Genomic DNA, 72,089 nt, shown 5'->3' on the forward strand with positions numbered 1-72,089 from the left:
TAGTGCCGGCTGGTGGAAAACTTTCTAGGTAGGGCTGTGCCACATCCAATCAATTTCAGAAAACATCCCAGTATGATTTAATTCAAACAAATTAAGGTATCAAACACGCATTACTACTTTGCAGTTAAATATTTAACATTTATTCCAACATGAAAAAAAGCAGTAAATAACACTTTGACAAACACATCAGGACATCGTATTTTTGTCACCCTCACAGACAATTCAGTATAATATAAAACACACACTTCCAATCCAATAGGTGATGTCACGGCAACTACGTCCACTTCCTACATACAGTCTATGGTTGAGGGTTGTTATTTGTTGCCCGTTGTGGTCTCAACAAATAGGATTTTCTCACTACTCTGTGGCATGCCAACCTTCTTGCTTTGGTTTTTATCCTCTTTTTCTTTGCTGTCCGCCTCAAGAGCCGTCCTGTTGATGTGCGGCAGCCAATCAATAGGATAATGACAACCATGACCATGACATGTGACCATGACAAGGATGCTAATTATGACATTTTATTTCTGAACAATAGCTGACCCTCATAATCCGATCATTAACCATTGACCAACAAGATTAGTGCCTTGCATGTTTGCTGTCGTTGAATTGGCTGTCAAGCTGCCCAGCTGCAACAATAACCCTTGCACAAACAGGTTGAATCCATCATTTATCGCCAGTGTATATGCACAAAACCAAACTGAGTCCCCAGTTCACTTGTCCGGGTGAGTAAGCAGCCAACATGTTGAGTGTATTGGACACATGCAGCCACTTGCCCAGTAAGTCTCCAACCTCATCAATTAGTTGTGTGTTTGTCTGGCAAAATCTGAGAGTTTCTGCCAGTATTACAAACCCAGTGTAACATCAGCAAATGTCCAGTCAAGAGAAAGAGAGCCTGTGTGTGATAATGAGTATGAAGTTATCAGTAATGTAGCAATGCCACCTGCTGATTAAAGTGAAGCAGGTTAGCCCTGAAGTTAGCGACAACTCGGCTCAGGCTCACTTGAAGTTGGCTGACCTTTAAGGTGGACCAGCTGTTCTCTTTACGATACAAGTACTCCTCAGAGTTTTGCTCAGCTTTTTTTCTGTCTTCCAAAAATGTTTCTTTTAACTGACAGCATTAATCAGTCAAATTACTTGCTGACAGTCAGTTAATTATTAACATCCCTAGACCATTACATATATAAAGATGAACATAAGGTTTAAGGAACATACTGTATATCCACAACATCCAGGATGTGAGTACCGTATTTTCCGCACTATAAAGCGCACCGGATTATAAGGCGCACCTTCAATGAATGGCCTATTTTAGAACTGTTTTTATATATAGGGCGCACCGGATTATAAGGCGCATAGAATAGAATAGCGTCGTAACCGTGTCTCTTGAAAGGTGCCATTTTGGGGTCTTTATACACACAAGTGGTGTTGGACTAGGAGTAAGCACAGTACCGGTGTTTACCGCGGTGCGGCTTTGTAGTTTACCAGTCGTACTGAAACATTTTGACAGAGCGCCGTGTACAACCAGTATGGATCAACCAATTAACCAATTGATCCATATATAAGGCGCTCCGGATTACAAGGCGCACTGTCGTTTTTTGAGAAAATTAAAGGCTTTTAAGTGCGCCTTATAGTGCGGAAAATACGGTAGCTAAGGCTACCACCTTAAGGACTCCAGCAGTCTGAAAAGCATCTTTACACTGCTGAGTTTTGAGGGAATGGAGAGACCTGGAGAGTCCAAAATAAAGGAAGCTATAATGCTGTATCAGCTGTGTGGCACCGTCAAATTATATATAAGCCTGCTGTGTTAGAGTGTAAACTACTCCATGAATGAAAGGCATCTTGGTTTGCAGTCAGTTGTGAAACGGGAGTGGACAGTATACATGTGTGTACTTCAATTAACTGTCTGGTATAAACATGAATACATTAAACAGGAACAGAGCACATGCAGACGGGAACAGGATAGGAATGGGAACATGCACACACAGGAAAGGCCATAGGTGAGTGATGCAACATTGGCATTCTGGCAGTGACAAGGGAGAGGAAGAGGGAAAATGGCTGGTATTTATGCTTCGGGAGCTAATGAGAAGATGACAGGGAAATGCAGGAAAACACTGAACAACTGGTGGAGAGAAGGAAATGAGAGGTACGCAGGAAAACAGGGACTAAGTGGAGGAAGAAGAGGTGACAGGGCAGATGGTCTACAGGAGGCCTGTACTGTCCCCATGTGGGGTTAAGATTTCTATTCTCTTCTCTACATAATACGACCATCAGGAGCTTTGTTCCATGTCAGACTTTGATAGAATGTAACATTTACAGACAATATGAACCAATGTAAATTAATACACAAATAAGGATCTGTGGCTCTCTCCATTTGTGCTCTTTTTCTCTGTTTCGTTTTACCTCCAATCAAACCTTATCCTTGGCCAACCGTGAGTGTGTGTGTGTGTGTGTACTGTAGTTCAAAGGCAGCAACAGTCAAAGGCCTCCTGCCGAGTGTGTCAAACTAAAAAATCTCTCTGAACTCCGAATTAACGGCATCTCCCTATCGCTTCTCTTCTCTTCTCGTCTGCTCTGCACCTCCGTGCCTCCTATTCTCCATTCCCACAATTCTCTCTTCTTTTCTTCTATCCACCTCCCCTCCTCTCTCATCCTTTCCTCATTTCTTTCTTTCATCTTCCTTATATCGTTCCTGCTCACCTTTCCTGTCTTTGTCTGTCCTCTCCAGTTTGATTACTTTCCCTCATTTCAACTTCTTCTTCTCACTCAGTATTTTGTGTTTCATGTTTAGCTCCCTCTCATTCTTCTTGACAACTGTTGCCTTCCTTATCATCTCCTCTGTCCTGTGTTATTTTGTTTTTTCAAAGGCTTCTATAAGGTAAGATTTTCCGCTGGCTCAAACAAAAATTGACAATCGTGAGAGAACATCTTTGGTGGTCCTAGATCCTACTGTAAGACATGTCTACTGACAGCTGATTTTAAGTTTCGATGATCAAAGTCTGTTAAAATTCAGACAAAGTAACTGCTGCTACGAATCAAGACTACAAACCAACCGATAGAAGAATGCACAGAATGCATCCAACACTAACAAGTGTGTGTGCTATGACCAAAGCTTGTCTTTGCTGAAGTTGTGAGTTGATGAGGTGCCTCTATGTGGTCCTGTCAAACCACCATGGGACTCACACAGCTCAGTAAGGGAAACCGTGTCCATAGAACGACAAAAAGACATAACTTTGGAAAATACAAACTTGATTGAGCTCAGACTGCTCAAGCCTCATATTAACTTCGACTGAATTTTAGAATGTAGTTTTGCATTGAGTTGAGAAGAGTTGGGCATTGAAAACCTGTTCCAAATTAGAACTGGTTCTAAAATTGTCATTTCAAAGGAATCATTAAGAAATTAGCATTTTCATTCTGCTTATAGTAGCCTTATTACACATTGTCGTGCTTTCTGGACACTGCCCAAAGCCATACATTTTGTTTTTGTTCTGTTGAGGCACTAAAAATCAATGAGAGTAGCTAGCACACCAGTCTGGGTAAGGTCGAGCTTTCCTTCTCTGCACCGATTGCAAGCATCTGTTTGCTGTCGGCACACAGCCGCTGGCTCTCTCAGCCACACTCGCACAGCACACACTACGCTAACAACAGTCATCATTCTCGAACAAGTCAGATTGTTTTTTATCCAAGCCGCGATGAATGTTCTTTAGCATTTCAACTTATATGTTGTCTATTTGTTCATTTCATTGTATCGCTGGCATTATTGGACAACTGGTTAGTTGTATTTACTGGCCCGACGTATTATGATTTATGGTTTCAGTGTTAAATTGACAGTACAGGGAATGAAAAAAGAATAAACAGATTACTATTGAAACATGTTTAATTATAGCAACCAAATTTAATTTAATGGTATTCATTTTTAAGTTCCATAAACTTGACAAAGTGAATTTTGAATATGAATATGCATGAATATGTAACGTTTTTTTCTGTGGAATAATCATATGACCTGTTCTGACCCCGCCCCTCAAAGAACTGGAACAATAAGCGTTAAGAACCAGAGTAGAAAAGCAGAATCTGACTCCTGAGTCCTTAATCAATGATAGGCACGATATCAGTTCAATATAGCGATGATGACAATATGACTTGCAATAAATAACCAAATATTGAGGGGTGCATATAAGCCAGACCAATGTTTTATTGCACTTACTTAAGCATAGTTGTCATCGACTCAAGTAACAACGTTTACTTCACTGCGACCATTCTGACCTGATCTGCCCTGAGAATTGTCTAGTTGCTGCCGTTTACATTCCTCCTGATCGATTTTTTTTTAAATTGTCAAACAGGAATTGACACAACGATAGAGGAGTCGAGGCAACTGGCATTTAACAAATGAAATAGCCTTGCATTGGAGCTGTCATTTAAAGCGACATGTTAATATGAAGTGTGTCATAGCTGCTTTAGCTGTCCATTGTTTTGATATACTGCTGTATTTAATGATCTCTGTCAGATGGGCATAACAGTGTTCATGACAAGTTATATATTAATTCAATTTACAGTGTGACATAATGTGACATCAATGTATAGATGTCATACATTTGTATTTAACTCTGTCACACACACACACACACATATAGCCTTTATATATTTTATTGTTTGAAGCAACTACTATACTGCACAAATGAAGAGTGACATATATTAGGATTGAATTAGATTGAGTGATACATACTCCTGTCTATCTATATGACGACATGAAATACAGCAAATTAGTGTTGAATGGAAGACAATGTTATTAATAACAGCGGAGCTAATTTCTGAATATGTAACTCATATTTACAATCATTACCTTAGGCATCATTACTAAAGGTGGCATATCTGATTAAAAAAAGAATCGTCCAATATCAAAATGATCTTGTCCTACAAAAAGTAAATTGTTAATGCACAGTTTCCATATTAACTCAATTTCAGTCTGTCTTTAGGCCGCAGCATAGCACTATATTGCTACTTCTTTAGATTATAACAATATAGTCTCATCTTTGACACCATTGACCATTCTCTGCTTTAACACTAACTTTCTTACCTGGGTTTCGACCATGGTAGCTGCCTGTGGTTTCAGAATTATCTCTCTGATAAGTCATAGTGTGTCAAGATGAGGTATTATCCAGTCCTCTTTTCTCCCCATCACAAAGGGGGTTCCCCAGGGTTCTGTCCTTGGACCAGTCTCATTCATTCATAATTTATACACATTGTGTGTCTAAGATGGGTAGCAAAACCTGTATGTGTGTCTGACTATGTGTCTGTGTGTTAGTTGAACAAATAAGACAAATAAAAAGAAGAGGAAACAAAACAAAACAAAAGACCCCTCAAAACAAGGCAGATCCTCATCGCCGCAGTAAAATACAGGAACTGTTACTTTTTTTGCACAGAAACCCGACTGGCGAACTTAGATTCGTCCAGCCACGGTTCTGGTCTTTTAACTGATAAAGTCATAATTACCAACTTAACTCGCGGTGACTGATCTAACACAACACTATTGAAGCAGTATGGAACACAGCAGTAGTTTCTTCACAGCACTAACAGAACTCGGCGGTCCGTGAGCATACACAAGAACAAGTTATAAGAATACAGTAGACTTAAAACAAAACAAGGTAATAAACACACGATGACCTAACTCTCTCTGCCCAGACACAAGCCTCTTACTCTGAGATGACTTCGTAGTGGACAATATGGTTCTTCGAGTTTCTTGGGTCCGGAGCTTCAAGCTGCGTGGCGATTCCTCGGAAATTAAGGGAATTTCCCTTCCTTACGACTAGCAAAATGTTGACGTTAACGGGGAGAGAACGGGGCATAGAAATTATCTGTTCACTTCTTCAGGATCCCAAAATACTGATTGTTTGTCGAGTGTTAAGACTATGACCTAGGGATTCTTCAAAAGCAACGTTGTTTTTGTACCTCTTTTCACCAAGTCGATGGTCCAGAGCTGGAGGTGACGCAGAGTTTTATAGATTCTGTGATGTCACGGCCGCAGCACAGGGAATCCCTGTGGAGCCTGTGGCCCTCATCCAATGAGACCACAGTGTTGAGTTTGGATGAAAAGTCACCTACGTGTGACTTTTCATCACGGAGCTTAACTCAAATCAGGCTGTTGACTACCCTGTAGGCCTCCAATTCTCTGCTCCCTTTGTTCCAACTACATGGTGAAGCCCCAACACACCTTATAGAACAGTGTACATATGTTGCAACGTATTGAGACTTGACGTTCAAAAATGTGACAAATTTCTACCCAGTTTGTTTTTTTTGCTCATACATCTAAACTGCCCTCAGTTTGTCTCCATTTTTTCAGTGAACCTCCTCTGTCTTTTTTTTCCATTCTATTTTTTCCCCATATGTTGCCACCTTGCTTAACTGCCCTTTCTTTGTCAACTCGTTTGCTTTGACATCCTCAAACTATTTTGTTGCCGTGACAACTTGTCCTTGTGTGTCCTCTCTTGCTTTTTTGCTTCTTGTCAGCCAGACTTGTAATATGTGAGAGCAAACAGCAAGGACGTTTGACGGGTGAAATACCACAACACTCAAAGATGAAGAAAGAAAGAGGTTTCGGTGGGAGAGGATAATACAATACAAAATACAAAAATACAGAACGAGGAACTATAAACTGAAAGTTATATCAGAATTTTTAAAATGTAAAAATATTGACAATTTAACTACTGTAGTGTATTAGTTTAACTACAAACTACAAGGCAGTCAAGTTGATACCTTTTATAACAATGTGTTGAGTTAGATTTCCTCAGAAGTAAGGAGCCTTGTAACATCCTTACATTGTTTTCCCTGGGAACTCTGTTTTATTATCTTTGTTTAGAGCTGTCTGTTTTTAGCTCATCATAACAACTTTATAAGGTGATAATATGACATATGCGGTGTTTCAGCTTACTCTGCAGCCCCCAGTGGCCCAAAAAAGATAAATTTGACATAAAGTAAATGCAACTTGATCTCATGGAAAGGTATATAAAAAGCACAACATTTCTGTGTGTCAGTAGTATGCATCTAAGACTTCTTGCGTGTCATTTTTAAGACACCTTTAAAACTTGGCAAAATAAGCTGTTTGGCATTGGCAGAGAATATTTGGCAAATTTTTCATGGGCGCAACCCACATACTCAGCTCTGCTGCTCATTTCACAAATGTATGTTCCTTACAGATGTGGCACCATTTAAAATGGAAATAAACAGGCTATCCAACGGTATAAGATGTATTGCCAAGAAGCATTGTTACAGTAAAGAAATAATCTACCAAACACAAATTTCCTTACTTTTTGTGCTATGTTTATATATATATACAATACTTTGGGACACCAGTCTCTTGGGCATACGTGGTCCCTCTCACAGTTTATACTAAGTCGCTGGTTAAGAGTGTATCATAGTTACGCAAATATGTTTTCATTGCAGTCATTACAGACTACATGGCGCACAAATGACACGCAACCACATCAGTCCTTTATAAATCCACATCAAAATAGGGTTTAGACCAAGAGGCGAGCAACAACTCCACTGGAACAATATTGCAACTGAGTTCACTGAATAATATGAGCTTTCAACTTCCATCAGTACTTGCCTTTAAGCCTCAGTGTTTTTTACATAACTTATCCGTGTGAATTATATTACGGCTTTAAGTTAGGTGTAATTGAGGGGGTGCCATTCCAGGTTGTTGCCGCCTACTCCGCTGTGTCACCTGGGCCTGCCTCGACTCATCCAGCGATCCACGATATCCATACAATATATAGTGTATGATACACACATACAAATATAGAAATGCAGCACAGTTACGTAACATTGACTTTTTAGCCTTCCTCATCGCACCTCCTCACCTGTCAGGAGGAGTAAACCGTGCTGAGTGAAACCATGCTGAGCTGTATTCTCAATGAGAACATAGAGGTTACTGTGCGTGTATGTGCGAGTGAGTGAGATGAGTAGGGTGGGAAATCTTTGTTGTGCTAATCACTCCATTCTCAGCTGACATCTGTGGAGTATATGTTAATATACACACACACGCTGATGCAGCTTTGGCTTCCAGCTGTTTCTACACTTCACACTAAATATGCATGTAACCTTACATAGTATTGTTCAATGAAATATTAATCACTTTTGGCCTAGTTTTGTAGAATCATGTGATTATCAATCACTTTGATATAATCTGTCCTAAACTGAAGTCAACCTTCAGCCATGTTCTTTATTTACGAGCTTGTGCTTGTTTTGCACCTGTCATCTCCTCAGAGCTCTGACAGGACTGTTGCTCATCACGAAGCTCTGGTAGCTCTGAGAACCTGGAGGCGCTGACAGAAAGAACCTGATGGAAAGTATACAGGTCTTTATTTACTATACTTTTTTGTGAATGTACATCTTCTGCATGGTGAGCTTTATATTGGTGCTGGAGTGGAGACATCAGCCACTATCCACTATAGTAAGGGTCTAGCTTACACTGGTCACAGCAGCAGAAATGCTCCTTCACAAGGATGCTTCTCTACTTGCTCTGTGTGCTTGTGTGACGTGCATGTGCCTGGTCTTTTGTGCCCGAGTAGCAAATAATTAAACGGCATAAACATGATCACAGTGGTGCACTATGTGTGATGCGTGTCTACGTAGCAGCAGAAATTGTTGCAAAATAATACATTTAGCGGACTGTAGCTGATTATTTTGAAAAACAAAATGATGAGAAGGTGAAGGAGGCTGGTGGGGAGAGACAACGAGAAGATCCTGACTCACTCTCTGGCGAGTCAGTGTCATTGATTAATATCAGTGGTGAAACTAAGATGGTTTACTTCAGTAAAAGTACTCATAGCAGAATTAACACTCTGTTACAAGTAAAAGTCCTGCAATCAAAATGGCATGAACTGCCCTTTTTCTTAATAATTGTTTCCAATATACATTTACGACATTTTATTATGTTCTTCTGAACTGCTATGTATTCCTGAAAAAGTTGTATGGTGCTGTATCTGATATCCAACTATTGCCTTACACAAATGATCACCAGCTATTCACTTTTTCTCAGCTCTAAATGAAACAGAGCGGATTTGGTGTAAACTGATCCTTTAAACTTATTTAACTATTCACTGTCTCATTCACACATTTACAAGTCTATCTGATATACTCTGATGTACGGCACATCACACAATAGCTTGCATCAATTTATCGAAATCAAAATTGTCACGTGGAGAAGGAATTCATTCAATGCTTCTTACAGCTATTTTCTGTTGTTGATATATGTTATGGATCCTGTCTCCAGCAGCATAAGCCTTTGGCAACTTCCAATGTATTTTATGATGATCATAACTTGTTTGTTAACAGGCAATCAGATGTAATATGGATTTTTGGAATTTACATCAAATGATCAGGTTGTACCAAAAAAAGAAAACAATACAAAAATACATATCATTTTCCAGATTTGGAATAAAATCAGAATAAGGAGAGTTATTGAGTTGTCCTTCCAGACATATAACAAGGACACCAGTAGACACATTACATTATTTGAAATGGAATAAAATAATAAGATTGACTTAATTTTTCTTTACTGATGACCTCCTGGAACTCTGCCAAGGTACTTACTTTAACAACTTTGACACTAAATAAAAGGAACTTTTTGGGGTTAAATTAAGGTTTAAATTCTGGTTCTTTAGCTAGGCAGCTGAATTTACTGAGACTTGCTTGCATTTTACACAGTGGACAGTCAATCTTGTCATGACGTCATCTTATACTGGATAATGACGTCTCATTCTGCAAAGCAAATGTAAAAAATATGTCACAGGGTGAAACATTATATTTAGAAGGCTGTTATTGATGAGACATCACAGCTCTGCCTTATTCTACCTTGTTTTCAGACAATTTGACTGACTTTTCAGACAAGTCTCATTTTCTCACCCTTCTGGCAGACTTTTTCACTTGCTTTAATGAAATTAAAATGGAGTTTTTGGAAAGCTTCCTCTAAAATTGAAGTACTGGTCCTTCGTATATTGGCAGCTTCATTCGTGGAACCCTAAGATGCTGCAGTTTTAGAAGTGGTCCTCCAGTTTTTAAGAGCTTACCATCATCCATAAATATGTGTAAGAGTGAAAAGTAGAAGAAGAGAACCAGCTTTAAAGAGCTTACTGTCTGCATAGCTATCTGCTTTCCACAAGGTTACACTTCATGTCTCCAGTATACTTATCCGACTAAAATAAAAGGACATGCTACAAGTTGACTCCTGTGTCTGCTATCTTAGATAATCAGCATGAACAAGTACGCTCTACACAGTAGAAATGTCCAAATTAACAAATCGTTCTAATATTTAATAAAATGTCTTTCTTTTAATTCATGCAGTAGGGTTGGTCAATATGACGAGGTTATCATTCAAGAAGAAGAAGACTATTTAGATAAAATATGTTTTGAGTTTTGGAAATTATACATATATCTTTATTCAATAAATTTCCTTTTTGGTAGAAGAAATAACTAGAGAAATGACGACTAAGAGTGTCACAATTCCCATTCTAAATAGAAAATCATAAAGATAATATGTTTAATGTCAATGTTATGAATGAAGCTATTCGGTAATTACATGTAGCTTTATGTCTAGCAGGACTGATGTTCACTCTCGTTAACAAAAATAATGCAACTATTTGCCAATTCTTTGATTTTAAAATAAAATAAAAAGAAGAGCCAGAGAACGTGAACAAAGTGATTTGCAAGATATCCGATAAATAAGTGGGGAATAAAGATGAAAACACCACAAATCTTCACTCCCAATCTTAAAACTCACCATCCAACAGAATACGCAAGTCTGCCAGCGACTTCATCCACAAAGATCAGCCCTCTTTCATGCAAACACAAGTATTTCCTTTCCTCTCCGTACATTCCTGAAAGTGGCGTCATTTCATTCATTGTTGCCTATGACATGATTCAGCTCTCATCTGCCCCCTAGTGGATATAGTGTTTAAATATTTCATCTACAGGCAAGATGTACGATTCGATATGAACATTCAGCTTGTTCAACTCATCAAATACACCTGTACGTGCCTGTATTGGATACACCAGGCTTTCAACTAACTTAATGTAAACCCATCTGCGTCATCATTCGATGTTCACAGCTACATATTGTAAAGAGTGAGGCAATCTGCATAAGGCAGGCGGAAGGGGAGGTTGGGCGTATCAAACAAATAACTACAACAAATAGAGCACCTCCATACTGTAGTTCCTTACACAGAGAGAAGACAAAGACAGAAAGAAGAAGATGGAGAGACAGAGATTCCCCACAAACGATGAATATTTCATCACGGAAAGTCAGTGAAATTCTGTACCTTCAATATGTATGTTTCCACACAGGCTCCTATCCAACAGTGATACACCAGTCCTTGTGGATTTTAGTTGTTTTTTTAAACACCCAGAGCTCTGCTATCCTGCATCTTTAAAATGTTTCCCAGAGCTTAAATGTCAAAGAGGAAATTCATTTCCACAGCCAGATGCAGATACATTCATCCAGAAACATCTCGACACAGACCAACAAACCGTGACAGGGGAATGTAGACATAACAAGGAAATATTCCAACTAGTTATAGAGATGAAAAACATTCCTATGAGTTTTGAGTCAAGGGTTATATCACAAATTCAGATAGTAGTACATTGCAACAGTCAGAGGTTGAATGGGTAGGAGATAATGGTGATACAGTCTTCGAGTGGATTTTTATGGAGGTCTTGTGTGTATTTTTCTGACTGGGGTGAATTGAGTTGGGGGTTTTACTGGCAGACAGCTATGATAACGTGTGTATTATTTGTCATAACACTAAATGTACACTGAAAAAAAGTTTTCTTTCACTTGAATTGTTTCGAACTATTAGCTAAATATATCTGTAATATTTTCCATCAAATCAAAAGAAGTAGTTGCAATATATAAATTCCAACTATAAACTATAAAAGACATCATTTCTTTTTCATCTCTATGATTTTGACCATCTGTTCGTTCAACTAAAGTCTGAGCAGAAGAACTGAGTTGACAACACAAGCATCCTCTGAAGTTCACAAGTCTTTGGTATTCTTGTGTATGAAACGTGTGTGAACGTGTATGAAACCTTTTGATTAGACATATTTCCTTCCATAAAACACTTCTGATGAACACACTTAATGATGCAGACATCTAAAGATATACATCACAAGTTAAAGAAATGCACACTCGCATCATTTGTGGGCCTTTCAATTTGCTTGAGGAGCTAATCTGACAAGAGAGCAACTTCTGCTCTGGCCTGGATGAAACTATAGGGGGTCTATTTAAAGGCCCACCACTAGCAAGATCCTGCCCAACAAAGGTGTGAGAGCAGTGAGAAGGCATTCAAACGATCGGCAGTGCCCTAACTGCTGCTGCTACCAGTTGGCTATTAGGTGGTCTGTTTCAGTAAAGTTAGGCTGAAGGAACTCACATGCAGGCTAAAATTCAACCGTGGTGTTCTGCCGATACATGCAACAACTTAAAACCAAGTAAGAGTAGGTTGGCTAGCCTCTAGGCTTATTTATGCATTTTAAATGGCATAAACTTTGAGTAGTGGTGAAGCGTGGTTGATGTTGGTTAATATCATTTTTGTGTTGGTTTGTAGTTTTAACCATTAGTGAGGTGGTTCTTACATTTCTTTACTCAACTGTTGACCTCCGCTGCCTGTCACTGTGAGTAGTAGTTCACTCTGATGACGCCATTTCTAAAACACTCAAGTAGCACTTTTTATATTAGATTCTTTAAATATCAACGTTTCATATCTTCACATATTGGAAAGCATATACTGATGAAACATCTGAGATAAGCTAATGTCTGCTGGAACAGATGAATTGGAAGTGCACAAAAGTCCATTCAGGGCAGAAGTTAGATGGGTCAAACAAACACAGGACTTCCATCCAGGTGACTGATTTGTGTCCTGTATGAAACCAAATCAACTGCAACTTATATTACTGCTGTTTTGTTACATAACTTCCAAACTTTACCAACATCAGTTACGTAACAAGCGTCATTATTTTACGTAACAAACATACCTATTTTAACCGTAACACAATCAACAGGTTGATCCCAATTCAAGTCCATTTCTAGTAATTTCAGTTAAAATAATGGTCAGAATGGTCTCCTTAATCTGTATTGGGCCTGTGTTTGGCTATCGCTAATTCAAATTCATTCATATTTGCGGCTCTTGTTTCATATTTAAAAAAATTTCGATTGGCGAATCACACTTGTATATTCAAGGAACCACATGAAATGCATTGTTTTTTAGATAAGTTAATATCACTACTATTGCCTGCTGTAATTATTTTGTACACAAAAAGCACTTATTTTCAACGGACGGGGGGAATTTTAGAAGTGAAACACAAAAAGACCCAGAAAGGTCTGGTTAGATGAACTCTAGGTGACAGGCTGTTTGTGAGAACCAGCAAACGACACCAGCCAACCTCCGAAACATCATCAAGGTAGACAATGCCTTTTCCATACCATGCCACCTTGTTGGATGTGTAGAACACTTATACAGCTTCCGCATCATGGATTCTGACTGTGGTTTCTAATAGTATAGCATGTGGTTTCTAATAGCATAGCATGTCCAACCGCTTTTATTGACCTGTTTCCTGAGACCTGCTGCATTTCTAAATCGGTCAGATTTGATGTTTAAAGGTGTGTTTTATAGGCAAATTTAGATGAGGTTGTTGAATTTAATGTGAATAATGGTAATGTGAATGGCCCAATGTTGCTTATTGCATGAAAAAACAGCCCACGAAGGATCTTAAATGTTAATCATAAATTACAGCATATGAAGAAGAATAAGTAAAGAGTTTGGTGACCATTGTACTTGATGGATTGGCACAAGATTGTGCACAGATATATTTATGCTTCACAGACTATTCATCCTAAAACGTTGACCACCCTGTATTTGTGGTTTTGCATGAAACATTGGATGGATAACCTTGAGATTTGGTAGAGATATTCATGGTTCCCAGATGATGAATCCTAATGTCTTTGATGATCCTCTGACAATTCATCTCGCGCCACATTACGTACATGCATCTCTAGTGCAGTAGGGATGGATTGCTTCAATCAGAATCCTAGCCAGATGTAAAGGTAAAGGTGTAAATGAATCTGTATCTCAACATGTAGAAATAATATTTACTATATCCAAGTATAACTACATCAGTAAGCAGTCTTTGGAAATATTTAGCTTAGCATTTCATTAGAATTGAAGTGTAACAATTGAACACTTTTCTAACCTAAAGTGTGCCAATTACAATCCCACAGTTATTTGCCGGACATTTTACAGACCCATACAATAAAGTTGTAGGTCACAGGAAGAGTTCAGCCTAAAGGGGCAGCTAGTGGAGGTAAGTCTCTGAACTGACATTCAGTTGAGCGTATGTGTGTGTGTGTGTGTATATATTGTAGCGACCCTTGGTAAGGAAAGCTACGAGACGCTATCTTACTGGTTGTGGTTTATTAGTGGACAGTACACAGGCTACTGTGGGCCGTAGCCTACGCCAAACAACAGTCAACACCGTTAGACGGTCTTCAACATGCTTAACCTTCTGCTCCCGGTCATAGACTAACTCTCCCAGTTACCAGCACAAACAACAACATCGCACAAGGCATGAGGCCTTCACTGACCTCCGTAAATGCAAAACCAATCTTAGATAACATCTTAGAACAATTTTTCTGTAAACACAATAACACCTAACATAACAGGTTAACATTATATGTCACTCAGTCCGTTACAATATATAGTTTGACTAATTGCCCAATTGAGGCACCTTGTCATGGCCTTTTGTCTGATCTTTTCCAGTGTTTGATTTACATGCGATACCAAAACAGCCATCTATAACCTGACTTCAGGCAAAGAGCAGATGGATGAAAATACACAGCAATAGAGATGTCAGAAGACGACCAAAGAACAGCAGCACACCAAGAATTTTTCATTCTGGGATTTGTCTACTTAACTGGAAAAAAACGTTCATATGGCAAAGTTAAACACACATACACACACACAAACATAAACATATATTGCAGCCTGTTTGCTAGATGATTCCTTTACTACTCATTTCTCTGCCAACATGCATAGAAGAGTAGCATCACACTGTGCATCTGTGTAACATACCTCACATTAACCAGCAGTGGTTGTCCCATTAACCTGGCACTACAGTTTCCCTCTGAAAGACAAATGTGTGTGTGTGTGTGTGTGTGTCAAGGAGGCTGTGTTAACCTGCCTGTTCACGGTCAATCCGTTTTTTGATTTAACAAATGTTACTGTCGAGGGTGGTATGATTGACAGTGTGTTGTAAAGTTGATCTGCAGTCAATGACTTTCTGTAATGCCACGCAGATGTTTCAAGTGTGTGTAGAGGACGCTGGCTGGCAGAAAGGCTTTGTCTTGATGATTCTATTATTTCTTCCAAACAAAAACAATTTTTTTTGTCCTTTTTTATATTTCTCAGGGATGTCGGTGTCCAATGATACGTTGGTTTGCAGACTGTCCTTTTGAGATTTGAGTTTGGCTTTTTGGCCGTTGCCATCTTGTCTTTTGCAATCAGAAGTGTCACAAGAGGGTGAAGCTAAGTACAAACGATCGCTGAATAAAACATTTGTTACCGACCAAAATGTGACAATTACCTTTTAATGAAAGGAAAACACACTGTGAAAGGGTTAAAGTTGTAAAACTAAAACACGGACAACTCCCGGACAGACAGAAGCATTTTGGGATCACTTGTGCAGGGTTAGGGTTAGCAGCCTTTTATGTTCTAAAAGATGACATGATACAATGTTGTAATGCACCAACAAGATGCTGCAACGATGCTTTCCTCAAGGCACACACTGCTCTTCCCTCTGTCTTTCTGCTCCTCTGTCTATCTCTGTTCGTATCTAAATCCTAAGAGACCAGACAAGCAGAGGCTTGTCATGTTGGTGGGGTTGATTTACTCACTTGTCACTCTGCTTATCTTTCTGTTTGTCCTTCTGTGTCCTGGGAGATGTGTGAGTTAGAGAGACTGTCATTATCTTCACTATCTTATGTCTCTCCTTCCCATCTTCCCCTTTGTCTAAATCCCAAGTATGGGCAGTATTCGACATCTCAGCTACAAGAAAGTCACTTGTTAGGTTTCCATCTAATCTCACCCCTCCAGCCTGTGAGCTTCTGGTATTTGTTGGTACCGACTGGCGGCTTTTCAGGGGTCAATAGGCTCACTTGTTGGCTTCAGGGCACCGACAAGTTCCATCAAGTTCAGTCCAACACTTTTTAAGGCCAGTTGTAATGACATAGGAAATCAATTTTGACACTGAAGTGTTTGTGAAAATCAGCGAGCATAAATAGACTGATAGAGAAAGAGATCATTCCAGAGAGGACTGAGCATCTGTTTGTGAGAGAGAGGTAGGCGGATTATCGCACTCAATGTTTCTGTAAGCCATTCATAACACAATTCATGTTCAAGAGGTATCCTGGTTAATCAGTTTGGCCGATTATCAGTGGAACTTTGCTCTGATAGTGGCTGATGGCACAGACACCGGCAGTCATGCAAGGACGTCCATCACCCTTTTACATAGAGGCTCCATACACATAACACAAGCCGACCTATCGGCTTTTTCCTGCACCAAAGCTAAATATCCACTATCGGTGGACCTCTATCATGTTTATTGTAGGATGAACTGAAAAATCTTTTGTGATCCTCTGACTTTTTCCCTTTGGAAATCTTTTCATGACCAGATGCCTGTTAGTACTAAGTGCTAACTAGAAAGTGAAAACATTGAGTGTTTGAAGTTGTTTTCCTTACTTTTCCAAATTTAAAATATGATTTAATGAATTATGTCAAATGTGTATAGTGGCTTTAAAGTATTCATTTATTTGCTGAAGTCAGTTTTAGGTTTCTGTTTAGATTCTCTGGCTGAAATTGTTTGGCTTTCCATCATCAACAAAGTGAAAGCACAAATGTGTGTCTTTCTGAAAGTTTAACAAATCAACAAATCCTCACCAATTACTTCGAAAAAGTATGTTGAATGTTGAAATAGTGTGAGAAACATGTTAAATCATATTACCACATTCCGTGGGGGAAATATCTGAAAATCACAAGCTTGTATGCAAAAAGATCGCATTTCATGTGTTTATGGAAGCCCATTTCCACAGCAAAAAAAATTTAAAGTTAAAGTTTTGTTTTTTTTGCTGGCGGAAAAAGTAAAACAAAATGCACCAACACTTTTGCTGCATCCATCTGTAACCATGACACAGACCAGATGTTTCCAGTTGCTGTTTAATGAAGGTTGCCACCTCAGCCACATCGGTTTTATTCTTTCAATGCAGAGAGCTGCTTCTTGCTTAAAATCCTTTCAAAGGTGCGTTTGCTCAGTACAATCCCACGTGAAACAGCAAGCAATTGAAGTATTTAATCTGTTGTAAAGCCACGTTTAAAGTAGTCTTTAATGTACTCACAATCCATTTATATGTCAAAAGTAGGGTAACCCACGAAAAGCTGCTTCTATATAAAAGTATCTCATAATTTCGACTTTCTATCTCGTAATTTCGACTTTCTATCTCATAATTTCGTCTGAAAAAGTCATGATTTTTTTTTTACTTATTTCCTTTTTTTCTGGCCAGCAAAACTAAATAAAAAGTGACAAAAATAAAATATATATATATATTTTATTTTTTTTTGCTGGCAGAAAAGGGCTTCCATAGATTTCTCACAGTTCACATGTGAAATTAAAAGCACATGGTCAAATCTCATATCCATTTATCCCCATGAAATGTCCAGCAACAAGTTGCTTCATTCAACCTGCATATCGTTGAATGAAGCAACTTAAATGTGTTTCACATGGATGTCTCACATTTCACATGAGGGTCTGTTTGTAGAAACTGTGTTTTAGATATTGTAAAAACCACAGTCTCATTTGTGCACTCTGAATGAACCAAGAATCCCAAACAAATTTGACAATGTGTATTAATAGAGTTGACCAGTGCAACAGTTCCTTCACTGCCGTCTTTTAACCTACAACAGCCGACTACATCAAAGTGAATCCAGGCTGAGATTGGCAGATATTGTTGTTATGATGCTCATGTTATCATCATTATCATCAGCATCATCATCTCTATCATCATCACCAATCTTTTCAGATCTGTTCCTGTAATGAGCTGACAGCAGCATGAGGATGATTGCGTACGCTCACACACACACACACACACACACACACACACACACACACACATACACACACAGGAACAGCTGGCATCTGTTCGGGTATGGCATCTTCATCGGAGGGGCTTCATCGTCTGCCCTCCATCTTTCCTTTTTGTCTCTCTATTTGTCTCCCTCCCCCATGTTTATCTCCCTCACACTCTCTCATTCCCCCTTTTATCTCTCTCTTCTTCCCCATCGTTCTTTCTCTTACTGTCTTCGCTACACATGCCACATCATTTCAAGTCGACTTAGATTACACACAAACACCTCCCCTATTACTAGCCCCGGTGTGTCCAACCCCCCTCGGTGTCACCTCCTCTGTTTCTTGGCTGTTCAAACAAACGTCCTCTACCTCCCCATCCAGCCATCCAAGGACACCTCTCCTGCTCCCTCACACAGCATGGCAGTCAAATGACTCCTTTGCTGCATCCCTTTGAGGAATATTACAAGCTTCTTCTCATGTCTGCTTCAGAGTGATGACTTGAGAAATAACTTTCTCACCACTCAGCAATTCACTTAATTGAAGATAGCTTATCAGGGTATTGACTATTTGTGTGTACAGGTAAAACTTAAGAAACAAATTTGTAAAGGTGTGTCTACCACAGTGGAGAAAAAAGACATTAGGTTGAACAGGAATGTATTACCTCACATGTTAGCCAGGCTACATTGTAGGAAAACTGCATCAAACTCCTGCTGGCCCATCCTGTCTTCTTTAAGAGCTGTGGCCCAGGTTAAAAAATAAAATGAAGTGTCACACAGCTGAGGGAACAAATACAGTAGGCATTTATATCTCGTACCTCTGATATCTCACTAGGGACTCCTGGTATTATTTGTAAAGGGGGCTATATACTATCGTACCATTGTGTATGTGTTGGAATGTTCCCATCAATTTGTAACAAATTCCCGTAAACATGTTGACATTTTCAGAAAATGTACAAATCTCTTTGTTTTTTTTACTATTGTGCATGATGGTATTCTGTTCTCACTTGAGTTTTATTAATCAACGTTGTCAAGCTTTTGAATGACTGATTCCAGTGAGTCCCTTAAATAAAAAAGGTATCTGATGCTGCTGATCACACTTCTTTAAGCACTTCATTATTTTTGCTGCTTCATGTGGTTAATCAGTTCTCATCATACCCCCGCCAGTTTCAGAACAAGTAAAGCAAATAGCAATGAGGTGCAGCACGTAATCATACAAAGCAGCTAACTATGCTAGTATGTAATGATAGTTACAATATTATTTTCAAACCTGGTCTTCCCCGTCCCCGACATTTTCTGCCATGCTTTAGTATTTTTACTGTGTTACACACAGTAACTCAAGTAATCCTGAGTTAATACCTTACTTTTTTCAATCGTTCTTGCACATTTATTTTTAAATATATATAAACTTTTTGTACAAGTACACTTACGGTTTTCAAGTATTGAGAACGCACCTAGAAAAATGGTATAATCAACAGGCAGGAGAAAGTTAGAATATCAGTATGTTAAGTTTTGGTGATGTGTGTGTTCGAGACACGAGGTGAAACTTTCCGTTTGCGGAGCTGTCATTTTTATGTCTAACTGTGAGTGGTACAGCTGTTTCAGAGCTATGAGACCAGTGATGTGAGTGGCTGAGGGCAAACACCTATTTAAACACTTGCTGATCTATATTCATCTTCACTCTATTGGCTGTCTTGTATGACATACGCTTTAGTGATGATTGGATCTTCCAGTGCTTATGTTGATGTATTTTAACCAAACTATGCAAACTGCAAATATTCTCTTTCCTCATTTGGAGAACAAAAGTGTCTTTCTGCTGCTGTGCTCCGGCAGCACTACACCTTTGGTGTAGACCAGGGGTCGGCAACCCGCGGCTCCGGAGCCCCATGCGGCTCTTCAGCCCCTCTGTTGCGGCTCCCTGAGGCTACATCCACACTAATACCTTTTCGTTTTAAAATGGAGTTTGAACAAACAAAAACGATCTCCGTCCACACGGCGTTTCAGCATCGTTTTCGAAATGATCTCCGTCCAGACTAAAACGCTTGAAAACGAATATCACGTGACTATTCATGTACACTGGGCATGCGGGTGGGTGACGATGTAAACAGGAAGTAGATTGGTTGCTAAATTAAAAAAATACAACAGATTAAGATCTTCTCTAAAATCTTCCTCTATAAACTCAAACAGACACATTTCGTGGAAAGTTTGACGTTATATTTTTCAGACTTAGTTACAAAGCTGCGGGTCTTGCTCTATATCTCTCACATCACATTTACTTTAAAATTAACACTTACACATAAATGTTTACTAGATTATGGGTCCATAAATGTGGTCAACACACGTCTCTCACTCGTTCCCTCGGTTTCGTTGTTGTTTGTTCTCACTCGTAGCTCTGCTGGTGGCTGAAGTCTCTGTCGTACTGGAGAGCAATTACTGCTTTTGTTCCTTTACATTTAATCTGCGGACTTCACAATAGTTGTGCAGAACAAAATAATCATTATTGGGTACAGGAAAGTCCTCCGTTTTGTGTCCATCACCCTCCCTAAAGCCGCTAACCGTGACTTCAGATGTCCGCTCCATAGGGCTGATAACGCCGCTGGACATGGCGCTCGCTAATCGTTCATTTTCAGTGCTTTGAAAACGCCGGCGTAGAGTGGACGCTCAGTGTAAACGTGTGGACGTGGCCTCAGGCTTTTGACAATAGATAACATGGAAATAAATAACAGTTATTTTTATTTTATTTTTTGCACAATGGACAATCTTTCAAAGGGAACACCTCTTATATTGGAGTTTGAGGTGATACTGTCACTGAAAATAGCAATAAAATGTCAAGAATTGTCTTTATTCTTGTTCTATAATTTCACAAATACAAAAACTATAGTTTGTTGTATCTATAATATAACATATATAGAACTTTATAAGCTGGGATATTAAATAGCTTTTGCAGCTCCATACAAATTATTTTGGTGGAAAATAGGGCAAAATGGCTCTTTGGATAGTAAAGGTTGCCGACCCCTAGTGTAGACAGACCAACCAGTTGGTGTCACTAGTTCTATGTGAAGGACATGATCCACTGGTGAATACTACCAAGTGTCATCAGTCACATCAAGGAATCACTGCTGCCAGGGATTGAACTAAGCTTGAACAAATCATTGCCCTTCTTCTTGTCTCTATTGTTCTTCCCACATAGCACTATTGCTCTGTTTGTTAATCTTTGACAGCAGGGTATTAGTGAAGACGTAGTTAGACAATATGAGAAAGATGATGCCACGACTTACATTACAGTCAATGAAGCATATTCTCATAATACACTTATTTATGTATCTGTACCCAGAGGCTGCAAACTAAAAACATCTTGCATATAAAAGTAAGTTAAAATATCCTGTTGTGTAGGTTTTAGTACATTTTTTGAAATGTGTAGTCTTTTACAGGAATACTGACTAAATTTAAGGGCATATATGAAAAGCTGAAATGTTTTATATCAGAGAAACAGTGTCCAGTAATAGATGCGGTGATTATATTTCCCTCTATTCATATAAACATCTCTCTCACTCTATTCTCCATCGAAAGATGGCATCATACTGATTATTTGGTGTGTGTATGTATGTGTCTTACTCAGTGCAGTTTAGTCATTTCCACCCAGTTTTTATTGTCTTCATCTTCTCTTTTCTCCGTGCCTGTGGAAATCATTCCGACTATAATCTTTCTCTCTTTTTCTGCTCCCTGCCCGCCCCTTTTATACAGTGAGTAGCGTCCGACGCCAAGTTGTACAAAAGGTGCTGTCACGCACAAAACAATGTACCGACGGGGAAATGTCTCTGTCTTCTTCACACACGTAGACACACACACAAGCAATGGGCAGGCCAAGATGTGATGATTGTAATCTGTACTGAACACCAAGCCTAATGTGGTTAGTTGCAGCTGCCTGCATTAGTCTGTTGTAGAAGTTTATGATGGTGTCAGGTCTGCAAACCTTTGGCTTTAGCTTTACTGTACTGTCAGAAAAGTGATCATGGCCGGAGTGACATAGCCAAGTGGTTACAGCACATGTAACGGCAACGTCCCGAGGTAAATTCTAACTTTGGTACCTTTGTTGCATCTCTCTCTCATTTCTACACTGTCCTCTGTCAAATAATCATATATACTCAGGTTTTCTTTGTTGTATAATAAACAATTCATTGACTTAATAATATGGATATGCTTTCATCACCTACAGTGCAGCAAAACGTCCTACATATGATCAAATACAAAGCATTGCTTTTCTTTTCTCGTCTAGATTTCTGTTGTAATTTCTCCCAGTAACTTATTTCATTCCTATTGATAAATAAATACAATCTGAATGGACATACTGTATAACACAATAATATTAAAAACCTTTCCCCTCATGAAAAACGTAAAAATGACCATGTGGTAGAAGTTAAATGAGAGCAAAAGTAGATCATACCACCCGTGAATTTGTATCCATTCGAGCCCTTCTTGTGTAGAATAGTTAGCTGAGTTGGAACTCTGAATTGCCTTTAAGTGTGATGTTTTTGTCCATATACACAGCCCAGAATTGATAAACGGAAGGATGGATGACGGCATGATGTCCAGAATCTGTGGCAGAAAAAAATGTAGCTGTCGGGCTGAGATTATGCCCAGGTTAGGGCCAAAGCTGTCTACGTTTCCTGGTCACCCTGTTGGTCTCTTTTCGTCCATAGCAACATGTTTTCTTCCGCACAAGAAATTTGATTTTGATCATTTTGATCAAGATGAGATGCAATGATAATGACCCCCTGACATATATTCTAGAAATCCATAAGGAGAAAAATGTTATATTGACCAACACTTTGGTCCATGACAAAGTTATCCTAGCCCAACAATAATTGCAGATAAAACTATAAGGAAAAAAACCAAAACGGTCAGCATGTATTTATTTTCTTTTGTATCGTGGGGTGTAATACATATGGCAGCCTCTAGGGGCCACTAACAGGCTTCAGACCTAGACGTATCTATGAAACACAATATTGTGAGCAGCGTTTTTATTTCAGCACAAGTAATGACCTTGCGCCAGTGAAATGGTAATCCTGTTGAGTAGGTGGTATAGTGCTAAGATTAACTTACCTCCGTCCTCCTCAACCCACCTCTAAACACAGGTACAGACATTCTGTACTAGTTTGACACTTTTGGTTCATATAACCCCCATACCATCATAAGTTCTCCTGTAGACTGTAATGGTATGAGTCATAAACACCTCTAAGACCTTGTGTAGTACCTAAGAGACATTTTTGGTCATCATTAGCCAAGTTTTCACAGATGCTATATTTACTTGTATGTAGAACAACCTTATGTCAAAGCATAATGAAGGAATAATTATTTTTGTACTATACATTTAAACATTGTTTTCATTGAGTTAATGCTCATGTGACTGCTGAACTGGCGATCAGGTGTGGGCTGTTTCTCCAGGGTTACTGTTGAAGCTCTGATTTGATAAAAATGGTGGTAACTTTCATCTGAGTTAATCATTTTTCAAAGAAAGACATTTAAAGTCGTATAGATTTTTTATAGCATTTCATTTTTTATACAACAATAAATTGTTAGTTTGATTCTTTGTGCCTCCAACACCTCTAAAAACAAACCTACAGTCTTGGGTCGGCTGCTGAACACCATATATGATGACACCATCTTTGGTCTACAATTAGGAGAGCTGCATCACTAACACAATTTTTGCTGTTTTGTTTTTTAGGTTATTTGTGATTTTATGTGGTGCTTTTACGCTGCCATCTTGGCCAGGACCCCCAAGTAAATGAGATTCAAAATCGCAATGGGATTATCCTGGTTTACAAAATAAATAAATAAATACAACCATCCAATCACAGCCCTTAGCTCTACTACATCACACAGCAACCAGCCAATCAGAGATCTGGCATGAATGGCACCATATAACAACAACTAGCACTGGCCTCAATCATTTAAAACCAGTCAATCCCCATATCATAGTTTTGACTTAGTCAATCAAAGATGAGAATACTTTGAAATACTGAAATACAGAAATCAATCATATTCATTGATTGGATTTCCATAGTAAAACACACTGAAACACAAGCTTTGTATTTCGGTCAAATATACCTCAGTATACCTCAAATACACTCACATGTACATCTCTTAATGTGCAGACACACTGCATTAATTACACATGTGACACACATACATGTACATATCCCTACACACACACACCCACACACACACAGGATGTGTACTCTGTAGAGTATCAAGCTGAGTGTTGGGCATTGTAGATTTATTGATGTGTGTATTTGTTTGTGCATACGCAGGTGTTTGAAGGTAATTGAATGGAGAGTTTAAAAGTGTGTATATATACCTGTTTTATTGTGTGTGGTGCCAAATACCCACACTGTATTTATGTGTGTGTGTGTGGCTGAGTTTATGTTTGTTTCAAGGTAACAAAATAATATGTCTAATCCAACGGTGTGTTTATGTGTTATTCTTATCTGCTCTCACACACTGTATCCCAAGGCTACTTAGACTGCTATCCTGCTGGTTTACACACACACACACGCACACACACGCATTTTAGCATGCACCTTTCTTCCAGATTTAACGGAAGATGAAAATTCAATGCTGTATTAAATATGAAATAGGTTCAAATACACAAAGACACATGGTTGGTGCACACACAGTGTGATGTGTCAGTAAAGCCACGCTACATCACAACAAAGGTGTGATAAGAAGACCAAACTCGCCACTATAATTTGATCAGAGTGACATCTCTGCATTTTGTTTTGGGGGAAATGTTCAGTTATAGGTTAAGAAACTCTACTGTTAACTCAATAAAACTATACAATCCATTCGATTGGCTGAATTATGCATTGGGGTTCACGCAAGAACCACTGGTACAGGTTTGTTGCATGGCATGTACAAGCTCATATTTTTTTAATATATACGCACAGAGGTACAAAAATAATTCACAAGAGGTTCAGACCTTGACAACCAAGTCACCGACAGATAAAACCTGCAAGGGGAAAATATGTATACATTTCAGTCATGGCTGAATAATTCTCTTACTCCGACACCTTCCGCAGGCTATCTAGTCTATTAACTTTATTTATATTAGGTACCATGGATTAAAATTAAATTAAAAAAATAGGAAAAGACCACATTTAGTTACTATCTTATTTCTATCTTTAGTCCCCCTATGCAGGTTGCTGTACAGTATCATCCAATTTGTTCCAGTCCCGATGAGAGGGTGTACACACGCGACAGAGGATGTCGTATGCTGTACAGATTCTAAAGCCCTCTCAGGCAAATCTGTGATTTTGGGCTATACAAAATAAATTGAATTGAATTATTTCTCGTCTAACATCACACCTCAATAGCTTTGCTTTTTTTTAGCATTCTTTATGATAAACCCTTTAAGTACAGCTCTGCTATGATGGGGTTGGCAGCTGTAGGTGCACCATTAATATTTTCTTATTGTTTTAGGTCCTCTGACACTGCTAAATTATTCATTTTCTGCTAAATTACAAAAGTAGAACTAGAAGCTTTGCAGTTTGAAATTTTTTTGAGTGAAACAACAAATGGAGAAGAACCGATTTTAGAAGCATCAAAAGCTAATGATCAAATGCACACTCAACAATAGTTGGCATTCGAACCGCCTGAAACGAGCCGTTTACAACAAATTTGTACAGTTAAGAGAGTTTGATGAATGCATTCACACAAGCAAAGAACATAATGTAACAGGACGGTACGGAGGACACAGAAATGAGTGGCAGCGCAGCAATCACAGGCAGAGTCAGTTCTAAAGGTTTTTAATCAAACAAACTTCAACAAAGACAAAACAACAGAAAACCTAGCTCAGTCCAGAGCTCTATCAATCAACTACACAAACTAAACTATATCAGCCGGGCCGCTAGCCGACTTAATGATCTTCAACCCTGGAGATCTTAGGGAGAAGCCACTCTTCTCCTCTTGCTGCATGTTCCCCCTGTTCAGTTTCCCTCCTTGCCCTTTGTTCACCTCCCTGATGAGGAGATCAGGATCAGGTGTGTCTCTTCCCACACTTGATCTCAATGCTCTCCTGAAGGAGTGGGTGGAGCCTTCTGGCTGGAATGTAGATTCCAGCAACTACCCTGCCCCTTAGGCCCTTACAATAAGAATATGAAAATGTTGTATTGATCGATGTCACAAATTGAAAACAGGACATTTTTCTTAAATAATGAAAAGTTATATTGAGCACCAGCACCCGTTTCCCGGACTTAGCCGCTTCCCTTGAACTTACGGAGCTCCCTGTTCCCTGTGAGTCTGTTAACTGGGGCAGACTGTCCACAGAATGCAGTCTTTTGCAATGTCGGCAATCCACCAGACCAGTTTTAAAATAGGACTCTCTTTTACCATGCTTTGTGAGTGTGACTGTTTTGCAGAGTCATCACCATACATGTTTATACAACCACTGGTTTTATGATTAAGTTATTTACTCTGGCACAGTGTAAACATACTCTGTTACAAGTGAAGGTCCTGCATTCAAAATGTTACTTAAGTAAAAGTACAAAAGTATTGTAAAGGATACTCATTATGCGGGATGGCCCATTTCAAATAACACATTTATGGTATTTATAATTATAATTATTGATGCATTAATTTGTTCATCACATTTATTGTTTCAGCTGGTAAAGGTGGATATAATTCTAATTACTTTATATACTAAATAATAAGCTATAAACTACTTAATAATACATCATAGTTTATTAGTTGATTTGTATTAAGAATCTGAATCTGCAAAGTAGAATAAATTAGACTACTCTGGCCTTCCTCTGAGATGTAGTGAATTCAAAGTATAAAGTTACATAAAATCTTAAGTTTCAGTACAAGTACCTCAAAATTGTTCTTCAGTACAGTACTTGTGTAGCCGAAATATACTTAGTTACATTCCACCACAGCAAGAACAAGAGCACAGCATTGTTTACAGGAGCACAACGTTTTTCATAGATTTATCCTGATTTTGCTCTCAAAGATGCATTTAACTTACAGGCGAGCCGTAGAGGGTATAATTATCGTCTCACAAAATCCTGTGACAAACACTGTTCTAGTCACCATAACAACACATTTGAGGAATCACAGAATAATATCTTTGGTTGACTTGACCCATTCATACATTGATGGAAGCCATGCGTCTTAACCCCTGCCCACTGGTAGCCTTGTGATACACACATTTTCACTGAATGCAAATCACTCATCAAGGGACCGCCAATTGTTGGAGCAAAAAACAGCAACAACTTTATTATTCCGTAAAGCTTATGACTAGGTCGTGGTCCTAGAGTCAAAACCACTGATCAACTGTCTGGCTCTGTCTGTGTGTTTGACACGCCTGTGAAATGGAAAATCTAATGTTACATATAAGTATTCTGTCTGTATTGACCTGGTACCCTTCCCATCACACAGTGCATGCTGGACAGTTCAGAGTATCCTATCCTGGATGCATCTCTGACACTGAACTTTCCTAGTAAATCATTTTATCGTACCTTAAAACTCCAGTCTGACATTCATCATGACACCCAATGGTTAGTTAACAGCTCGATAAGAGGCACCTGGATATACATCACATTTTAGAGGGGATAGTGAAAATGTGCACAAGCTCCTGGTCTGTTTCTGGCCCTCTGTGTATCTGTTACACAAACACATGTAAGGACTTGAAAGGGAATGCTGTGATGCCTGTGTGTGGACGTGTGTAGTATGTCAGTTTGACAATGTGATTGTAAAGCTAAGCCCAGCTGACTCTCGCCTTCTCTCTCTGTCCACCACATTAAATAAATCCATAATTCAACTGTCACAGCTATACCCCACAGCAAGCTCTACCACTGGACGTGTATGTGTTCATTGTTTTCTTACAACATTTTCTTTTGCTCTCTCCCCACCAGGTAAATCCCTGTCTGCCTTATCACCTCCACTAAAAGTAAGAAAATCAATACCTGTGATCTCTGTTTCTTTCCCTCTCCCTTCCTCGTGCCCTTGTTCTCTTTCTTGCTCTCTATATGGTGTTACACAGACACACACACACACACACACACACACACTATTTTTTCTTTGCTTTTATTCAAAAGGAAACCTATATTGACACACAAATAGACTAATGTGGGACTGGATGTCTGCATTGTGACGAGCGCTTTGACATAATAGAATAGGCAGTAGCTCATATGCACTAACATGCATCAAAAGCACACGCGATGTGTGTATGTCAGCAAATCAAGGTGGCACAGAGGCGTACATGGGCAAAATGACAGAAGCAAAGTTAAATGAGCCCGAGAACCTGCGCCTGTTTGATATCACCCGAATCGACTCAGTGTGTCGTGGCCTCCAGCGCATTTACACTTTGCCTCATGGATAATTGAAACTCGGTGCAGTAAAAATGACAAATTTTACTCAGCCGCATACCTGTTTGGGCAATATTATTACTAGCACATTACATTTTGTGAGTCGGAATTCATGATGCTATCAGCGACAGCAATCCATTCTTTGTGAACTTCCACTCACTACAGATCATAGCAAAGTCAAGATATGCTTCGGGATTTTACTCTGAAAGCTATCTTTATCCAAACTTCCTTCTTATACCTACTAGAATTGATATTGTGATATTGATATTGTATCATACACGTTCACCATAAAACATATGTACTGAATATTAGAATGTTTCAGTGCTGCATGGGAGCAAAATGCTTTGTTTTCTAATAATGTACGCAAGAGATTTAATGTATAGGAGAGTATGGTGATTCAGACAGCAAGCAATCCCTGAGTAATCCCTGGTATTATCTGACATATACGTTAACAATAAGAGCATCCTTTGATCCTTCTTCTAAAGTTCAGGTCAGTACACTTAAGTAGTAAAGAAGCATCTGCCATGATGAGGGTGGATGATGGGAACAGATTGTCTGTCAGTCTTTGGACTGAGGACATACAGGCAGGAGCACACAAATACACACACATACATGTGCCAAGTCTGGCATTTAAATTAATGACATGGAAATGAATTAGAAATGCAGCAGTCTACTGAAAGTCCACTTGACATTTGCAGCCTGACAAAAAAGATTTCTGATGATGTGCCAGGGCTTTCTTTCAGCCACGTTACTTCGATGCTCTCCATGTCTTCACCATGGTAGCACAAAGTCACTGAGCTCAACAAAACAATCCTTCTCTAAAGATGTGCTTTTTCTTTGGTCATAGGGAAAAAAGGGTAATTGAGTTATTGATTTGTTTAACAAGTAATCTATTTCTAAAATATTTTTGTCTTCAAACCTTTTCTTTTATAAATGTGTTATTTTCTCAATTGTCAGGATTACTGCTGTAAAATATTACATGACTGCCCTCTCAATCTATTTTAGTCCCATCCATCACAAAGGCAAATGAAAATAATAATAATATATACAACAGCATATTAGGTACATTGAAGGCAAAAGTTAAATAAAACAGATGCGGGGAAGGGGAGTAATATTCTAGAGATTTTAATGAGATGAAACTCAAAAGAAAAAATTCTCTGATAGTAAAATAGCATATCTACAAGAAGTAACTCATAATTTTTTGAGAAAAACAAACTGTAGTTTTCACTGAGATTATAAATCAAAGATGAGAGAAACAAATGCGAAAAATAGTTCTTCAAGTGACAAAATATTTTTTACTGAAAATGTACCATGTGAAAAATGAACTAACGTATGATTCTGCTAGCAAAAGAACAAGCTGCTGTCAACACAAGAGATGCTGCACCATGCATTAGGGCACCGATGATAATGGTGATAGCAATGATTCCCAATGCAACACCATCCTGCAAGGAGCTGTGGTGGCCAGCCACATTTTTACTTTGTGATGTGAATGGCGCATTTCTGTTTTTCCAGGAAAGATAAAAAGTTGTATCACACCATGATAACCTGTGATAACTTGAGCTGTAAAATCCTGTCTGTGAGTATTAAAAACTGTTGTTCTGTGTTTTAGTGTCTGATAAGGCGTTAAACACATGAATCTGTTACCCCAACTGGATTTCAGGATTGTTTTTCATTGTCTTTCCCGTATCTTAAACAACACGCTCCCACCAACATAGCCTCCTGCTTTGTTTTAACGCAGGACTGTTTTCAGTCTAAATCACCACTTAGAAATGATTTGATTATTTATTTGGCCAACAACGTTTAGAGTGCATGTAGTAATTTGATTTATTGTTATTTCATAAAGAAAAAAAATAGAGTTTTATGGACACATTTAATGCCAGGGAACCTGAAAATAAGCAAGGTAAAGGCCTGCATCCATAAATTGGAATATGTGTCTAATGTTTCCTTAAATGAGGACATTGCTATTCTTACCGATGTAGCACAAGAGTCGGAAATCTTTGCAAAACAAATTCATTAGTGCAGGGCTCAGTGGAAAGATGTGCTACAAGTGTGTGTTATGGTGAAGATAAACAGGGATGGCAAAGGGAAATGATACATTGTAAGGAAACGATACATTGTAGGGAGGGCACTCCAACAAACCATGTCTGTGATATTTCCAAAAGCACTTCAATACAGAAGTAGTTCCACATCAGACGCTTGGTAAAGAGGACCACCCATTATGTACCATTATGTTCTTCTGCGTTCAAATGCCCTTTTTAGAGCTAAAATTAAACCGTAGCATGATTATCCTCCAAAGGACAAACCTCTCTCCAGACGGCACTGGCAGGTCTACTAATGGTAATTAGTGACCACATGTGGAAAGACCAGGGTAGTGATTTTCTTCCATCAACCACACCTGAAATAACAACACATTGTGATCCGCACCCTAAGAATGTCCAAGTGCGGTTCTACCTTGAGTCCAGACAGACTGCTATATAATTTCCACCATGTGGTATTTGTGAATCTCAGTTTAGAGCATATTAAATGGACTTTTACAACGCATTTCTAGTCTTCCAATCACTCAAAGCGCTGTACACTGCATGTCAACATTCACTCATACACACATACACACATATTCATAAACTGGCTTAGTTTTTAGTGTTGTTGCTGTCAAATATCTATCAACAATATCAACTGCTAACCAAACTATATACACAGACACTTATGCGGACAGGCAAGATAAAGACTGACTGGATACGCTGAGAGCTCTCCTGTGATTCTCAAACACAAAAGTGCAATTTAAAAGGCAGTGAATATGAATAATGTGTCTGCTTACCAAGCTAAATATTTTCTGCATGGAATGAAAGAAATTGATGGTATATTTTTGCATGCACGTTCGTGTGGCAGGCAGTGAAAAAAGTTAATTTCAGACCTTGACCGTGCTGTGTTCACGCTCCTAACTGGCTAGGGAGTCCAATTTAACTTAGCTCTTTGTTTATTGGTGGTCTTCACTTTCATTTATGCGTTTCTCATTGGCTATTGAGGTACATCCCTTTCACAATAATCTCTTTTTGTTTCGGCTAACTAGGCTGTGAACTGATCTCACATAAGTTTTTATTTATTTGATCAAAGTCCAAAACCACGCTGCTGCAGTCTCCCTTCAAATCCATTTATGCACGACTATCAATTTTAAAATGAAAAGCTATAAAAAATCCACCTTAATCCATTCAACTAAAGTTTTGATGAAGTTTTCTCTTGACTGCACACATACCTGACAAACTCTAAGAGAAGTTAAAAAACTTGATTGAACTCCACTGACTACAAAATAACCAATCAGCTCAAAACAGAAATAAACTAAACCCAAAGTGTCTTGAGAGTCCATTCATATACTTTTAATAATCAGGACTAATTTCTAAGAACACTTGGTGAACTTGTTTCAGCTCAAACAGCAGACAATGGAAAGTTTAGTTTATAAAAAGAATAACCTCGAAGGCAGTGTTAGTAGTGATCAACTTGAACCTGTAAATGATAAAATAGCTATAACTTTGTGATTCTGTCTAGGCCAGCAGAGAAGGCTTTGCTGGCCCCGACGGCCCACCACTGATTGGACCAATATACTGTATACATATCTGTGTATAAGGAGTGAAAGACTGTATAGCTTGATGAGGCCCGCGCCATGTTCCTCTGGACTAAAGACGGCAGTTGATCTCTGCATAGGTATACTTTCAAAACTATTATCTTGAATATATGTGTACTGCATGTGTGTGCACATATGTGTAAAGGTCAGAACTAAATTACTAAAACATTGAAGAACCACTGCCTTAAACAACTGTGCTTGATGTTAAAAATATTAAAGTTTTAAAAAATCACTAGTGACCAAAAGCCATGATTGGTACTTGGGCAGGGTGGACACATGTATTACTAAAACAGAAGTAGTCAATTGTCCAACTGCAAGGGTAAATATTGGGATTCATTGTCCTTGCTGCCTTTCTCTCTGTATTTGGTCCCACCAACTGTGAAACCAAACCCTCCATCAGATCAATATTCCTGCGTGGCTCACTAGGTGGCTTCCCATTGGCCTGCTGTGTGCCAAGGTGCTTTGTCATTGGCCCCCTTTTTCTTAAGATGCTGTTGATTCAACAAGACTCCTTGGGATCGCAGCAGTATTCCACCCCCCATTTCCCCAGAGGTAGTTGCAGAACTGTCCCAGCTGTGTCTGTGTGGTGTGTGGTCTCTGCTGGGTCAAATGAGTTGTTACAGGTTCTAATAAGTTGAAGACCTATGCAAGTTTTTAATTTCAATTCCCAGGGTGAAGAGTCATCAGAAACCTGGTCATGTAAAATAAATAGTAGTTACAAGATGTAACTTCTGTTCTAAGGGTATGTATGTAGCCCTCTAACAGGCTTCACTATTGGGCAACCCCATCTAGACTCCACCAAAGCACCCAAACCGATTTTGGAACTCACCACATTCAGGAGATAGGTACCACACACTATAAAACACCTTTATTAATTCAGCAGAGAAATAGAACAGGGACCAGCAAGACTGTAGTTAGACGGTGGCACACATACTCAGAACTGGTATTTTTTTTTTGTTACACAGTCTTTGGCCGGGGGCCAGTTTTGCAAAATGACAGGAGGTCAGGAGCCAGTTAAAAACAAACATTAAACTGTCGGGGGTCGCCTGGCACTCTTTTTTTTAAGTTAGTCTGTTTTTGATGCTCTTTTAATGCACTCTGGTGTCTTAATTATATTAACGGTAGCCTGACTCACCAGATATATAAAACTGTGAGCATAAGCCTGCCAAAGGCCCTTTAAAATCCACTTTGTTTCTTTCCAGATTTCATTTTATTTTATTTTTTCAATCATAATTTTTCTGACTTCTGTTTTTGTACGATTCAAGTAAATTTTGTCATCCAAGTTTCTAATCATATATTAGATTAATAAAATATCACTTCATGAGAAACTTCATTAAAAACCTTCCATCCTATTGAAAAATGAAGTGCTCTAAATTTAGCTGGTACTGTAATCCACATCAGTACAGTAATCCTCATCTTTTTGGATGACTAACAGGCGACCCATCCCGAAGTTTCCCCTCAAAATGTGTCTTGTGCCTCCATTGGCTGTAGCTCCCCGACAGGTCAGATATTTAGCCTGCTCGGTGATGCATCGTCTCAGCTTGCCTCTTTGAGCAGTGAGCGCCGAGCCAACGGCTATTAGTGTCTGATTTGTTTGGATGCCCTAAAAACTAGAGCAAAGTGAAAAATATGGGTGAAATATTGTGGAGCCTGAACTAAGCTTGCCGTCTCAGAGGGCCTCTTCGACACGACTGTGTGCGTGTGTGTGCGTTGTACCAGATAGTCTCCCCACAGATGTTATACCTAGCACCAAGTGAGACACAATCCAAAGTCATATCCCTGAGATATGATAGCACAATGGTAGGAGCTGGGAGACCGTGAAGCAACCAGGCAGTGTCTACCAATGTCACACCCCTGTAGAGTCTGGTTGACGAGGCAATGGTCTTGGTACCACCTGAGGAACACAACCACTTTGCCTCATAATCAGTGCCACACAAGAGTTAGCCGCTGAAACATCAGAGGAGCCCCCTTGGTCAATGGCAGAACAAGATTTCCCTAAACACCTGTTGTGCGACTATCATAGCAGTCAAGCACACTTTCAGGACATAGAGGGTCCATGGATGTGCTAACATTTCCACCCCCAGGAGGGGACCGTCCCTGCTTGTAAACAGGTCTGCCACCAGCTGATCAAAATGATCTGAGCAAAGCTAGATTGACGCAAATATGTCCACGAAGAGAGACCACTATGTAGTATTGTAGTACAGTAAACCATGCTTCTCCAATTAAAAAGCACAGCAGAAGAGTCTGAAGCCAAAGTGAGTTGCTAAAACTTGGGACAGTTGAGGAAACATAGGCCCCTAGTCAGAATATGGATAACTTTGACCGTTTTCGAGCCAACCAGCGCTAGAGCAAGCTAGTGCTAGCTGGTGACGCAGCCAGAACCAGCTAACCATTAGAAAGTTTGCTATGCCATGAGGGCACTGGCAACTTGAGGCCGCAGCTTTGGTTGTAATGTTGCAACGCAGCCAGCAGTGATATCAACCAACATAGTTATGTTTTAGGTCTTTGTGGAATGTGGGTGGGGGAAAAATCTATCAAGCTATCGTTAATAACAGGCCACGCAACAGGCGGACAATGGATGCCTTAGGTTGCCTTCATATATGTAAGTTGTAGTTTTAGAGCAAGCAGTGGTAATGCAGTGCTGGGATAATGGACACTAGCCAAAACATTACTACTATGTCTATAAAGGCATTATTATTCTTATAGTTTTAATTAGCATTTGAAGCAGATCATGGTGCTTCCACCATCTCCATCTTTTTCTCAGAATGAACTGCTTAAACATCAAGTATAGCTTAATTATTTGAGGTAGTTCTGATGAGTAATATAATTGACTCAGTTGCAATCGATATATCAGGGCTCTAAACTGCGACAACAATGGTCATCATTGGTCCCCCCACTGGAGAGAAGACATCAGCCACTGTCTATTCCATCCTTGCCTCTCAAGTCTCAAAAGTCAACTAGATCAGCGAGTGTTGAGCAGTTGCACGTGCGTAGGGAGCGTCGTGCTCATGCTCTTCACAGCACCATACTTGCTGCACAGCATTATTGCGTGTTGTGCACGTACGTGCCTTGTTTTTACAGTATGTGCGCAGTGGGTGGAAAACATAACGTCACAATCCATTTAGCCGTGTTCCAAAAGCAGATTTTTTAAAAAAAAGACAAATGAGAAGGATGGTGGGGAGAGACGAAAGGTTCTGACTCCGGCGCCACTAATGATGAAAGTGCAGGCAGGGAGAGACCGACTGAGCCAATGCTATTGATTAATAGCTTATAGGAAGAAGTACTAAGATCTCTTACAGGTTAAAGTCCTGCATTAAAAATTGAAGTACAACTAAAAGTACGTAAGTACATAATCAAGAAAATGTACTTCAAATATAAAGTAAAAGTACTCACTATGCAGCCAAATGGGCCCTTTCTTTGTTAAATTATTCGATATATATTCTATATACTATATATAATAGATTATTATTATTGATGCAGTAACATGTAAATTGCATTTAAATGTTGTAGCTGTCTGCAACGGAGCTATTTTTTTGATTTTCATTTACTCACTATAAATACATGTAGTGAAGAAAAAAGTACAATATTTCCTTCTGAAATGTAATGGAGAAGAGAGTAGCAACACAATTGTTCTTAAGTACAGTCCTTCAGTAAATGTGCTGTCTCTTTCCATCACTGATAACTACCATGCTGTTATAAAAAAAGGGTGCTACGAAATCGAGTGATGGTGCGACCAACTCAGAAAGTTGGAAAGTTTGGAGCTTTATGTACTTTTTCATTTGATTTAATCACACTCCCAAACTTCCTTTAAACAAGCTCTTTATTTATTTTGTGATTTTTGCTTTTTCCACAAACTTGCAAATGCTGAAGAAAATGACAGAAATACGTCAAATGTTTTTCATGCTCTCATATAGCTGCCCCCCACTGGCATTCTTCCCTTCTACGACAATTTCCCTGTAAATAACCCTTGTAGGAAGTCATTGCAGAGGTATTTCTCAAAGTTTACTTCTTTAGCTGTGGGTGATAAGGGAAACACAGGTGTTATGACCCCAGCTCTAATGCCACAACAAGCAGGCGACACGCCATGATGAACATCTGACAAATGATAGATTATTTCTCCAAATGGAACAAAGCTAGCAGACTGAGGTGCCCACAAAGGATTACTAAAATGTGGGGTGTTGATGTCAGTATAATCAATGGTATTAGTGTGCATGAGGGATTAATGTGTGGGTGTTGTAAGATGCAAAACAAGGTATAAGAATGAACTTAATAGCATAGTGAACAAAACAAATGGTTCCCTTCGAGAGAAGGGAGAGAACTGCAGACACTCTTGGTGCATCCCAATTCTCTTAAATTGCACCCTAGTTTCTCTCACGTGTGTCTTCTTCATTTTCTTTACCCTGTTTACTAACCGGGGAACAGGAAATGCATTGTGCGCATTAAATTTAGTAGGGTGACTGTGGCTAAATGGAGAGCAGGGCCATCCTTCAATCAGAGGACCGGCGGTTCGATCCCAGGCTCAGGCTCTACTAGTCGCATGTCGATGTGTCCTTGAGCAAGACACTCCCGTAGCTGTGCCTACGGTGTAGAAATGTGATAGAATCTGATTTGTAAGTAGCTTTGGATAAAAGCGTCTGCTAAATGACTGTAATGTAATTTGGGGTGTTTTAGGAGCAGGTTCTCGGTGGAATTCAAAGAATCCTCAACATTGGAACAGTCCTTCAGCGGGGATTGATGAAGTAACGTCCTTGTCTAAATTTGAAAAACCTGCAAAAGAACAGTTCCTTGTTAGCCCGATCAATCCCCTGCCACCGGCTATTTGGAAAACATGACAGATGACCAACTGCCAGGAAAAGGCAAGGGTTATCACACAAGATAGCTGGTTCTGTGTTTTTATCTATAGGCTCTGAGGATAGCAATGTCTGTCTGTCTGTGGTCCAGACTGAAATATCTCAACAGTAATGTCATGGACTGGCATGGAATTAGGTCCACATATCTGTAGTGGCCAGAGGATGAATCCTAATGACTGTGGAGTTACAACACTTGACTTTTCCTCTAGTGTCACCCGCAGGCCAAAGATTTCCCTTATCTTGTGAAATATCTCAATATCTAGGCTACTTGATGGATTAGCACAAACATTTGTATAGATATCCATGTTGCTCAGACAATGTATCCCTTTGACTTTGGTGATACCCTGATGTATCTTCTGCTTCTTCTGGGCTTTTAATGAATAGAACTTCGATGGATTGCCATTATATTTGGTACACTTGTTGGACTGTACTGTGTACTATTTAGCTTTAGTAAGCATGCTAACACGCTAAAGTAAGATCTTGAATGGTTAACTTCAACATGGGACTTAGTATAGCTTAGCACAGCCCCTTGGAGCCACTAGCATGGCTGTAGACGTATTCTTGTTGAATATCTTGTTGATAGTGCCGCCTCAGAATACCTTTCCTTATATCAAAAGTCAGTGGGCTTTGTGAATACAGCACGATATGGAACTATGGAGGGATAGGTAGAGAACTGCTGTCAATAACTTATTGGCACTTATTTGAATAATTGAGCTTTAGGCTGATAAGTTATGTATGTATATAAAGAGTAGGCTATTATTAAATATTCTATTCTCATGATATATCCACAAAGATCTATTAACAGGGCACATATACACTCATCGTTGGTTGGATCAATGTCATTGATTCGATTCACTTCCTCAATTTGTAATATACTCTGGACGTAAACTTACTACACACCCTATGCACATACATAGTCTGAGCGAACGTTGACAAACCCAAACACGGTGCGGTATCATGGTGACATGGTGGTATCATAAATTGCTTGAGAAGTAATGAAGGTCCTTACGGAGAGCACACTGATTAAATCATTGCACCACAAATTGACTGGAGGCATTGATATTTGAGCTCCATACACACACATGCCAGACAATATACTTCCTGTTTTTAATTGTGTTTCTCATTGTCAAAAGGTATCGAAACACAAAATTTCCATATGTCTTACTTTCTTTCTTTTTTTCATCGTTCTTGTATTTTCTTTTCTATCTCACACACATACACATACACACACCTGCACGCGCACACACACACACACACACACACACACACACACACAGGTTAATCATACAGCTGAGAAAAAAATAAAACACACTGGATCCAATAAATGCACCGCAGTTTAAACATTCATTAATGCTTAATGCAGCGAAAATGATGGATTCGATTTTATTAGCTGCTCTGCGGGAAGGTGAGAATGGCCTTTTGTTAACTGATTAGATTGCAGTAAATAAGTAATTGGATTAGGTGGTACACATAACTTTGTCAGCTCAGGATTTGAAACTGATTAAATGTAGTTTCTCTTAAAGGGATTCAGCCACCATTAATGGGGCCACAACCTTACAATATATAGACCATTTTCCAGTTTTAAATGTCAACATTCTAAATGTGTGCCAGTTTATTTCTGGTTGCAGAGTATGTGAATGACATCAGCTGACAGGAAGTACACTTGGACCCTATCTGTTGCCTAGAAATGTAAAGACAGAAGGTGAATGCAGGAATATTCGGACAGACAATATGAGAAAAACTGAGTTTTTTGAACATTAAAGCAAGCATGTTCTGGTAGAAACCCATTTACAAATATGAACCTGGAAATTAACATAATATGTCTGAGTCAAACATGCTGTTGCTCTTGTCACGACTCCCTCATCACACTTCACTTTCTTCCTGGTTTTACCTTTTTCCCTGCTGCTTGTATCCCAATCCCAAAACAGCTGAATATTCAGACCTATGACCTTTTGAGTTATCTTTATTTTATTTTTGGTACATACAGTATTACTAGAAAAAAGTAATTGCTGTTTTAGTTGTCAAGGTTTGGGGAAACTTGTTTTGCAACCAACAAGTCCTTCTGTGCAAAGAGTACATATTGGTGATGGGAATTATTTTCATTAACAAACTTTTCCTAGGTGTGAGATAGATTCGATGTAAAAAAATGAGATGGATCTGCTGATGATTGGGGTGTTTGGAGGTTTCAGCTGTATCTTTCTAAATGTGATCGCAGTCTAATTGCACATTCCCTGTCAGGTGTTTGAGGTCTTTAGTCCAGATCTGTTCAATATACAGAGGTTTGTAAGAAGATACAGAAAAGAAGGAGTACAGTTTTGATAATAATCCCTTAGTTTGCCCTTGTGTATTCAAGATAGAATGCAGATAATGTGATCCCAAAGGATCATATGCTTTGAGTGATGATCTTAGTTGTAGATAAATAAAAAATGATGACCCAGGTAAGTCGTAGGTTATACGTATATCACAGTGGCGGGCCGTGCATTTTATACCAAGGCCTTCACTGTTGTCCTGCAGCTGAAATACCACCTTATAACCAAATGATGGCGCCACAGATATTATCAGTTTCTAAGGCTGTAACTATGTACGTATTAAATGTACGTAACGTTCGGTACAAGACTTGCAATACATTTGAATAGTACTAGAGCATTTGGAAAATGCAGAAGCTTATATTCAGGAAAATATAATGTTTTCTGCGCTCATGGAGGACAGTGGTTCTCAGCTGGTCTGGCTGTGGGACCCACCATCACTCCTTAATGACAAGCTCAAAGAGATTGTCTTAGGATTTTACTTTCACAACTTGAGCATTGTACGTACTGCTCTGGAATGTCTTTCCTCGTCTCAGCCCCCTGTGTCATGGTGCATCTCACTCAGTCAGAATGCCCATATTTGATTGGCTGAGCTGCATCACGTGATGTGATTCACTACCCGACATGCCTCTGCTGTTGCGTTTCACGATAGTCACGTGCTCGCCCACTGACCAATCACAGCGCACTCTGCACCTCGCGGCAGACACTGAGCTGCACTAATGCTGACGTCATTATAGGCCGGCGAGCAGGCTCTGATACGTCAAAGAATACGCCCAACATGTCAAACTAAAGATCTGATTGGTTGAAGAATATGACAATCAACAATATCGTCCCCATTCACTTAAACTGCAAATGGTTGCAGGCCTCCGTCTGCAGGCCTGGTTTTCTGTTCTTACCTAGAGACACAGAGGTGAAATCTGATTGGATAAAAGCTCTATCAGATTGCACTGGAAGCAGAGCAACTGAGGAAGACAGTAGCTGTGCATTGAGAAAATAAGATAATGGGAAAAATATTTTTATAAATTATGATACATGTATTTAAGAAAAATTATTAAATTATAAAATAGAAATAGCTTTGTGATTCTGTTTAGGCCAGCAGAGAAGGCCTTGCAGGCCCTGACGGCCCAACACTGGTATATCATTAAATTACCTCAGACCATCCTCCTAAAAAATATCTGCTAGTTTATGTATCTTTTTGCTTAGCCATGTTATTGATGAAAATGGAACCCACCGGTTGCTCAACACACTCATAAAGACGTCTGCCTGCTACTTTAGAAATACTATTGACAAAGTGTCATGGAGAGAGACCAGTGACACAGATCCGGTGTTTGTAACGATTTATGCTGCCTTGACGAAAACATCCATTGATTCTGATTGCTAACAGAGGGTTGATACTCTACTACAGGGGTAACTAATAGGCGGACCGCATTGAGAATTATTGAATTTTGACGGAGCACTTCTATTTCAACCGGCGCAGCTTCTCTAGCCTTTACGGCACAATTTCAGCAGTCCAGGAAACACACCGACCAATTACATGCATTGTAAATCACATCATGTGATGCTACTCAGCCAATCAAATATGTGTATTCTGATTTGCATCGCAACTCAAGTGAGATTTCCACACACATGGGAGAGAGACGAGGAGAGTGACCCAACAGGAGAATTACGTGAGTCAGAGAAGTTATTTCACATGGCGTTCTCCAAAAAGAGGAATGTGGACAGAGGGACCAGAGCCTTTAACCAAGAATGGACAGACTCTTATATTTTCATTCTTAACATGGACAGTTCAAAACCAGTATGTCTCATATGTTCAGAGACCGTGACGAATATTAAAAGCAGCAATGTGAAGCACCACTACGAGAGAAAGCACAACTCTTTTGAGCAAACCAACTCACATCCAAAATGAACAATCTAAGAGCCCAATGTGATCAGAATCCTAACACATGAATTCACTGTCCAACAAAGATGTTAACAGAGAGAATAGAGCTGAAACAAGTGGTTTAATAACCACAGATAAAGTCCATGCACACACATTTCTCTTTTTAGAAGATGAGGAAAATATAATATGATGGTTTTCTTGGTTGACTCCACTTCTAAATTAACTGAATTTAAAGCTGCAGGGCAATTCAGTGAAATAATTTTTTTATAAAATGAAGTACTTTATTTTAAGATGCACATTTATTTATTATTAGAGTAATTATTTATAAATATTGTTGAGATATTATTCAATTTAACTTTCATCATTTGATTTAACAGTCAGTTGTTGACTACATACAGACGTTAATACAACTGTTGGCTACTTCAATATATATAAGACTAAATCATAGTGTAGGTTAGACTTTATTTTGACACTGCGGACCTTTGCATGAGGAAATTCTCTCTAACTGGACCTCGCTGAATTTTAATTGAATACCCTTGTTCTACTACAATATAGTTATTCAAAGGGTAGCATATTTGGCTTTGTTTTGTAATGCATTGTACAATGTAAGCTTACAGACTACAGCTTGTCAAAATGAAATTAACTAAAATAAAATTGTCAATTTGATTTGTGACGGAACTGAATAGTTTAGAATAATGAACTCAGCGGAAAATTTGTTGTCAGATCAATCATTTCATTCCGTACTCATTCCGAGTACACATTTACAATAGTCTAAGTGTGTCCCTGACATATATGAAAGTATTCTTTAAATAGACATCATGACCAGTCTTGGGCAAGTTACTAAGGAAGGGTAATGAGTTACTTTTCATATTACTCCTTGGAAAAGTAATAGTATGACTTTACATAATACTTGGTATCAAAAGTATTAGTTATGTTACTTGTTATTATTCAATAAAATTGTTGTGGGAGTGGCTGTGTCTTAAGTGGGTAGAGCGGGTCATCCTTTAATCACAAGATTGGCGGATGGATCCCGGCTCCTGTCGAAATGACCTTGAAAGAGACACTGAACCTCAATTTACTCACGGGTGCTGCTGGGTTGGTTTGAATCTAAAGTTCCAATTGCATGTATATACCTGTATGTATGTATGTGACGATTGTGGTAACGTTTAAGTGTTACGTATTTTTTTGTTAAAGGTACCCACATTCACGTCATCATAACATAAGCTTACCTGGCCCACAATTTGAATCACGTTCTGGTAACACAACACAGTTTTGGGAATTGTAATCGTTCACACATGTCTTTATGGCAGAGAGTAAAAAAATATTACATTAATGCGTGATTAATGCTTGCCACATCTGCGAGTGTCACAAGTGAGCCTGGATGAGGAAAAGGCTTGGGAGACATGGTCAACACAGGTTCTCAATTCTTCAGCGAGAACTGGAGGTGAGATTTGAACGTCAGTCAGTTTTAATATCTGTCAACAGTAGTATGCTAGCTAAGGTTAGCCTCAAAGGCTAGAACTTTACCATAGCTTGGAAACACCGTCAGCTGCTTCGGCTTGTCTCTCTCATTGGCTATCATGGTTCCGTTTGGAAAGAAGTGACGTTATCGTCCAGACTTTAACTCCTAAATATCAAACATGTTTGAAATTATTGGGGCGGCTTTGAGTCTGTGAAAGGTACTTGAGGTTTGAGACTGGATCTGTAAACCCCTCACATTACAAGATAATATGGGCTAAACATCAGTACTGACCAATGCACTTGACCAGATCTCCCTTCCCATTGTTGGGAGGGGTGAATGGTGGTTAATCAGCCCAGAACACCTATAGTCTGAGCCTACATTACCCTACCTTATCCTAAACCTGAAACCAAGTCTTCACCCTAAAGGTTTATGATTAAATCATGGGGATGTGCGTTTTGTCCCCAAAAAGGAAGGCAAGTCCCCTCAATATGACTGTGTAAACAGATGTACGTCCCCGCAACATGAGTAATACACTCCCCCCCCCCCCCCCCCCCAAACACACACATACATACATACATACATACACACACACACACTTCTCATTTTCATTTTTGCTCAGTACAAGGTAATTTACACGTTCTACGTCTCAGCTCTGCAGAAGAAAAAAAGACTGAAGAAACCAATAATAATGTACAACCCACAGTGTGCCATAAATTACCTTTAATTAACCTGTGTAAAGAACACAAACATGTGCACACTGCTAAACTATGCTTGTGAATATGCGGGTAAAACAAGGATACACAGTACATACTTAAAGGAAAAAAAGGAAAAAAGCACACTTTTACAACACACAAACATGCACACCTGTTGATGCTTTGGTGTTAAGTGAATACTACTTTGGACCAACGGTGTGTCACGCTTCGCGGCAGGTGGCCAATTAGCTGCAGCCTGAGGCGGGACCTCCTGCTGTTGTTATAGCTCCTGACCAATTACAGCGCTTGATTTATACCAGCAATACCTTCCTGTACTCACACTGCTCCACAGACAATGTGTACACTGTGAGCTCTCACACATAGATATATATTGTGAGCAACAGTATATACATGCAGAACAAAAGAGACATTAACGTAATGGCAAGTACACACGCTAATAAAAACACAGCCCCCCTATATGTGCTATAATAATCAGCAATTAGAGCCTTTAGCGGGATCAGTCATATCTCAGCTCAACCAACTGTTGAAGCATCAGCAGGGCTAAGGCTATTTAATATGCATGCATTTAATATGTCCAAGTTGACAAAATGCCTAGATTCACTAAGCTTGAATGCTAACAAACCTCTTATCAAATCTCACTCTGCTTTTGTTAGCAAAGAGCAATATACGAAACATTCATGTAATGTTAGCAGCTTTTCACTTTTTAGCTGCAGACTTTTGCTTTGAAATGACAAACGGCCAAAATGTTACTTTTGGATGTGATCGTTATGTCTATGCTCAGTGGCACATGAAGACAAGAAAGTTTGCCCGGGATACTAAATTCGTAGGATCTTATACATTAGGGTCTGGAACTCAATAAAAACAATTATAGATTTCAGATTGAATTGTTGAGTGTGACGGTTCCCTATCTGGGTTACTTATGTATGTTCCTTTAAGACAGCAGGTACCAGAGGTGGTGATCGCCTAAGTGGAGGCACCTGGGCCCAGTGCGCTTCCCCTATAAGGCTCCGCCTTCCTGGCATGGCTTGGCTCTCCTATCACTCCGTGGAGGAAGAATAACTGCTTGTTCCAGCCACCTTTTTAGTTGGACCCATTGTTTATGGTTAATAAACTCTGTGCTTTTTGGCAAACTGTCTGCGTCTCCATGATTGGGTCATGGCTGTCGGAGCCAGGTCGTGACAGTTGGGGGGCTCGTCCGGGATCTGGACCGTTTTGCGGTCGTGGGTATGTAGCTTGGTTTGTTGAGTGCTACTGCCCTTTCGTAATTGTTTGTAGATGTACGTCATAGTTGATGTCACTAATTTGTAGTAGGGGTGTCTCTGGATTCCCTATAGCGCTGTTTGACGTGCATAATTCCTTGCGGGAAACAGGCATTTTTGTTTGGGAGATGCAGTAGTTTGTATCTATTTCGGTCATAGAGATTTGGTTTTGCGATTAGGAGTTGTTCTCTCCTCTCGGTGTAAAAATTGCAAACCAATGTAAGGTATGTGTTGTCTGGCTGGTGCACTTAATGTAACTCTGATGCAAACGTGATGCAAACGTGGTTCCCCTGTCAGGTTCAGAGGCGTTACCCATTTGGGTTTCGTCTTGTTTGTTGTTTTATTAATGTTGCGGTGACCGTGGTTAGAGCAATCTTGCTCGGGAGCACATCCATGGTTCTAGGGGAGTCGCCAGTTTCTGGTTGCTTTCCCTCGCCACTGGGCTTCAGTGCATAAGTACCCGCCACCATTAACTGCATGAAGACTAGGGTTGAGTTTGTAGGTAGAAAGATTATTGTTAGGCAGTCAGCTAGAGGGGCACACTCGTATGCTGATTAGGCCAGACTCCGTGGCTTGTGCACCAGTAGCCTTCATCGTTCGTTTTGTTGGTTTCAGTTACATTTAAGTATGGAGAGTGTTGAGAGCTTCACGTTTGAACAGCAAAAAGAGTTGCTGATGTTACAGCTTGACCACGACAAGTTTGGGCAAGCTGAACTGGCAAGTATTGGCTGTGGAGAGGCTGCGCCAGCAGACCGAACATGCCAAGTTGGAGGTTGAGCAGCTTAGACTGTCGTCAGTAAAGGAAGACAAGCTGTCAACTGGTGAGTTTAGTAGGAAGTCGTCTTTTACTTGCAAGTCGACACTGGCAGATGCGCGTAATTGGCCAGACTCGGCGCGCACGCTGATGCTGCAGTGCATGCCGACTGGGAGAGCACAGGAGGCGTACTCCTCGTTAACCGATGCTGGTAGTGAAAACTACTCATCTGTGAAGGCAGCGGCGGCACTCGCTGACGGTTACGTGCTTACGCACAGAGGCGGATTTACTGATCTCAGGTCTGGTGCTGCCGGTGGCAGAGGGTCACTGGGCAGGCATGGTGAAACTGTTCCAGTTAGAGGCAGTAGTACTCTGCGCAACTATTGTCACAAACTGGGACACTGGAGGGTCGACTGTGATTTGTTGAAACTTCAGCATAAAAAGGATGCGTGGGTCTCATGCTAAAGGTGTTGGTTTAGCTGCACCCGTTTCAGAAGTCATCACTTCTGACTGTCTGAACCTGGAGGTAAAAGACTCTGATCCTGACAGTTTGGATCCCTACCGGCCATTTATCCATGAAGGTGTGGTGTCGATGGTAGGAAGTGAGACGAAGGTGCCAGTGACAATTCTAAGGGACACAGGGGCTCTGGACTCTTTCATTCTGGCAGGAGTACTTCCCTTGTCCAGCGAATCTGATACAGGAGATTTGGTTCCTGTTTGTGGTATGGATTTGAATGTCATGTTGGTTCCTGTGCACAAAGAAATGCTCTGTTGTAGTTTGTTCCAGGGTGAGGCTAAGCTAGCGGTGCGCCCAGCATTCCCAATCCAGGGCATTGCTGTCATCCTGGGAAACGATTTGGTTGGTGCACGTGTCTGGGCAGATGTACCTCCGCCTGTGGTACATCCTGTGCCACTGCTGAGTGTAGACCCATGTGACCGTGATGTCCCTGAAGTGTTCACGGCCTGCGCGGTAACACCTACTATGGCAGCTATGAAACCTGTGTATCAGTCAGAGAAGGGAAATGTGGCAGCGAGATTCTCGCTGCCTCTGACTTTTCTCTGTCAACAGCTCTCGGTGATCTGCTTGCAGAGCAGCAGGCTGACCCCTCCCTGAAGTGGTTTCAACGGGTTGGCGTACTGGAAGGCGCTGGTGATTATTCTCGGCAGGATTTGCTGTTAGTGAGACAGGGGGTGCACCGGTTGCGACAGTGGGACCCTGGGGGCAAAAGATCCTGGACCGTTTGAGAACATTTTGTTCTCAAACGAGATTTTGTTCTCAGACGAGAACATTTGATAAAGTATTTTTTTTGGGGAATTTTTTCAGCCAATCTTTGGTATTGTTGAGTTTGTTTTGCTAAAAGTGTCATACATAAGTTTTGTTTTGATACTGGGATTCCTTGCAGGACCCAGTTCTTATGGAGGGGGGTGTGACGGTTCCCTATCTGGGTTACTTATGTATGTTCCTTTAAACCTCTTTAGCACGACGCCCCCAAATTTGGGGGCTCTCGGGCTCAGAACCCCTCAAACTCACATGCGGAAAATAGCATGATTGTTAGCCAGTAGTGTGGACACGGCCACTTTTTTTGTTTTCGATGAACCAGCAACGTCTGGACAACATCATATAAGTCACTTATTATAAACTCCAAAGACAACTATAGGCTACTCATATAAGCACAAGTATATCGTGGCATAAAAGCACCAAATCCGGGCCAGAAATCGGCGCTATGAGTACAGTAAATCAATGTTTGTACCCTCATGCTAACAGCTACCCAGTCATACAAAGCATGTAATAGCATTAGCACACGTGGCGGAACACGTAACTAACTTCTGTTTTACGATCCGTAGAAGCACTAAACCGTTGTGTGTGTGTGATCAAACGTACCTTCATGCTGAACTTCGCCGAAAAAAATCGTGGGTATGCGCCCAAGTTTTCTCAAAATATGGATAATAACGTCGCGGAATTTCCGTTCCAAAGCTGTAGTCATTGCTGCCAACTGCATACTGTTGACTTCCGACTTGTTTCCAGAATAAGAGCGGTCAAGGGGGCTTGGGCGAGTGGTCAGACTGCCTGCGACCGGAAATTTCCGCCGGGGTACACGCGTCACTTCTGGCAACTTTATTGTATGAAATCTTTTGACGATCACCACCATACTTGGCACGAGTCTTCCTAAGCCTGTGACGCGTCTAAGGAGGGGTTGTTTTTGGAAATCGACCGAGGATAGGCTGAGATCCAGCCACACACACACACACATGAAATGAGAAAATCCTACAGATGACAGCCAAAACTGGCTCTGATGATGTTATGAATATGAATATGATTCCTATTATCTGTATTTGGATGTATTGAATCATATGAGTGATAAAGAAAGTGAAATATATAGTTATATAGTGTATAAAAGTACAATGTAAGAGCTGCAACAGCTGGTTCGAAAATGATGGCCTCGCCTGACTAAAACCTCTTATTCTTAACTTTATTCCACTTTATTCCACTTTAACCTTTTTTTAATAACTACTGATCAGTTATGCTATGACTTGGGAAAGATTCAGCGAGCTAGCTGCATTATTTCAATAACCTTTTATCACTGAAAGTGCATTTTTCCCAGGCGAGGCTGAATATTTTCACTTTCAGCTGTGTTATGTCTTATTTTCTATATTAACCAGCAACATATTCACAATATGACCAATGTAAACTATGTCACAGGTGTTGTGATCTGATTATATCAACAAAAATTATTAAAATCGACCTTGTAGTTACAGAGCTATGGTCAGTTTTGTAGGGCTATGCTTTTTCGCTCAGAGACCTCAAAAACGGCTCCGAGAATATTAAGACAGCAGGTACCAGAGGTGGTGATCGCCTAAGTGGAGGCACCTGGGCCCGGTGCGCTTCCCCTATAAGGCTCCGCCTTCCTGGCAACCTGGGCGCGGCTCTCCTATCACTCCGTGGAGGAAGAACGGCTTGTTCCAGCCACCTTTTTAGTTGGACCCATTGTTTATGGTTAATAAACTCTGTGCTTTTTGGCAAACTGTCTGCGTCTCCATGATTGGGTCATGGCTGTCGGAGCCAGGTCGTGACATTGAGTGTTAGTTATTTAATGTCAAATGTTGAATGCTTTGGATTTGATAAGTGAATTCCATGATGGATTATATTTTAAGATGGTACAACTGAACTCGAACCTTAATGGAATGTTTACAATGGAAAGGGTTCGACCTCTGGGCAGCATGAATGTTGTCACGGAATTTCATGATAATCCACCCATTACATGTTTTGTTTTGTATAAGTAGAGCTTTGACCTGAGAATGTCACCTATTGAATGGTCAGGGAGTCACTGAAGATATGATCAACCTCTGGGACCATGAATATTTACAGCACTTATCTCAGACACCCTCAAAACAAGTGTTGGTCATAAAGAGGTGCCTGATGAAAGGTCAGGGGAGTCATCAAATTCACAAGAAATATTCTCTAATGCCGAAAAGACCAGAGCAGCGGCAGCCACTCCAAGCTCAGCAGGCTGTGGCTGTTTTGACTCTGAGGCATTCCCGCCTGAAACGCATGAAAAAACTCCTGGTCGCACAAAAATGTAATTATTGGCATCAGGGCTATGAATGTCCAAAGCAAATTTCAAAACAATCTGAACAGTGTGGGACAGAAAGACTGATTGGCATTGCCAGCCTGAGGACCTTCTGCTGACAGTTCAATCAAGCAATATGACTGAGCCTCAAATAATTTACAAAAATGGTTTCTCCTCAGAAAGAACGAGCATTATCAAGTCACCTTTTGATGCTGCTGAAAACAAATTATTAACAGATTCTGAGGTGCTAAATTACTCACACTGTTTCTCCGGTCGAGATGAAAGTTAAGGAATAGGTCAAGTAAAAAACGTAATTCCCCAATTTAGTCTGGATTAATAAGTCACACTTGCATAAACCAGAAATGTATGCAGCCATACAATCAACATTTAGTGTGTCTGCATTCAATTTTGAGTCTTGTCAACTGGTTTTTAATCATTCTTTTTTGTGTGTTTGTTTTCACCTCACTTTGATTACATTACAATACTGGAATCATTAATTGCTACCCAACTACAATTCCATTTGGATTATATGTAATATTTTAAACATGCAATCTGGTTTCCAATCAATGCATAGCACTATACCAGCCACTTTGAAGTCATGGATGACATAAAAGAAGCTATGAATAACAAACTTACATGTGTGTCACTGTTTGTAGATCTCACAAAGGCTTTCAATACTGTCGATACTCACTGACATCTTGTATCAGAATTGGATGCAAAGTGGTTCCATAGCTATTTGACTTATTGTTCTCAGATTGTTTAATATTTGTAAGAAGTTCAGCTTTTGCAAGTACCATTTTTTTGCAGATGACACCGTCATGTACTCCTGTGCCCAGGAAAGATCAGGAGAAGTAAACATGAAGTGTAATTATGAATACTGATATTAAATTAAGCTATGATTAGTTTTCACTGTTAATTTACCATCTCAGTTAAATGTTGATGCCTCCATGACCAAAGTTAAGCAGATGAGACTGAGGACAACTATGTAGAAGAAAAGATGTTCACTTTGCCTGATATGTAGCTTGACAGAGTTCTCCATGTGTGCCCTGGTGTTCTCATGTTTCCTTACCTCCTCATCCCTCACTCCCGTAACTGTCCGTGCTGGATCTGTCCCCGTTGTTTTAAAAAGCTAAATAAGTTATTAGCATGACGTCATCCAGCTAGCCAAACTGGTGTACAGCTAGTAGAGAAGCTTCGCATGTACTGCTTCCCTTTCCTGCTAGTCTGCTGTCTGATTGTGAGGTCAGGCTGATCTGGGATCAGCTCTTTGGTCTGAAGAATCTCTGCTAAAGTTCTCCTCTCAAACGGGTCTTGGAGGAGTAGTGCTCGCCTGTAGAGACTTCTCCTGACGAGAATGTGCAGCTTTGGGCCAAATCGGTTTGGCCCCAAGCTGAATCTATTTGAGGACGCTGATTGGCTAAATTAACTGATCTTTAATCAGCAATTGGCTAAACTGCTTCATAGACCCACCGCTTTTGGGCCAAATTCGTTTGGCCCCCCTTGCTGCGCATTCTGAGACGTGTCGTGCACACAGGCGGAGAGGACAGGTGGAGAGGATGAGCAGGAAAAGCAGATATTTTGAGCAGATATCGTATTTTTTACATATTACTGGGTACATTCCATAGTTCAAAAACACAAATATTGACAATTTGTATAATTTATTATTATTATTATTATATATATTTTTTTTTGTGTGGCTCAAGGTGGGGCCAGTCCCCATGACCCTCTATTGGCCAGCCGCCACTGTCTTAGATGCTTGTTTAAAAAAGGAGATGCACTTATGACTTCTGGTGACTAGTAGTTCTCTTGAATACCTATGTTGAATACACTTATTGTAAGTCGCTTTGGATAAGACCGTCTGCTAAATGACTGTAATGTAATGGTCATCTTTCACTTTGCGTAGGTTATACCACTGCGTAGGTTACACCACTGCGTAGGTTACACCACTGGTACATTTAATGTCTACAGTATCAGATCATCTCAGCCAAATTTCCTACTTGCTTAAGCTGGAAGTCTATATTTTGCAAAGCAGTCACAATCTTTGGTCCCCGAATGGCTTCAGCTTAAGGGTCTTCTTTCAGTACAGAGGCTGGCAAAACCAGCCTGTTCCATTCTTGGACCTCAAATGGTATGCAGGCCAAGCTTGAACTTGAAACTGTTATCTCTTTAAATAATTCAAAACGTAGGACAAAGGAAGTGGTTATTGCGAGCTGCAGTTGCTTCAATTAACTAACAAATGCATGACCAAAATGCTGCCATGTTAGTGCAGTGTATGATAATGTATTTTTTCATGTCTTTTGTTGCCATTGGGATTTCATGTTGTTCTGTGACGTGACCCAATCTTCTCTAGGTCTCACTTGACTTCCTAGTTTAAAAAAAAAAGGAATATATACATAAACACACACACACATTTGATATATACAGTTGTGTGAAAAAGTGTTTGCCCCCTTCCTGATTTCTTATTTTTTTGCATGTTTGTCACACTTAAATGTTTCAGATCATCACACAAATTTAAATATTAGACAAAGATAACACAAGGAAACACAAAATGCAGTTTTTAAATGGTTTTTATTATTAAGAAGAAAAAAAAATCCAAACCTACATGGCCCTGTGTGAAAAAGTGATTGCCCCACCCCCCTGTTAAAACATAAATTAACTGTGGTTTATCACATCTTTGGAGAGCTGAGTTCAATTTCTCTAGCCACACCCAGGCCTGATTACTGCCACACCTGTTCTCAATCAAGAAATCACTTAAATAGGACCTGCCTGACAAAGTGAGGTAGACCAAAATATCCTCAAAATCTAGACATCATGCTGCGATCCAAAGAAATTCAGGAACAAATGAGAAACAAAGTAATTGAGATCTATCAGTCTGGAAAAGGTTACAAAGCCATTTCTAAAGCTTTGGGACTCCAGCGAACCACAGTGAGAGCCATTATCCACAAATGGCGAAAACATGGAACAGTGGTGAACCTTCCCAGGAGTGGCCGGCCGACCAAAATTACCCCAAGAGCGCAGCGATGACTCATCCAAGAGGTCACAAAAGACCCCAGAACAACATCCAAAGAACTGCAGGCCTCACTTGCCTCAATTAAGGTCAGTGTTCATGACTCCACCATAAGAAAGAGACTGGGCAAAAATGGCCTGCATGGCAGAGTTCCAAGACGAAAACCACTGCTGAGCAAAAAGAACATAAAGGCTCGTCTCAGTTTTGCCAGAAAACATCTTGATGATCCCCAAGACTTTTGGGAAAATACTCTGTGGACTGACGAGACAAAAGTTGAACTTTTTGGAAGGTGCATGTCCCATTACATCTGGCGTAAAAGGAACACGGCATTTCAGAAAAGGAACATCATACCAACAGTAAAATATGGTGGTGGTAGTGTGATGGTCTGGGGCTGTTTTGCTGCTTCAGGACCTGGAAGACTTGCTGTGGTAAATGGAACCATGAATTCTGCTGTCTACCAAAAAATCCTGAAGGAGAATGTCCGGCCATCTGTTCGTGACCTCAAGCTGAAGCGCACTTGGGTTCTGCAGCAGGACAATGATCCAAAACACACCAGCAAGTCCACCTGTGAATGGCTGAAGAAAAACAAAATGAAGACTTTGGAGTGGCCTAGTCAAAGTCCCGACCTGAATCCGATTGAGATGCTGTGGCATGACCTTAACCCTTAGATGCATAAGTGGGTCAAAAATGACCCGGTGAGGTTGTTTTCTTGAAATATCTTCGTAATGAAAAATTGTTATCATTTCATATTCCAGGTATTCCTCAAAAAACATGTTTTTGATATATTGCCATTTACATTTTTAACTTACCTTTTATACATTTTAAGAAATTGTAGTTTTTGTATTACTACCCCAAGCTTCCATAAGTGGGTCAAAAATGACCCGCATGCATTTTCTATGGAATCCAATGGGAACCTTTGATTCTTATCAACTGTGGCTGTCAGGAATAAATTAACTGTGGACCACACAGACTATATCAGAAGTGTCACCCCTCAGGAAGATTATTTTACACAGCAAGAGCTTATACGTGTAAGTATTATCTTCATATAATATTGTGTGTGTGTCTTTCATGACTGTTGTTATTATTATTTATCAATAAATTTGCCTACTTTATAACTAGCTAACACTAGCTAGCTAACTAAGATAGCTAACATTACTATATGTATTGTGTGTGTGTGCGTGTCATTCATGATTGTTGTGTGAAAGAGTGTTATTATTATTTATCAACAAATTAGCCTACTTTATAACTAGCTAACACTAGCTAGCTAACTAAGATAGCTAACATTACTATATGTATTGTGTGTGTGTGCGTGTCATTCATGATTGTTGTGTGAAAGAGTATGTTATTATTATTTATCAACAAATTAGCCTACTTTATAACTAGCTAACACTAGCTAGCTAACTAAGTTAGCTAACATTACTATATGTAGTGTGTGTGTGTGTGAGTGTATTTATTTATATAGCTACATATTGATCTATTGAAAACATTACTGTTATGTTTCCTCATCCAAGGTGTCATGGCTGCTAGATACACAGCTGAAATGGTCCTACAGATGCTGGATGATGGAGAGGCAGTAACGGGGTTGGACTCCGAGTCTGAAATTTCTGATGATGAGGACCCAGACTATTGTCGCAAAGTCAACAATAGGTGTGGGAAATGCAATGTACCTGTGTGCAATGATCACAGCCAGAAACAGGTAGTTTGTCTGAACTGCATACAGTGATGAGACAAGAAGGCGAGAGAGGAACTGTCAATGACTGGACAGTTACACACATACATACACACAAACACACACACAGACACACACACAGACACACACACACACACACACAGACAGACAGACAGACAGACACACACACACACACACACACACACACACACAATGGATGTTCACATTTTTCTATTGCTGTTCTGGGTAATTTTCTTTTTCAAAAATGTTAAAAAGTGAAAAATAAAGATATTTCAAACATGAAATCATTCTTGTGTGTTCCTAAATATAATACTAAATATTATACAAGTGATTATTCTTAACCAAAATGACAAAAATGGCATAAAAACACTGATTCTAATATGGGTCATTTTTGACCCACTTATGGAAGAGTGTAGGGTCCAGTCACTCGTGCATCTAAGGGTTAAAAAGGCGGTTCATGCTCGAAAACCCTCCAATGTGGCTGAATTACAACAATTCTGCAAAGATGAGTGGGCCAAAATTCCTCTACAGCGCTGTAAAAGACTCATTGCCAGTTATCGCAAACGCTTGATTGCAGTTGTTGCTGCTAAGGGTGGCCCAACCAGTTATTAGGTTTAGGGGGCAATCACTTTTTCACACAGGGCCATGTAGGTTTGGATTTTTTTTCCCCCTTAATAATAAAAACCTTCATTTAAAAACTGCATTTTGTGTTTACTTGTGTTATCTTTGTCTAATATTTAAATTTGTTTGATGATCTGAAACATTTAAGTGTGACAAACATGCAAAAAAATAAGGAAGGGGGCAAACACTTTTTCACACAACTGTGTGTGTGTATATATATATATATATATATATATAATAAGCATATGTATTATATGCATGTTGTTGAACCCGGGTGGAGGGCAATGTTGGGGCAGTTCTATCATGCCTTCTTTTATTACGAACTTGAAAGAAAGTGCGGTCTTTGTATTTATACAATAAAGTCACAGTGGTAGATATGTGATTCCTATTCGACAGAAATATGGATCAAATTACATCTCAAAAATAAAAATAAATTTCCTTCATGACACATATTTTCACATCTGATCTGTGCCATGTGAGCCACACATCTGAAATGAATCATTTTAACCAGCAGCCACATGTTCTCATAAAAATAGGCTTTCCAATAAGGATAAGCAGGCAAATCAAACAGACAGCAAGCGGCTCAAACAAAAACATACTAATAAAAATGGATTTGTCCAGAAATCGGAGGATGGGGTATTTATTGGCAATTTAACACAAAAATAATGAAAATAACACAACACATTCACATAAGAATCGCAATTCCATACATTACATGCAAGCAAGACGATGGATTTCCCCATAGATATATGTTAAGGGTGATTAACCAACTGTGGTATTCGGGTTGTTACGGGATAATGGGGAGACAGTAACAGCATGGCGGACAATCCAGAACACATAGACCAACTTCTTTTTCCACAAAAGAATATAGACATTCCAAGCAGTGGTGGTGGTCAGTACAGCATCATCCAGTCATACGCTCTTGTAGCTTAATGAAGATGTCCCTATTGCTGTTAATAGATTTTTTTAGACTTCAGCTAGAAAATGGTGAACTGGTCACTCCGATATGGTAGAGAGTGACCCCATGTCAAGGAGTATCTTTGGGGCTTTGACAAGCGTGGGTAAAAGTGGAACATACGGTTGACCTCACTTCTGCCAGAATGTCATGGCGAATCTCTCAATTTTCTGGTCAATCTATGGTCATGAGCTTTGGTATTGTGACCAAAATCATTTTGAAGGGGAACTGGTCTCGTCCTCAAAGATAAGTTGAGGAGTTCGGACATTCAGGAGGATCCCTGGATAGGAGTGTTCCCCATATGCATTGAATAAAGCCGGTTGAGATTAGGCATCTAATGTGGATGCCTCCAGATCCCTCTGGCAGACTCAGACCTAGACCTGGATCCTATATCCCATTTTGCCTGTATATTTGAATTGATTTTTTTAAATGGTAAATGGACTGCATTTATACAGCGCTTTTCAACCATACCTGACAAAGGGCTTTCCAGTTTGCCTCACCCTCTCCGCTCATTAACACACACATGGTGGCAGAGTTTGCAACTAAGGGTTCGGCATCTAATACAGCTAGGAAATGTGTAGGATCCTAAATCATTTGGTTTCTTCTTCTTTTTCAAGAATCTTGAGCAAGAAGGTCTTCAAAAGTGTTTAACGCATGATCACTTCAACATGCAAAGGAGCCGTGGATCGAACTGCCAATCTTGTGATGAATGGATGACCCACTCTACCTCCTGAGCTACAGCTGCCCATTTCAAGACATGCATTGCATCGTAACACACAAAGAATCAAAACTGAAATTAACTCAAATCCCGGAGATTCTCACACCTAGACCCCAGGCTCACCTGTACTGTGACTTTTTCTCAGAATTTTTGTTGACGTTTCCGTTGGTGTTTGAATTATAGTTTTGCAGATCATTACTTTTTACTTTTTTACCATAGACATCAGAGTAGCTTCTCATAATAGCTTGTGCTGTTTAAATCCAAGAAGATAAAAGGCTGAAGATAGGGCAAGCTTGTAATCATGTGATTGTCACATGTTAAAAATCTTTATGTGAAACATGGCAACCTCCCAAATAGAAAAAAAACACCTCCAAGGGCAAAGCGTTGATTAACGCTTGGCACTCCAGTGCAGACCCTGAAACTAATTTGAGAAAAATGTGTGAGTGTGTGTGTATGCAGACCTCATTAAAGTGCCTCTTGTCAAGAGCGCTGTGAAAAGTGGACAGTTTAGAACCAGATGATTAATTTCAGCCAATTGAACTGATGGTATGTTGGTTCGACTATAAGTGCTTTTGTCATTTAGCATCTGTAGGAAAGCCAGGTATCTTTGATTAGGGAGCGCAACCCCTCACGGACTTTGAATGTCAATATTTTCTATTTACAAGCATACAACCTGGTCTGATAATGGTACAAGAGAAAAAGCTGGGGTGATCCAAAAATATTGGGGTCATCGTTTAGGGACCTTAACTGGAAATGGAAATTTCATGGAAATTCCACATTTATTCTTTAAATAGGTTGCCATGAGTATTTGTCAAGAGCAAATTGACTGACGCTAAAGTTCCCTCCATCAAAACAAACAGGAATAACTTTGTATCATGCATACCGTACCAAATGTAATGGCTATTTGACTAAAAGTCATCACAATATCGTGCTCAACAGCATCCTCAAAATGTTGGACAGAGAGACAGACCAACCTTCTAACATTTCTATTTAAACCCCCACACTCATTGATGACTCACCTTGAAAATCCCTCAATTCAACTCCATGTTCCTTCTATTTAAGGAGGATGAATACCAAGGACTATGTTGATCCCAAAACTATCCATCCAGCACCACACGAGCTTGAGATCGTTTTTTTTTTGACTGAAATGTAATAAAATGTTCTTGGATGGATGGCCATGACATCATATACATTCAGGGTCCCCAGATGATGAATCTAAATTACTTTGACTTTGTATCTTGTGCCACCATCCACATGGGCAAAAATCGCTAACGTGTTTATACATATGAAAATGAAACTAATCTTCTCACACATGCAACCAGGGAAACAAAAAATCTCCACCAGACACACACAAAGGTGCAGAAGCAGGTAGCCTGTCCATCTGCCACGCCAAGTAGAGGATTACAGTACAAATCACAGGCTTTCCTGGAGAGAGTGTAATGTAAAAACAGGCAATACATCATGATGGTTATCTGGATACACACCAGGAGGGATGGTCAACATTCCATTGTCAGTGTAACATGGACACAACGGCAGCAAAGATGTGTTTCTAGATGGGTCATCTTTTCCATCATTATAATCAATAAACAGTAACAAATGGAACATAAATTTGTAGTTTAATGAATTTATACAAGGCGATGACTGATTTTGGGACTGATTTGATTAGATTGCTCTGGAATGGATGAAATGTTCCGACAATGTTAGTAAACACCTGTGCATGTGTAGGCTGCATAGCTTGATGATTGTACGTATGTGAATAGAGCTCAAACGATTTATCGGTCGATAGATTTTAGCATGAAGCAGAAGCAGATATATCGCAGATGTAAAAACATTACGTTTTTGAAGAATCAAATATAGAAGTGCTGGTTGAGTAATTCAGAAATCGTGTCATCCCATTTTTGTCCTGCAGCTCTAGTCACCACTAACTGAAGCCTATGCCATTTTACACTGCATAAATTAATTAACATGGTGGCTAGCTGACTATTCCTTACTCATAGCTCTACAACTCTTACTTGGTTTTTAGTTAGTGCATCTCCCAATAGAACACTAAGGTTGAATTCAGCCTGCATTTAAGTTTTTTTAGCCTGACTTTATTGAAACAGACCAACATCAGGGAGAATGAAGACAGCACAATAAACAATATGATATAGATTAGGGGAAAGAGAATGTCAGAAAAGAGTGAAAGAGGAACAGTGAGCCTGGAAGCATTGCCTCTTGCTGATTTCCTTTAACCCAACTCTGAAAAGATGTGTGTGGCTGTGTGTGTTTATGACAGTATTGTGCCACCTACCGCTGTGATGCTGCATTTTAAACAGAAGCACTATCAATAAGTAATGACAATCCCAGCAAATGGTATAATGAACAAGCCAACACACAGATTTCTGTCAGATGCACATTGTGAAGAGTGCTTGTTAAAACCAGGCAACTTGTGGCCCTCCTTGTTTGCTTGTTTGTGCAGATTTCTGTCATGATCATTTTTTAAACCGTAAGGTGACACTCTTTCAAAACACACACACACACACACACACACACACACACACACACACAAAGAGATAGAGAAAAAAGATTTAGCCTTTATTGGAATTCACATTCAGTCAGTTTGGGGCTTATTCCCCACAAGTTTTGCGAGGACGTACAGAGCTGAGATCTGAGGTGTTTTGTGCTCTTCAGAAATGTGTTGTGTATTTATTCACTTCCAGCCCAATAACCTTTTTCCATGTCTATTTTTAGTGTTAACGTATTAAGTGTCTGTTTTGGTATATGAGATTTTTGCGTGCTTTAAAATAAAAATAAACATTTTACTATTACTTTTGTAGGAAACAGTTTCCTTAGATTCCGCAGTCAACCCCATACCCCATAAAAACCTGGTCTTGAACCCGACTCCACCAATAACTACCGGCCAATTTCCAACCTGCCCTTCCTGTCAAAAGTACTGGACAGAGTCGTTGCCGCTCAAATCTCGCCCTGACTCCAATGACTTTCATGACACTTTTCAGTCTGGTTTCCATGCAAAACATAGCAATGAGATTGCTCTGATCAAAGTCATAAATTACCTACTGTTATTTTCAGCATCCTAATCCTTCCTGACCCTGCAATGCTTTGCCATTGTTAACCATTCCATACTCATCACACACCTCAAATCCACCCTTGGTATTACTTGCACTACCCTCTCCTAGTTTCAGTCCTTACTCTCCGACTAACATCAATAAATACTAATTGACAAAAGTTCCTGTTACCCATGGTGTCCCCCAGGGTTTGATGCAAAAGAAACTTGACAAAAGTTCCTGTTACCCATGGTGTCCCCCAGGGTTTGATGCAAAGAAACTTTCTGAAACTCAACTGCAAAAAGGAATCTTAGTCATTAGCCCTAACCTGTCCCACTTATGATTTCACACTCAATATCGATGGCTCCATTGTCGCCCCTCCACCCAAAATTGAAACCTTGGAGTCATGCCTGAACCCACCTTCTCATTCTTGCCCCATGTTAACCACATCACCAAAACCGGCTGTTTTCTACCTCCGTAACATTGCCCGACCCTCGCTATCACTCTCTGCTGCAGAAATGCTCATTCAAGCATTTGTAACATCCAGGCTTGACAACTGCAACAGTTTCCACTATGGTGCCACAAACAAAGTCCTAAATAAAGTCCAGAATATACAGAACACTGCCGCCCGCCTACTTACCAGTACCCACTCAAGTGGTCACATCATCCCAGACCCTCAACAGCCTGGCTCCCCCCTACCTCTCCACCATGAAATCCCCTCAGGGCCCCACCTTACTCAACAAAAGGTAAATGACTGTCAATTATAAAAGCTTTTGGGTCGAATCAGAATTGTGTTTTATCAACTAATAGTAAGATGTCCGACTCTTACTGAGTTCAGAATTATCTAGTTTTAATGGCGCTAACAAACTCAAGTTTGAATATGTAAATGTAAGAGAAGTAAGCCACAGTGAGCCGGCATCTGTCTTTCAAAGTTCAAAGTTAGCTTTATTGTCAGTTCCACAATATGTACCGAACATACCGAGGAGTTGAAAAAACGTTTCTCTCCAGTCCAACATATAAACATATAAAGTGAATACAGTGCAAATAGATAAAAAAAACATTTAGACAACATATAATTTAGCAGCAGTTGGACATAGTCTTAAAAGAGAGGAGGGAGAGAGTTCAGTTTCCTAACAGCCTGGTGGACGAAGCTGTTTGAGAGTCTGGTGGTGCGAGCACGGAGACTCCGGTATCTTCTCCCAGTGGGCAGGAGGCTGAAGAGACTGTGTGAGGGGTGGCTGGAGTCACGCACAATCATGGTCACTTTGCGGGTGAGGCGGGTGTTGTATATGTCCTGCAGGGAGGGGAGTGAGGCACCAATGATCCTTCCAGCTGTGTTCGCTATGCGCTGCAGGGCTTTCCTGTTGTAGTCAGTGCAGCTTCCGCCCCACACAGTGATACAGTTTGTCAAGATGCTCTCAATGGTGCCTCGGTAAAAAGTGCACATGATGGGTGGGGGTGTTCTTGCCTTCTTTAGTTTGCGGAGAAAGTAGAGGCGCCTCTGGGCTTTCTTTGCCAGTGATGTTGTGTTGGCTGTCCACGAGAGGTCCTCACTGATGTCCACCCCCAGGAATTTGGTGCTGCTCACTCTCTCTATATCTCTCACCATTGATGGTCAGTGGTGGGTGTTTAGTGTGGCCTCTCCGGAAGTCAACAATAATCTCCTTGGTCTTGCTGTTATTCAGAAGGAGGTTGTTGTCTCTGCACCACGTGGTCAGAAGTCTGACCTCCTTCCTATAGTGGGTCTCATCATCCCTGGTGATGAGACCTACCAGAGTTGTGTCGTCTGCGAATTTGACCATGTGATTGGTGCTGTAGGTTGTAGTGCAGTCGTGTGTCAGCAAGGTGAAGAGCAGTGGACTGAGCACACAGCCATGAGGGGCCCCTGTGCTCAGTTTGATGCTGCTCGAGGTGTTGTTGCCGACACGTACTGCTTGTGGCCTCTCACTGAGGAAGTCCAGCACCCAGTTACACAGCGTGGTGTTGAGCCCCAGCTGGTCAAGTTTGCAGATGAGTTTTTGTGGGATTATGGTGTTGAATGCTGAACTAAAGTATATGAACAGCATCCTCACATATGAGTATTTTGTGTCCAGATGGGTGAGGGCTGGGTGGAGAGCAGAGCAGATTGCATCCTCCGTGGACCGTTTGGCACGGTATGCAAACTGGAAAGGGTCCAGGGTGGGGGGAAGAATGGATTTGATATGTGACATGACTAGCCGTTCAAAGCACTTCATGATTATGGGGGTCAGTGCCACCGGACGGTAGTCATTAAAGCAGGACGGAGTGGATTTCTTTGGCACAGGTATGATGATGGTGGCATTGAACCATGATGGAACAACAGCTTGTCTCAGAGAAGTATTAAAGACATCCGTGAAGACATCCTTAAGCTCCTCTGCGCAGTCCTTCAACACACGGCCAGGGATGTTGTCTGGACCTGTTGCCTTGCGGGTGTTGATAGTGGAGAGTGTCCTCTTCACGCTGGCAGCAGACATGTACAGAGCCTGATCGTGGGGAGAGGGCGGAGTCTTGTGTGGACGTGTGCTGTTTTGTGTTTCAAACCGTGTCAAGAAGCTGTTGAGGTTATTTAGCAGAGAGATGTTGCTGTCGCAGATCTGTGGCACGGGTTTGTAGTCCGTAAGGGTCTGAATGCCCTGCCACAAGCTTCGTGTATCTCTGCTGTCTTTAAAGTGACTGGTTATCTTATCCGAGTATTCCTGTTTTGCTTTCCTGATGCCGTGGGACAGGTCGGCTCTCGCTCTTCTCAGGCCAGTTTCATCCCCGGCTCTGAAGGCATTGTTTCTGGCCCTCAGCAGCTGATGCACTTCCCCTGTCAGCCATGGCTTCTGGATAGCCCGAGTGATGATGGTTTTTATATGGGTCACATCATCAATGCACTTACTAATGTAAGAAGTAACAGTGTCTGTGTACTCCTCAATGTCTGTGTGATTGTTGTATGTGGCTGCCTGCTTAAACATTCCCCAGTCTGTTGTGTCAAAGCAGTCTTGGAGAGCGGAGGAGGCCCCCTCTGGCCACACCCGTACCTGCTTCAGAACCGGTCTGGAGACTTTCACTCTTGGTCTGTATGCTGGCATTAGCAGGACGGTGATGTGGTCAGAGAGTCCTTTCTGTCAGCTATGTGTAAGGTAGTACCTTGACAAGGGGACACTAGAGCTCTTGTGCTCTGCTGTGGGACATAACTTCCAATGGCCTTCTAACACTTCTGTTAAATGAATGCTTATGTCAAAGAAATTGGTGGACATGGCGGTTACGCTCTGTGTCAATATGTGGCTTATGTGAGCCCCTTTGGCCTGTAGTGATAGGGATCTTTTAAAGCAAGAGATCTGCGTGATGCTTTGGTGTTTGACCACTTACCCAACATTAATTGAATATTGGTCAGTGAAAGGACATACATTTGGCATCCTGGTGAACTTGCTGACATATTACATGCTCAACCCAGTCGACAGAAAAAACCTCCTGGTGCCTTTCATTCAGACAGTAAAGGGTGCCATGTTCATCGGTATCAAGATGCCAAGGACCACTGCCCAAGTGACTGTAATTAATCAAGGAAAATCACCAGGAACCTTCATGGTGATGTAGATATTAGTTAGAGAGATCTTGCTCTGGGCCAAAGTGTTGGCCAGACAAATGAACCAACTGTTCACCATATTTAGGTCTGAAAATGAGTGGGCTACCATTCCTACAATTGATTTTACCTTCAGAGTTAAACAAAGACACAGAGTAAAACGGTCTACAATCCATTCAGAGAAAACATAATGATGAGAAGTATCTACTTCAGACTGTTGATGTCTCATACGAGAAATAAATATAGAATGCGCTTTACTGGCAATTTGAATTTTTCATTTGGTTTGTCAGAGAAAGGCCTCACTGGATGTGGGCTGTCAAAGTGTCTAATAGGCAGGAATGACTCCAGACTCCCTGCTGAATTCACTTCTGGGCACAGACTGACATATTTAAATGTTCTCCTTTCACAACCCTCCCACATCCTATTTGGGTTTGTTTTTGAAAAAGTTCCAGATCAACTATTTTACTACTTCTGCTACTTCTTAGCAACTTTTTCTTTTTTTTTTACATCTGAATTGGATTCCTTGAAACATTATTATTTCATGTGGTAAATTGTTTGTTTTGAGTGTTAATGCTGGCTTGGCCTTTCTCCTTCATGACTCCTCTCCTTTTGTTTTATTGAGACTTTTAGAACCTAATCTTTGCTGGTGCAAGGTCAGCAGTTAGGTTTGGTTTGTTTTTAAATAACCTTTGTTAAGATGATGCACAGTGCAGAAGTGACATAAAACCTCATTCAGTTGTGGAACATAATCAAGTACATTTACCACTGTACTTACAGTTCTGAGGTACTTTGAGGTATTTTCCTTGAGTATTTTTAATAGTAAATATTGTACATTTTACTTAACTACATTTGCTCGACCGCTTTCGTTGTTAATTAATTCAGAGAATAAAAGTGTATCCAAAACATAAGATCATCTTACGTTATGATGCATGACAATAACAGTGTATAAAAAGGTTAAAACTAGCCTCGCCCAGCTACTACACTATTAAGCTGTTTACACATACATTGATCAATATTAATGAACCAATAATCAAAATATTCATCTCAGGGGCCTTTTTTCCGAAGGAATACTTTTGAATTTAAATGATAATACTTGCGTATTATTTTGAATGTCGGACTTTATATTTACAATGCCATTGACCATATTGCACTCCATTCCACTGAAGTGGAGAGTTCTTGCGTAAATGATACATAGAAATATATAAATAAATGTTCTTCTCTCATTTCAAGTAAAATAAGGGCTCCATCTAAAAATAAAATACACAAAAAATAACTTGAAAAACTTGAGTTAACTTTTTTCTTCTCTTTTGTTAACATCATAATGGTCTGTCAACTTAATAATAAACAATCTCTGAACAATTGAACAGTGTTAACACTTTCTCTTTATTTTCCTCTTACATCCCACTCCTCCTCTTTTTCTTGTTTAGAGAGAAATGAGCTGTAGCTTGTCCTGCCAGGATTTTAAATCTGGGCTGGAATGGTGTCAGGGCTAGTCTCATGCACATGTGAAGGTGCTCATTGGATATCCTTGAACGATATTTGTTTTTAATAATGTTCATCGTGGAAAAATCTGCCTCACAGCTGTATGTGGAGCCGAACATGGTGAGGATGTACAGAGCTACTTTCCTCAGACCTGGGCAAGCTGTCTCCGAGGCCATTTGGAGCCAGAAGGTGGCAGGGTCAGTTCCTCCAAAATGCTCTTTCAGGGCTACATCTGCTTGAAGATCGATCAGTTGCATCTGGAAAGGCCCAGCATTTGCCCACTTTAAGTGCTGTGTGACTTCCTTTGAGAACCCCCTGACATCTGTGATGAGGAAGGGGTTCTGAATGAACAGGGTGAGCTGCTGTCCGAGGCTGAAGTTTTCAAAACGTGCGCAGAAGTTTACAATCAGCTTATCAACAAAGTTCACAAAAGAAGATACATCTCGCTCACCCTGAACCTGATCCTGCACTGTTGGGAAGTGTGCACAGTCTGCCTGCAGGTCTTCCTTAAACACCTCAAGTTTCCTCTGGAAGGAGCGTACAGCTGTCATCAGGTCACAAACTGAATTGTTTCTGCCCTGCAGCTTTACGTTTAGTTCACTCGGGTGTGAAGTGATGTCTACCAGAAAAGCAATGATATCCATATTGTTCTCGTCTTCTAAAAAGAAGAGAAAATGGTGTTGCCTTCTGGTTCTTCAGCTGTTTAAGGAAAGCAGCAATTTCCCTTCGAATGGACCAAAAGTGCTCCAACACCCGGCCTTTGCTGAGCCATCTTACGTTGTTGTGCAGCAGAAGGTCAACAGCATTCACATCAATTTCTCTTAGAAATTCCCTTGCGATGCTGAAGGGAAGAGGATGCTCTGAGAAAGTTAATTATTCTCATAATTATGTTCATCACCTCAGCATATTCGTCTGACAAAGTGGAGCACAGGACAGATTGATGAATTATGCAATGGTATGAGATGAGCTCAGGATTGACCTCTTTCATTCTTGCCACTGTGCCTTTCTCTCTCCCTACCATGGCAGGGGCTCCATCTGTGGTTATTGAAACCACTTGTTCCAGCTCTATTCCCCTTTCAGTTAACATCTCCTTTATGGCCAGATAGATGTCCTCTCCTCTTGTACTGGTGTTAAGTGCTGTAACACCCAACAGGTCTTCACAGAACTCTTTCTTCTCCTTGTTAAAGAACCTCACATAAACTAACAGCTGAGCATTGTCAGACTCATCAGTGAACTCATCTACAGCTAAGCTAACACAGGGTGCTTTATGAATATTTTCATCCAGCTGTGCTGGTAGATCCTGGGCTAATATTTCAGTTATCCTTGTGGCTGAGGCTGCTGACATAGGTATTTGCTTGATTTTTTCACATAACTCTTCTTTTTGTTTCCCCTCAAGTAAAGTTCCAGCTACTGCACTCATGCACTCCTTGACAACCTCTCCATCCGCGTTTTATGTTGACCCAAAATCCAACATTCGTAAGCACGTTGTTGGGCAGTGAATGAATTTGTTAATATTCTGGTGGAACGTTCATATTGGGCTTTTACATCGTTTATTTTCTGTGCCCTCAGTTCGGATTGGAGTGGGTATGTTTGGTCGAAAGATTTGTGTTTGGTCTCGTAGTGGCGTTTCACATTGGCGCTTTTAATAATGGCCACAGTATCTGAGCATATGAGACGAGTGGTTTTGTAGCGCCAGCAGGAAGAATGAACAAATACGAGTCCGTCCATTCGTTGTTAAAAGCTCTGTTTTCGAGGTCCACTTTTCTCTTTTTAGAGCACGCCATGTTAACTTGCTTCTCCGACTTACTTACTTCTCTCACTGCTCTCTCTCACTGCTTCTCTCACTGCTCTCGCTCGCTCCGTCTCTATCACTGCTCTCGCTCCGTCTCCAACCTGTCTGCGTAATCTCACTCAACTCACCGTGCATTTTGGAATAAACATTCGTTTGGCTGAGTAGCGTCACGTGAGATTATTTACAACATATGCAATTGATCAGTGTGTTTCCTGAACTGCTGAATGAGTGCTGTAAAGGCCAGAAAAGCTGCGCAGGTTAAAACAGAAGCGCTCCGCCAAAATATATAATTCTCAATTATCCATCAATTATAGATCCGGGTCCGGATAGGACAGCGTCTGGGTCCGGATCCGGACTGCGGTCCGCCTATTGGCGACCCCTGATCTAAGATTGTATTTGTTGTGGATTCAAGCAAACACAGAGGATGGGTCAGAATAGTCATTTGACATACAGTACATTAGGACATAGCCTACTAAATATTTTTCTGGCATAGGCCTACTAATTAGTATGTTATTATGGGTATTGGAATGCACAGATCCTGTTTGTGGAGCAGCATGCATCTGCTAAAGCTGTCCCTGGGGAACAGGCTCATGGTGTTAGTAGTCCCCTCCTCCATCTGCTTTTCAGAACTATGAAAAAATCGGAAATCTTTTTAAAAATGTATTTTTGCTTCACAACTTTACGCACAAACACCAAATAATTAGCTCTTTCCACAACTAATACAACACTATTATCTAGATTATTTTAAATGTTAGCATACTGTAAATATGAAATATGAAAACAAATGCAAAAGGCAAACAAACAAACTCATTCATTTTCAATGCTCATATGTCAGACACACTGACTATAACTGAAAATAAAGACATAGTTACTGTATTGTACTCTCCAAAATAGGCCTGCACTGTTGTGCACAACAAAGAGGAAACCTAAATTATATTTATAATGTTAAAGCTCTGATTTCTAAGTGGTATAATTGGTTACAGGCAGAGCTGGTCAAAATAATAATACATATTAAAACATAATATATATAGCATTATTCAAAACACGATTACAAAGTGCTTTACAGTAAAAAAAGAACAAATATAAAACACGAGGAGAATGAAATGAACTGAAAGCCAAACACTAAAAACATAAAAACACAGTTGTACACTAAAATGTGTTTGGAACGAAAAGGAGCGTGTTTAAGTTATCAGCATATATGAAAAACTAAATTATTGACGCCAATAGAATTATTAATGTCAGTAAGATTATTAATAATAACGGGGCACCAACCTGCGAACAGGGACCAATAACCAAACTATAAACTAAGTCTCATAATTAGTATTTACTCACAATGTTAATGGTCAAAGTACTATTCCACATTCAGCTATTATCACAATACATATGCACAAAGTAATCACAGACAGCTGCTCTTTAAAGTATAACAGAGTTTATTAAGTTCCAATAATAATAAACTAGTCAACTAATATCTAAAACTAACAACAAAAACTATACATTCATAAGCATGCTATCTAAGGCATTCAAGGCTCTCTTCCTGCTGACATCTTTAACCTGTCCTAACTTCAAGTCCAGCCATGTTCCAACTGTTACATTCACTCATGCAGCTGCAACTTTTATCCACACTACTCCGTTTCCATTTGAAAACGCATATGTTTTGCTACGTTTAGACTGAGCGTCCACACTACACCGGCGTTTTCGAACACCGAAAACGGAGGAGTTTGAAAACGCTCCCAAAGACGGATAAGTTTGAAAACTCCAGGGTTGCGTATTCGTGTGGACGGTCGAAAACGGATACATTTGGAAACGATGACGCCCACACCCGCGTTCGGTACTTGATTGGCTCTTAGCAGTCATGATGTGTCCTTCCCTGATTCGTTACGCCCATATCACGTGACCGTTTCCTGGAAATCAACAACATTGATTACCGATGGACTACCAGGTTAATTCAACATGGACAACTGATTACAGGCGTTGCTGACCTTGTTGTCTTTACTAGCAGCTGTTGTCCAGTTAAAGTCTGCATTTCTGCGGAGGAAGCAGCTGTTATTGGAGCGATTAGCGAGCGGCATGTCCAGCGGCGTTATCAGACCTACGGAGCGGACGTCTGAAGTCACGGTTAGCGGCTTTAGGGAGGACGATGGACACAATACGGAGGACTTTCCTTTTCTTATTAATGCTTATTTTGTTCTGCACAAATATTGTGAAGTCCGCAGATAAAATGTAAAGGAACAAAACACTGATTGCTCTCCAAAAGGACAGCTACTTAAGCCACCAGCAGAGCTACGAGAGAGAACAGAAACAATGAAACCGAGGAAAAGAGTGAGAGACGTGTGTTGACCACATTTATGGACCCATAATCTAGTAAACTTTTATGTGTAAGTGTTGATTTTAAAGTAAATTTGATGTGTGTGAGAGAGAGATAGAGCAAGACCTGCAGCGCTGTAACTAACGTTAAGTCTGAAAAATAAAACTTCTAAAACTTTCCACGAAATGTGTTGAGTTCATAAAGGAAGATTTTAGAGAAGATCTTAAGTATCAAACACGACCTTTCATTATTTAAAGACTACTTTATTACTCTGTCGTATTTTTTTAGCTAAGCAACCAATCTGCTTCCTGTTTACATTGCACCCACCCGCATGCCCAGTGTACGTGAAGAGTCACGTACAGGCGTTTTAGTCTGGACGGAGATCATTTCGAAAACGATGGTGAAACGCCGTGTGGACGGAGATCGTTTTTGTTTTAAAACGAAAACGTAGTGTGGATATGGCCTAAAATCAAGGGAGTGTGTGTGTGTTTGTGTGTGTGTGTGTGTGTGCGCATGCATGTAGTGTGTGTGTGGGGGAGAGGAGAGAGCACAGCTCAGACAACGTGATGTTGTGAGACTCTAAAATGGTGAATATAAAGGTCGCGCTATCTACACGTTTCTGAAGCAGTTTAGCTCACCCCGGAGCTACATTAGCTTAAAGCTATATGTGTGTGTGGGTTAGTAAAAGAAGAGAGAAAGCAAACAAAACAAAATAAGATCCTCCCTGCCGCGGTGGAGTACGGAAGTCCTCTGGAGCAACAGCATTTCAACTTGTCCTAGTCAAACTTTTAGTGTGAATTTTAGAACTTCTGAAAAGGGGACCCACTTAGTAATGCTTTCACATTTTGAGCATATATACAGAAAATGTACAAAACATTAAAAAAATCATTGAGTTGAAAATATAGCAGAAATATAGTATTTTCTTGGACTGTTACCATAGTTGCTGTTGCAATATATTATATGCAGAGTAGAGGACTGTAAACATCAGCAAGTGCTGATCTGGGGGACCACTAGGACATCCCCATGGCTGTTTATTTATTTTGGCATCCTTAGCTAAATGCCTGTCTATTTAGGGTCCTTGGCATACAGATGTTTAAGAAGTCTTGTTAATGCTGCTGCCTGTGCCTTAAAGTGCCTGTGGATAAGTGTGGTTTTTTTTTAACAAAAGGCATGCTGTGCCTGTGAAGTAGGCTAGTTAGCAGTTAGCCAGCATACTGGCTCAGTGTGTTCCCAGTTACCATAACCTGCTAGCTCAGTATGTGTCCTCCACACCTTGACTTTGCGCTAATTGGGACAAACCCCCTGTAGTGTTACCCTCAAGGGGAGTCGTACTGGTGTGTGTGTCACACACCATGAGCTGCAAGGAAGGAACATGGAAAGAGAGATGGTGTTGGCATCCATAATCTAGTGTTTCCTATTACTTTCTCTTGTCTGATTGCTTTCCCCACACAACCAAAGGCTAACGTATGAATATTAATCTTAAATTAGTCTACGTATGAAGCATGCTAGGATTTGGCCATGATAACCAAAGGTTACTTGACCCAGATAGAGGTTCCATACTGCATTCACTGTGGTGCTTTATTCTTTGAATGCATGCATGTGAGTGTGTGTTTGTGTCATCAGCATCATCTATTAATGTTGCATCCTTGAACCAATTTCGTCACAGAAGCAGACGTCATGCTGGGTATTGCACCGATACACCACCCCTTGTCTTTGGCAATAGTAGTTCAATACTCCCAATTCTTTTGTCATTTACTCTTGAACCCAGCACTGGTACTTCTTATTATCTAATCGTGAGAGGGCATACATGACAGTAATGTTTTGAAGGATCCTATTTACTCATAATGTTTCCATAATCAAACTATTAGCAAATGTGTTAGAACAATAAATAAAAGCCGTATGGACACTGTCATCAAATTGCTGGACGGAAATTATGTACATTTCTGCCATCTAGGTAGAAAAGGTCAATGGGATGTCTCAAGTCAATGTTAATGAGTATTCTTAATGTAGAGCTGTTCAATTTGTAATCTTGTCGTGAGGGTAAAGTTAAAGTAACTACAAGTAACCTCATTCGTGTGGATTTTGGCAAACCCGGTGGGCGAAAGTGGTAGTGTTTACAAGCACCAGAGTCCTCTCATTTTACTGCAGAAGGGTAAGAGAGTCTGCTTACCGCAGTTCTGGTTCTGGTTCTCCCGTGTCTCCCTTGGGACCAGCACTACGGCCTAGGTCACCAGCAGCGTGGTGTTGGCTCTAGCAGTGATCGTTGGAGCAGCGAGGTAAAGCTCTGCTCCTGGCCCGAGGAGATTCTGTTTCTGGGCGCAGACCGAGCTACACCTCCCGTCGGAGCTTCCAATGGCAGGTCGAAGGTGACAGTGAAGGTGACTCTGTCCACGGTGGGTTGGTAGCCGCCAGTGGAGTGCTGGAGTCTTAGCTGAAGGAGTTCTGGTGAACCTTCATGCTTTCATCAGATTTTCCGCAGAATATGACCCGTTGGCACCGATGACGAGCATTAAGAAAAACTACATAGAAATAGCCAATCTTATCGCTGATGTTCTAGTTTACTAATAAAGGTCATATAGATCCGGATTAAATTTTGACTGTTTCTTAACCAGTTAAAAGTTATTCTCATTAACTTTAAGAAACTCGGGTCAATTAGCTTTGTAGAAACTGCCCTTGTACTGTCTCGCCATCATTGACTTTATATTTAATTGCCTTTGAAAAAGCCCCAATCATTAAGGCTTGATTGCTCACCATGATAAGAGTTTTGGTCCGGCTGCTCTTTGTGGATGGAGTCGTGGCAGACTTGCGTATTCTTTTGGATGGTGAGTTTTAAGATGGGTGTGAAGATTTGTGGTCTTTCCATCTTTAAATCCGACAGCTTACTGACTTTGTCCATGTTCTCTGGCTAACGTTTTTTCTTTGATTTAAAACTAAAGAATCGACAATAGGCATATTTGCATTGTTTTTGCTTACAAGAGCTGGAGTTAGGGCTACATTGGTAATCCATATTTGTTTACTGTTAATCTTTCAAAAACTACATTTTCACTGTAGTCAAAAGTTGTTCAGCCTCCAAGTATTGGCTCTTTATTTCTAGAAAGAATTTGGTTTTCTTTGTCAGTTCATAAAATTCTGAATTTCTACTTTCTTTGAAGATGCAGTTTGTCTAACTTTACATGTGCTATCTTGATTTCCAAAATGTTAAAATTTTAAATCAGGTTGTTCAATGCATCAATTTGGGTACATGCAATTTGGCCTCTCTGCTCCACATAGTCACCCCATGTGGCTTTGAAACCTCACATATCAAACTGCTGATTGCCAGAACTCTTCTATTGCTTACAAAGGCTGCTAATTGTCATCAAACCTCTTATAATCCACCATTGTAGCGGTGCTTGTGATTAAGGTTACTTCAAAGTCTGTTTTTTGTCCATCAGGGATTCATTTCTTCGATACCCTTTGTAAAGTTTAAGAAAAACCCTTTCAAAATTAGTATGAAGCACTTCGGGAATAATAAAAAATATATTTCTCTTCTTAGTGGCCTGGATTTGAATAGTACCATTGCTCATTTTCATTCATGCTACCCTCCAAAACAGGTTGGTCATTCACTTTAGTCCCTCCAGCAATAACGACCAGTGAGGGAGTTATTAGGGAGCAGTGTAACTTTCCTAAGTGGGAGGTTTGTGGAAGGGAGTGTTTGATGGGTAAATTGGGAGCTGTGGGGGCCGGAGCCTCCACAGCCTTGAATCCCAGCGCCATACCAACGTCGAACAATCTGTAATTGGCACCAAATAGAGACACCCGACTGTCACCCATAAGGAGAGTCAGAGAAGGAGAGGAACAGAGGAGTCTGAAATATAAGATGGCCAGACCAGTGAGGGATCTGCGACTGTGACGACTAAGAACCAAATCCCTCTTTTCTTTTGTTTCTTTCCTTTCCATCGGTCTCTTTTTCTTTCCTCCAAATC

The sequence above is a fragment of the Anarhichas minor genome, unplaced genomic scaffold, assembly GCF_050575085.1.
Source record: "Anarhichas minor isolate MPS153535 unplaced genomic scaffold, ASM5057508v1 ptg000014l, whole genome shotgun sequence".
Taxonomy (NCBI): Eukaryota; Metazoa; Chordata; class Actinopteri; order Perciformes; family Anarhichadidae; genus Anarhichas; species Anarhichas minor.